Source organism: Bos javanicus, chromosome 15, assembly GCF_032452875.1.
Source record: "Bos javanicus breed banteng chromosome 15, ARS-OSU_banteng_1.0, whole genome shotgun sequence".
Taxonomy (NCBI): Eukaryota; Metazoa; Chordata; class Mammalia; order Artiodactyla; family Bovidae; genus Bos; species Bos javanicus.
This window is the reverse complement of record NC_083882.1, coordinates 33,161,486-33,233,574: the sequence shown is the minus strand read 5'-3', so window position 1 is coordinate 33,233,574 and position 72,089 is coordinate 33,161,486.

Here is a 72,089-nt window from a genome sequence, read left to right as displayed (position 1 = left end):
TACTTGTTAAAGCCAACCTCACATTGTTTATCCAAACTGTCTATTTTTTGTCCTAATTGATACTAATTAAAATCAAAATAAAATTACAACTGTAAAACTTGGCTGAGATTTTGAGCCACTGCCAGCATGCCCACAACCAGTGAGAGTTACTATATCAACACTCCTATTTGGAAACTCCAGGTATTTTAATAGTGAATAGATGTGGGGGAAAGAAAAGAAAAAACAGTATTTTCATTCTAAGATTTATTTCCAGCTGCTATTATGGAACATAACAAAAATAGAACCGAACTCATTCTTTATTGAGACTGAGGGTCTTCGTTCAGAAATTGAAAAGTCAATGTGTATGTGTGAGTGAATACTGATGAATCTGGAATTGTTAAATGAGTTGTTTAGCATTTGGTGCTAATGAGGCTAGACTCCTGGGTTCTGTCCCCTTATGGACTGCTTATCTTTACCTGGAGGAAAAAGTCTGATCCTCAATTAGGAAGACATTCCAATTGGCAGAGCCATCTTGCAAGTGCAATAGTGGGTCATTTGGGTACTGGGCAAGAGTCTATGAATGGTTCAAGCAAATCAGCTACAAGCAGTCTTGTAAAATAACTCAAAAGTACACCTTTTATTGAGGGTAGGATATTAATTGTTTGCTAATATACCCTACTACAGCACTGAATTGAGTATACAGCTGTGTCTTAAATCATATCCAGAAGAGATTGTTGGAAGTATCAAAAGTTCAAGAGATGTAGTAGAAAGAACATACAACTTTGATTTAGATGTGAGGGTTCTCCCACTGATAATTTTTGTTACTATATGCTAGACATAATAAATGCCTTACATTTTGTTATTTGTCTTAAAAATCTGTGGGTAGGTAATTCTGTAGCTTCATTTCCTGGATAAGAAGAGGTTAAGTAACTCACTTGATGTTACATAGGTAAGCCAGTGAGGTGGCATTTGAGCTCAGGTCTGTAGAACTTCAGAATCCAGAGCTTTACATACTCTACTATCTCTACCCCAGACACCTTGTGTTTAAGGTAGAATTGCTTAACTGCTCTGAGCCTGGGTCTCCTCTCTTCTATGATGGTGATAATAATGTCTACTGTTCTCACTTGAAGGGTACAATAGTCATGAAATAATGTAGGTAGATCATAAAATATTGGCATGAATCCTAAAAAGAACATTATATAGCAGGACTTGTATTTAAATACAATGCAAATAGGTCAGTATTTATCCTCAATGTTTCTGATCTATTCATTTATTAATTTAAAAAAAACAGATCTTAGTTGAGCCACTTGAGTAGTAGAAAAAGACTTGGAGTTGATCAATTTGGAAAATTTGAGGATCAGCTCTTGCCTGTCTCTTGATAGTTGTGGGAACTTGGACAGATTGCTCATACTCTCAGAGCCTGTGTAACAGTAACTCCTCCAGAGGACTGTGGCAAGAATGAATCAAGATGACATATGCATGCATGCTTAGTCATGTCCGACTCTTTGTGACCCCATGGACTATAGCCCACCGTGCTCCTGTGTCCATTGGATTCTCGAGGCAAGAATACTGGAGTGGGTTGCCATTTCCTTCTCCAGGGGATCTTTCCAATTCAGGGATCGAACCTGGGTCTCCTGCATTATAGGTGAATTCTTTACCATCTGAACTACACTAAATGTAAACTTCTTTGCTTAACTCTAACTCTTGCTGTGGTAAGGGTAATATGAAGTTTAAAAGATAAGTAGGAGATAAACGCCAATATAATTTTAGCATTGGAAGACAGAACTGATCTCATTGGAATTTCCATTTTTGCTGATGTAGAAGATAAGATTGAGAGGGACTGATGCAAGATTACACAGCCAAACATCAACGAGAATCAGCCCTAGATATGATTCTTATTGATGTTTGACAGAAAACAACAAGATTCTGTAAAGCAATTATCTTCAATTAAAAAAAATTACACAACCAGCTCATGAAAGAAATAGGACTGGAACCCGGGTTTTTTTTAAACTCAACTTTCAATTGAATCAAAATATGCTGGTTTCCGAGTACTTCTGAATAATGACACAATGCTGTCTTCATGTCCTAGCATTAAAGTTACATACACAGAATAGTTTCAGAAATGTGGTTTGGAGATGCAATTGTGACTCAAGCTTTTCTGAGTCAGCCCTGATGACTTCACAACCCTTTTTCCATTTTATAGTTCACTTGCCATGTGGGCACCATTTTGCTTGCAAAATTTTGTCCTGTTTATCTCATAAGTACTCAAAATTTCAACATGGCTCTCATCCTCAACAGCTTCTTTCAGATTTGTGGACAAAAAATATGTAGCCTTAATAAGTGGGGCTTCCCTGGTAGCTCAGTTGGTAAAGAATCCACCTGTAATGCAGGAGACCCCTGCATTCTTGGTTTGATTCTTGGGTCGGGAAGATCCACTGGAGAAGGGATAGACTACCCACTCAAGTATTCTAGGGCTTCCTTGGTGGCTTAGCTGGTAAAGGATCCACCTGCAATACGGGAAACCTGGGTTTGATCCCTGGATTGGGAAGATCCCCTGGAGAAGGGAAAAGCTACCCACTCCAGTATTCTGGCCTGGAGAATTGCATGGACTATATAGTCCATGGGGTTGCAAAGAGTCAGGCACGACTGAGTGACTTTCACTTTCAATAAGTTGAAGGAACCTTCCTGGTGGTCCAGTGGTTAAGAATCCATCTGCCAATGCAGGGGATATGGGTTTGATCCCTGGTCTGGGAACTAAGCCCTTGTCTGACAGACTGAAACGGTGAACCTAAGATTCTGAATAATCTGGACCACAAACACTTTGAAAATATAAAATCCAACTTGTCACTAAGTTGTTCAGATTTTATTCTCATAAAGAACTGGAAACGAATCTATTGTCCCATGTTTTTGTATATGTAAGGATAAATTGCTGGTGGGAGTGAAGGAAAGCTTCTCATCAAATATATTCATATGTAATATACCAAAAGAATTGTGTATTTGTGTAATGCCATCCTTAAATCTCAGAGGTAATGTAAAGATAAGGTTTGTTGTTGTTTAATCACTAAGTTGTGTCCACTCTTTTGTGACCCCATGGACTTTAGCCCACCAGGCTCTTCTGTCCATGGGATTTCCCAGGCAAGAATACTGGAGTGGGTTGCCATTTCCTTCTCCAGGGGATCTTCCTGACCCAGGGATCAAACCTGTGTCATCCGCAAAAGATAACGTTATGCTATGCTATGCTAAGTCACTTCAGTCGTGTCGGATTCTGTGTGACCCCATAGACGGTAGCCTACCAGGCTCCCCTGTCCCTGGGATTCTCCAAGCAAGAACACTGGAGTGGGTTGCCATTTCCTTCTCCAATGCATGAAAGTGAAAAGTGAAAGTGAAGTCGCTCAGTCGTATCCAACTCCCAGCAACCCCATGGACTTCAGCCAACCAGGCTCCTCCGTCCATGGGATTTTTGTCCATCTTATTTGAAAAATTAAACACACACACATATCATCACAAAGTAACAGACATATGCTGAGATCCCATAAAGAGACACAGAATACGATATAGAATAGCATAAATTTAATATAATTAAGATTTGCTATTGAATCCTTGCATCCCACTCCAGAACTCTTGCCTGGAAAATCCCATGGACCGAGGAGCCTGGAGGGCTGAGTCCATGGGGTCACTAAGAGTCAGACATGACTGAGCGACTTCACTTTCCCTTTTCACTTTCATGCATTGGAGAAGGAAATGGCAACCCACTCCAGTGTTCTTGCCTGGAGAATCCCAGGGACGGGGGAGCCTGGTGGGCTGCTCTCTATGGGGTCGCATAGAGTCGGACATGACTGAAGCGATTTAGCAGCAGCAGCAGCATTGAATCCTTGTTCTGTATCTGTTTCTCCTTAAGTGATTCAACTACGTGCCTTAATTTCTTAACTAGAGATTAGTGGTATTCTTACACATCTTAGAGGGGTGAAGATTGGCTCAGAGAGCACATGTCAGGCGCCCAGAGTGGTGACTTTCCTAGGGGACACTCTAATTTCTTCAAGAAACATCAGGACTTCAGAACTAGAGTTGAGAAAGGAAACTTTCTCCCTAAGGAATGTATGTGTAAGCGAAAGCATGGAAATGTACTTTTTTTTGTTTTTTGGCACCTTCGTAAAATGATGATCTGTGAAGTTTGGCTAGAGTGAGTTAAAAGTAGTAGTTATTGAAAGATTTTGGTGGAGAGACAGGTCAGGAGCAGATTTAAACATTACTATATGTCAGGATAAATGGTTCTACTCTATCCTGCAGGGGAATGGTTTTTCTTTTAATTCAGTCCAAAAGAGTTATTTTATTTGAAGTATCTGTGAATAAAGAATACAGATACTAGAGTTGTTTGGTTTTCTTCTGTGTCATAGATCTTTCTCTTTGAGTGAATAAACCAAATATACCGTCAGTGAAGTAATCCCACTTTTAAATATTCAAAAGTTTTCTTTATGTTGGGAATGCTGTATTTCTTTCTTTCCTTTTTTTTTTTTTTGTAGGGAAGGGAAATTCACAAATGTCTGGGGAGAAAAGCAGCTTTTCCATGTTGAAACGTTTGAAAAGAGAGGAGGCAGGAGGCATAGAAAGTCTGTGCTTTGTGTGCATGGGTGGACTCTGTGGGACACCCCTGCATTTTCTAAGAGAAAGTTCTGTTGAACTAGTAAGGCAGCCCTGTTCTCTGGTCTCTTCTTGGTCCCTTGTTTTGGCTGATTTCTTTCCCTTTTCTCTCTGCCAACTCATGTTCCAGTCTTCCTTCTGAACCCCGCTTGAAGTTCATCTCCACTGAAATATCTGTTTGGTATCTGGTATAGAACTGATTTTTAATTTGGTTCAGTGATCCATTAAAGAAAAATGGTGGCCTATTCTGAACTACAAGACTGAGTGCCAAGAGATGAGCCAGTGTTTCGTGGATGGTGTTGAGAAAGTGCCCAGTGAATGTGAGATCCGCATTCTCCAGAGGAAATCAGAGAGTGGATCTCACGGAAGTGGAATCAACCCTTCTTTACGACATTTTCCTCTTTGTGTACTATTCTTGGGATGGTGCCCATGTCTGGGAAAAGGAGAGTGGATATAGCTCCACATGGGTGAGCTGTGAATAGGCATCTTGTGTTCTTGGATACCACAGCCTAGAAGCAAGAGGAGGTGAGAGTGCTTAGGAGAGGAAATGAGACGATTTTAATTAATGCACAGATACACTCAGTTTGCAGATCTAGGAAAAATCTGCAACAAATCTATGTATGAAAATGTCTGAACCTGCTGTTATACTTGCTCCTATTTTGTGACTATAGAGTAAAAATAAATAGGTCTTTAGTAATATTTAACTTTGTGTTTGTCTCAAATATATATTCAGTTCGTTGGTCGGTCACATCAGTCAGTTTTCTTTATTTTCAAGTCAGTTTTATTGAAGTATAGTTTACATAAGTAAAATTCACTCTTTTAAAGTACACAGTTCAATGAGTTTTGACAAATGTTTATAGTCATGTAACCACTGTCATAGCCAAGAGCTAGAACATTCCCACAACCCCTAAAAATTCCCTTATTCTCCTTTGTAATAAACCTCATTATTCTATTTCTATCCTAAGTTAATGATGATTTCAGTTTTCCCTTTTCCAGAATGTTACAGAAATCAAATCTGGCTTCTTTCACTTAACCTAATGCTTTTGAGAATATCCATACTGTTTCATATATTAGTGTTTTTTTTCCCTTTTTATTACAGAGTGGTATTCTGTTATATGAAAGTGGTGGACCAGTGGGTCGTTTCCAATATTTGCTAATTAAGAATAAACTCGTTATTAACATTTGCATGCAGGTCTTTGCATGGATACAGACTTACCTCTTTTTGTTGAGCTTCACTTTACTGCCCTTCCCAGATATTGTGCTTTTTAAAAATTGATAGTTTGTGGCAACCCTATATTGAGCAAGTCTATCAGTGCTATTATTCTAACAGTATTTGCTCACTTGGTGTCTCTTTGTCACATCTTGGTAATTTTTCTTAATATTTCAAAGTTTTCATTATTTATTCTGGTGATCCATGATCTTTGTTCCTACTATAATTGTTTTCGAGTGCCATGAACCACATCTATATGACAGTGAACTTAATAAATGTTGTGTATGTTCTGACTGCTCCATTGACTGGCTGTTCCCTCATCTCCTTCTCCTCGGGCCTCCCTATTCCCTGAGTCATAGTTACATTGAAACTAGGCCAGTTCATAATCCTACAGTGGGCCCTAAGTGTTCAAGTAAAGGGAAGAATTGCAAAAGCTGGAAATGATTAAACTTAGTGAGGAAGGCATGTTGAAAGTTGAGCTAAGCTGAAAGCTAGGCCTTGTGCACAAACAGCCAAGTTGTGAATGCAAAGGAAATGTTCTTGAAGGATATTAAAAGTGCTTCTCCAGCATACATACAAACGATAAGAAAGTGAAACAGATTTATTGCTGATAAAGAAAATCTTAGTGGTCTGGATAGAAGCTTAAATCAGCCACAACAGTCCCTTAAGACGGAGCCTAATCTAGAACAAGGCCCTTAACTCTCTTCAACTCTGTGAAGGTTGAGAGAGGTGAGGAAGCTATAGGATAAAAGTTTGAACCTAACAGAGGTTAGTTCATGAAGTTTAAGGAAAGAAGCTGTCTTCTTAAGATAAAGATGCAAGATGAAGCAGAAACAACTGCTGATATAGAAACTGGAGCAATTTATGCAGAAGGTCTAAGCTAAGATAATTAACGAAGGAGGCTACACTAAAGAACAGAGTTTTACGTGTAGACAAAAGGGCTTTCTGTTGGAAGAAGATGCCATCTAGGATTTTCATAGCTAGTGGGGAGAAGTCAATGTCTGGTTTCAAAGGATTGGCTGACTCTCTCGTGGTAGCTCACTCCAGTACTCTTGCCTGGAAAATCCCATGGATGGAGGAGCCTGGTAGGCTACAGTCCATGGGGTCGCAAAGAGTCGGACATGACTGAGTGACTTCACTTTCACTTTCACTCATTAGGGGATAAACAGCTGGTAACTTTAAGTTGAAGCCAATTCTCCTTTGTCATTCTAAAATCTTAGGGCTCTTAAGATGTATGCCAATTTTACTCTGCCCATGTTTACACGTGCTGCACTCAATATGCCAGCAAATTTGGAAAAGTCAGCGGTGGCCACAGGACTGGAAGAGGTCAGTTTTCATTCCATTCTCAAAGAAAGGCAATGTCAAAGAATGTTCAAACTACTGCACAATTGCACTCATCTCACATACTAGCAAAGTAATACTCAAAATTCTCCAAGCCAGGTTTCAATAGTATGTGAACCATGAACTTCCAGATGTTCAAGCTAGATTTAGAAAGGGCAGAGGAACCAGAGATCAAATTGCCAACATGTGCTGGATGATCAGAAAAGCAAGAGAGTTTAAGAAAAACATCTACTTCTGCTTTATTGACTATGCCAAAGCCTTTGACTGTGTGGATCACAACAAACTGTAGAAAATTCTCAAAGAGATGGAAATACCAGACCACCTGACCTGCCTCCTGAGAAATCTGTATGCAGGTCAAGAAGCAACAGTTAGAACTGGACGTGGAACAATGGACTAGTTCCAAATTGGGAAAGGAGTAGGTCAAGGCTGTATGTTGTCATCCTGCTTATTTAATGTATATGCAGAGTGCATCATGAGAAAAGCTGGACTGGAAGAAGCACAAATTGGAATCAAGATTGCTGGGAGAAATATCAGTAATCTCAGATATGCAGATGACACCACCCTTATGGCAGAAAGTGAAGAGGAACTAAAGAGCCTCTTGATGAAACTGAAAGAGAAGAGTGAAAAAGTTTGCTTAAAGCTCAACATTCAGAAAACTAAGATCATGGCATCTGGTCCCATCACTTCATGGCAGATAGATGGGGAAACAATGGAAACAGTGAGAGACTTTATTTTTGGGGCACCAAAATCACTGCAGATGGTGACTGTAGCCATGAAATTAAAAGATGTTTGCTTCTTGGATTATGACCAACCTAGAGCTAAAAAGCCTCTTGATGAAAATGAAAGTGGAGAGTGAAAAAGTTGGCTTAAAGCTCAACATTCAGAAAACGAAGATCATGGCATCCGGTCCCATCACTTCATGGGAATTGATGGGGAAACAGTGGAAACAGTGTCAGACTTTATTTTTCTGGGCTCCAAAATCACTGCAGATGGTGACTACAGGCATGAAATTAAAAGACGCTTACTCTTTGGAAGGAAAGTTATGACCAACCTAGATAACATATTCAAAAGCAGAGACATTACCTTGCCAACAAAGGTTCGTCTAGTTAAGGCTATGGTTTTTGCTGTGGTCATGTATGGATGTGAGAGTTGGACTGTGAAGAAGGCTGAGCGCCGAAGAATTGATGTTTTTGAGCTGTGGTGCTGGAGAAGACTCTTGAGAGTCCCTTGGACTGCAAGGAGATCCAACCAGTCCATTCTGAAGGAGATCAGCCCTGGGATTTCTTTGGAAGGAATGATGCTAAAGCTGAAACTCTAGTACTTTGGCCACCTGATGCGAAGAGTTGACTCATTGGAAAAGACTCTGATGCTGGGAGGGATTGGGGGCAGGAGGAGAAGGGGACGACAGAGGATGAGATGGTTGGATGGCATCACTGACTCGATGGACATGAGTCTGAGTGAACTCCAGGAATTTGTGATGGACAGGGAGGCCTGGGGTGCTGCGATTCATGGGGTCGCAAAGAGTCGGACGCAACTGAGCGACTGAACTGAACTGAACTGAACTGAACTAGATAGCATATTAAAAAGCAGAGACATTACTTTGCCAACAAAGGTGCATCTAGTCAAAGCTATGTTTTTCCAGTAGTCATGTATGGTTGTGAGAATTGGACTATAAAGAAAGCTGAGTGCCGAAGAATTGATGCTTTTGAACTGTGGTGTTGGAGAAGAGTCTTGAGAGTCCCTTGGACTGCAAGGAGATCCAACCAGTCCATCCCAAAGGAAATCAGTCCTAAATATTCACTGGAAGGGCTGATGTTGAAGCTGAAAGTCCAATACTCTGGCTATCTGATGGGAAGAACTGACTCATTTGAAAAGACCCTGATGCTGGGAAAGATTGAAGGCAGGAGGAGAAGGGGACAATCAAGGATGAGATGGTTGGATTACATCACTGACTCAATGGATATGAGTTTGAGTAAACTCTGCGAGTTGTTGATGGACAGGGAGGCCTGGAGTGCTGCAGTCCATGGGGTCACAAAGAGTTGGACACGACTGAGCAACTGAACTGAACTGATGCTCTACAAAGGGAACAACAAAACCTGGATGACAGTGCATCTGTTTACAATGTGGTTTACTTAATATTTTAAGCCCATTATTGACACCTACTGCTCAGAAATAAAATACTTCTTTCAAAATATTTTGCTCATTGACAATGCCTATGGTCACCTAGGAGCTTTGGTGGAAATATACAGCAAGATTCATGTCGTGTTCATGCCTGGTAACACAATACCCATTCTTCAGTCCATGGATAAGGGGTCATTTGACTTTCAAATGTTACTGTCTAATAAATACATCTCATATGGCTATAGCTGCCAAAGATAGTGATTTCTCTGATGGATCTGGGAAAACTAAATTGAAAGCTTTTTGGAAAGGATTCACCATTCTAGATGCCATGAAATACATTTATCCGGTGGACAGAGGAGCCTTGCAGGTATAGTTCATGGGGCTGCAAAAGTTGGACAGGACTTAGTGACTAAACATAATGCATGTTTGTTTTCTCTTCCTACGTTCACCTGATTTAATCCTGTAGTTCACTTGTTTCTTAGTCTTCTTTAAGGAAATGAGCGGTTTCAGGTCAAAGTCCCAAACTCAGGGTATTTTGGTCATTTGAGAAGGGTATATGCCCAATTAACAAACCATTCCCTTGTCTTCCTTCTATCTTCCAGGTGCCCAGTCTCCTAGCCTGTGATTCTGCCACAGGCGGACAGCTGACTCACACTGGGCCTGCTGCCTTTTTTTGCCTTCTAATTTGGCATCGGGTTTCAAGAACTATGTATTAAAGGCTGTGTGGGCCAGGAACTGCAACATGTAAATGATTCTGCACCCACATTCTAGCATGTGTCCTGAGAAGGAGTTGGTTAGTGAAGGAAAAAGTTTGAAGAAAACAAGCAGAGATGAGAGAAAGGCAGAGTCAGACCCATGTTCCTACAACTTTCTAGTTCATGCTTCCAGTTCCTTCCTTAGACCCAGCTTTTTAAAAAAATTCTGTTAATAACGTATCATTTGTATAACAAACTCCTGATCCTTCTTTTTCCTTCAGGTTCCTCCAGTTTGTTTCCCTTAGTCATGATTGGAGAGCCTTGCATGCGTCCTTAGTCGCTTCGGTCATGTCCAACTTTTTGCGACCCCATGGGCTGTAGCCCAGCAGACTCCTCTGTCCAGTGGAATTCTCCAGGCATGAATACTGGGGTGGGTTGCCATCCTCTTCTCCAGGGGATCTTCCCAACCCGGGGATCGAACCCGCGTCTCTGTGTCTCCCGCATTGGCAGGCGCATTCTTTACCTCTAGTGCTACCTGGAGAACCGTAGCTAACATGTGCTCTTCAGTTTCCCAAATTAGATGCTTTATCATCCCTGGTGTGTGAGGGAAACGTCCCCAAACTGCTCTTTGCAGGTCTGTCGTTAGTTACTGAAATCATTTCCTCTAGGAAGGCAGAGATTTTCTCCTTTTAAACTCTCTTGCTCTTTTTTTACACATTTCCTTGATGTGTAATTACTCTGATGTTCCTCATACCTACTGCATTTTATGCTGCTCCTGAGTTTATTCTTTCATTATATTCTGTTCCTTCTCAGCAAGCTTTGGTCTATCCCAATAGTAGCATTTTATTAAGTATCCATATTGCATAAAAGGTGCAGAAGTCACATTTCATCTGATATTTTCCACCATTATTCATAATGCAGGATCCAGTTTAAATCTCATTTACACCATGAACTCCTGTATCATCAGTTTCTTTCCTTCTCTTTCAGAAAGAATTTTGGTAGCTCTTTGTGTGTAATTATAATATTCCTCTATTAAATCTCCCTAAGACAATGGATCATATCTTATTTGTATTATAAGTACTTTGTATAATAAGCACTTAAACCATAGTAGGTAATCAGTAAGTGCCTGTTGAATGAATGAGTAAGTGAATGTAAGGGTGTGTATTTTGTTGTATGTGAAATTGTGAAAATTGCCTGATGATCACAAATGTCTCTTAAAACATCCTGTTTTCAGGGCTGTGTTCATCTCAATCTCTTTCTCCTTCCACTTTACCCTGTTTCTCTAGATGTTCTTGGTTACCACTAGAATGTCAGTTACCATCTGCCATATGTCAGGCACTCCCAAGTCTATATTTTTATAGACTGGCTCTGTCTCCTGAGAGCCAAACCCCTAAATCCAACTGTTTACTAGGCTTCTCTGGTGGGAGTTTCTGCAGGCACTTTAGTCTTTGTCTGCCTTATCTTTATTCATGGACTTCACCACTCACTCCATGCCGACCTCCTCCTCTCTTTCTCTTCCTCCTCCTCTGATGTTCCATAAACAGTTAATGGCAGCATTATCTAGCCAATTGAACAAATTTGATGTATGGTACCTAGTAGGTACCAGTATTTGTTGAAAAAACAAATGCCATTCCTGGAGATGGCCAAATCAGCTGAATGTGAAAGTTTGATGGCTGCATTTAGAAATGGTGTTAAATCCAGTAGTAAAAAGCTAGAATGAGAGTGGGCTCTGGGAATTTTCCCTCTTGCACTTCTGGCATCTTTGGAACATCAACCAGTGTCACTCATGAGGTCCCCATTTAACATCAGACCAGAGGCTGATTGATTTGTCATCCTCCTTGCAGCTCTGAAATGTTCTCCTCTAGGCCTGCGGGCTTTTGTAGTGAAGCCCTCTCATGGACACGTGCCAAGGTATGTTTTTCTTCCTTCTAGAGATTGGGGATATTTTGTGTAATATCATGTTAGGAATGAGGCTCAGAACAGATTTTACATTCTTCCTTTTCAAGCTTCTATTGGAGGCATCAATTGTAATGAAAAAGCAAGAGATTTGGGTGGCAGACTGATGTGAGTGTGAATTCTGGCTCCTTATTTATTTCTAGCTTTGTGATTTTGTTTAAGTTCCTTAAGTTCATCGAATCTCAATTTATTCATAAAATGGAGACAATATTAGACATAACATAGGGTTATTGACAAGTTACGTGTAAGAAGCTAAGCATGGTTCCTGAAACAGGGGTCTCCAAAAATGCACATTCCTTCCCTTCTTTTGTTAGGTGAGTGGTGCTCTCTGCTGCTCACCTTGATTATCACTTTCTTCATTAGTGAATGAAATAATACTTACCCATAGTTATGAGGACTAAATTAGTTACAGTCACATGAAGTACATGATTATTCAAGAAATAGTAGAGTACTTCTTTATTCCTTCCCAGGTTTCATCCTTCCCAGGAAGGCATTGGGAAATACCTGATAACTGATGTGTTTTGAGTCTGTTAGAACTTCTAGTTGACCTTAAGGCTCTTGTTAGGAGACCTAGGAAGATATGAACATGGAGGAGTATTACTGCTTTGCTTATTTTCTATGATTCAGTGCTGCTCAATAGCAATGGTTCTGAGAGGAAACTTGCCATCTTCTCTGTGCCAGCTGCATACACCAGTGTACCTTTATCAGATTTTCCTTGAGGATCTTTCACTGTGGTGCATTTAACCAATGGGAACTAAATAATGCCCTGAGTGCTCTCATTAGTTACTTGTGGGTGTCCATATTTTCTGACTGGTGCAAGAATCCACCAGTCCTCATCCACTTATTAGCAGTTCAATTTTTAGGCCGGTAGTGACTTCTGTTAAATCAAGGTATTTTTTTCCAACCATAATGGACTCCTGTGTATTCTTTCTTCCTTCCTTCCTTCCTGCGCACCCCCAATAAAGTGATCGTAGTCCATTCTCTTCAAATACCCAGAGCTTTCTGCAGCTAATACCTACAACAAAAGTAACAGTAGCAAGAACTACTTGTATTTCTCTGGACCCATAAACTCTAATGAAGGAACTGATACATGTTCAGTGTGTTTATATAATGATTTGAGCTGGGGAACAGGCATATGGAGGCAGGTGTCACACACTGAGATGACACCATTCCAGTGAGCTGTTTTCCAGGATGGGTTGATAAATGCACGACCCTCACCTAGTCTCTGCCTCGAATATGACAGACTGTGTCACTCATCAGCTTACTTTAACAGTAGATGGAGTTTGATAAGGAAGAAGAGAGGAAGCAAAGCAAGAGGACAGGGGATGGGCAAGGATGGGCATTTTCATGTAAGAGACTCTGGGAATCTACAAGCAAACAATTTGTAACCCAAACCTCCCACTCCCTTGATAGATTGCTGTTGGCATTTGTGTTTCTGCAAGAAAAAAAGTCGTTGCTTCTAGAAAAATTAGGCAAACACAGGACTTAAAAATGTGGCAGTGGGGAGGGAAAAAAGCGAGAAAGTGCAGTTGGCAAGAATTCAGGGACAGCGAGTTGTCTTTATTGAAATGGCATTGAATTAAAAACTCAAAGAAGGCAGTGGCGTCTTCTTTAATAGAGAGATTAAAAAAAATGCTAGGCCACCACTACCCAGTAAACATTGCAGGGAAAAAAGCCCCCAAAACTGTGTGCAGTGTTTCTTGCCTGTTTTTTTTTTATTCTGTCTCCAAACAAAGAGATCTGTGCTTGCTCCTGAAAGAAGGCAAATAAATACACTGCCCACATACCCTGGTGGTTGTGAACCTCTTTCAGGAAGGCGGACCCCTATGGCACTCCACCCCACCGCAGCCCTTCCCATCTGTTCAGGCACCAAGTCCTGCCTCTGCGCCGGGTGAACAGGTCCTCCAAGTCCACGTTTACATTCTCTTGTTTCCAGACCATAGACGGACAGCGTTTCTGTCTCTGATGGTCAAAAATGAGGTTCAGGGTGAGAACAATTAGGAACTTTAATTACTCTCCAGGCATCTATAAGCCACATTCCTATTTTTATAAGGAATTAGCTACAGATTGGGTAGCGCTTGTCGCGCTTTGAAACGTTTCCTGTGCGTTTCTGGCACAACTGTGTTCTCTTTGGAACGCCGGGGCTTCAGAGCCCCTCTCCGCATCTCTCGCTGTCTTTTTTGCTTGCCAATTCCAGCACCTTCGCATGCATTACTCCGTCTTTTCCTCTCCAAGATGACCTGGAATGACCTTTTGCTTGGCACGAGACGTGATTCAACTGATAATAAAAGGATTGGGGGCGGGGTGGGGACAGCGCTGGCTGGCTGTTCAGAACCGCGGAGGGGAGCAGGGGAGGGGGGAACCGCATCCATTTGAAGACAAACGCTGCTCCATTTTTTTTTTTTTCGCCATGTATTTCCTGTAATTAATTTTCCACCTATCGCCTACTACACGCAGAGAGGTTTTTTTTTTTTTTTTTTTTTTTTTTAAGGCATACCACTCTTTGTTTAACCCAAGCTCTTGGGTTGTTTGGATGAGGCCGGGGAGGAAGCGGAGGAGGGAGATGGGGCACCTCGGCTGGGAGGCCCGAGCCCTCCGCTGGAATGCGGGGTCGGCTGCCCCGCAGCTTCCTTTCTTTCTTCCGCCGGGGTGTTTGGGGCTGCGAGCGTTTCTCCAAAGCCACGGTGGCGGCTAAGGTTCCGGCGCGCGGCTCCTCCTATTTCCCATCCGCTGCCTTTGAGGGGCGTGGGCTTGTTCCGGAGGCCGTGTTTCTTTGTTGTTTTGGGAAACTTAATTTTTTTTTTCCCCCCACTAACTCCAGAACTCCAAAAAATGCCCGTGGCAAGTCTCATCGATCCTTTCTCTCATTCTCTCACTTGGGGAGGGGCGGGAAGAATAGACTATTTATTTGGGTAGTACTTGGCTGAGGGTGCAGCAGTTGCCACAGCAACAGCTCTGAACCTTGCACTGCGGAAGGTCCTCATTGCCTTCCTAAAGACCTCCTCTTTAAAGAGACCCTGCTAGCGATACTCCGTCTGTTCGTTTGAGGTTTCCGTGCATGGGTATCATCGAGACTGTTTGAAAAGACAAAGACAAGGTTTCCTTAGGTGGTTGGTGGGATATTTTTAGCCAAGCTTGATTAGATGAGCTGTGAGAAGAGAACCGTGGACTTAAGTCACGTGGGATGCTGAGGGTAGGGAATGTCTCCGTCCAAAGGCTTGTGAAATGCTAGAACATAGTCTAAAGGTGTGTCGCCACCCTGCAGGTTGCAGACAGCCTCCGTGTGAGCTGATGGGGATGGTTATGCAGCCATTCTGTCGTCCTCTCTTCTCCCAACAAAGGGAACTTACACATGAGATGCTCAGAGAGGTGAGGACCATCTTCCTAGGTCTGGAAAGACGTTCTCTTCCCGAGATTGCCTTACAAGACGAAAGTTCCCTGAAAGGCAAAGGGATTGCTGCACAGTCCTCTTCTAGTTTCATACTTTCTGGCTTTTGTTGGAAACCATCAATTCATTAATTCATCATGGACATCTTGAATGTTGGCTCTGTGCTAGGCGGTATAGCTATAAGATTACCAAACACACACCCACCCACTCAGCTAGTCTTAGCACTTGTCCTCCAGAAGCTTTCAATCAAGAAGTAGAAATAAGTAAACAAGATTAAATTCAGGGAAGAAGTAACTGTAGGATGCTCCCGTTTTAGGGGAAGAGTAACTGTGGTCCTGCCAGGTCCATTAGAGCCACTGGTGTGATCCACACAACTTCCTTCATTAAAAGGAAGTGACTCCTGTGAAACGCTTGATGAAATACACCCCCTCTCCTCTCAGCCAATCAGTATCCCTCTCTTGCCCTTCTTTAAAAAGTGCCTTGTAGGGAAAGAACTGCCCTTCTGGAACAAATGCCAGGAAGCTGGCCTTGGAATCCCAGTGTGAATGGGCACAATCGTCATCTTGGGTGAGAACCTCAGCCCAGTTTCTTTCTAACCTGCTGTAGAGAAGGAAAGAAGCTTGTAGCCCTGAGTGCCTTCCATGTGCCATACATTATGCTGAGTCTTTATCACGTCTGTAGCGTCCTCATGTGGTACCTGGTTTCATCTGAACCATACAATTAAAGAAAAAGATTGGAGTTGATAATTTTCTCAATTATCATAAGGATTGTAAATAACTGGTTCCATTATAGATGTGCAGACAGATTGGTTGTATAAAGAGTGAGGATTTGCTGCCTGGGGAACATAGAAGCCAAGATGGTGATGGTTCAACAGGTTTTGAGAAAAGAGAGAGCGTTATTTTGTGATTAGTCAGCAAGGAGACAAGAAGCAGGGCTCACATCTGTCTCCCCAATCCAGGATTTGGGGCCAAATTTAAGGGATTAGTGGAATTTCAAAACTTGGAAGCTGATTGGCTAGTCTTGCATCAGTCCACGCTGCTGCTGCTGCTGCTGCAGTCGTGTCCGACTCTCTGCGACGCCATAGACGGCAGCCCACCAGGCTCCTCTGTCCCTGGGATTCTCCAGGCAAGAACACTGGAGCGGGTTGCCATTTCCTTCTCCAATGCATGAAAGTGAAAAGTGAAAGTGAAGTCGCTCAGTCATGTCCGACTCTTTGCGACCCCATGGACTGCAGCCTACAAGGTTCCTCTGTCCATGGGATTTTCCAGGCAAGAGTACTGGAGTGGGGTGCCATTGCCTTCTCCGCATCAATCCATATAAGCTACTTTTGCTGCTGGAAGCCAGATTTTCTTTATTGAAGGACTTCTTGTAAGGGCTCCGGTGGCAATGTTTCTGTTCTTTATGTTTGTTGATTGAAGATTCTTGATTCTGGGTTCATCCTGCAGATTGGGTTCCTATCTTGCAAATGTTCAGTGCTGTCTCTGTAAAATAACTCTGGTTTTGATTAATCAACAACCTATTTTAAGGAAGTGAAACCAGTTTAAGCCGGTCAGTGTCTTACATGCTGCTTCAATTTTATGCAATAGATGATCTGAGGCATTAGTCTTAATTCTCCCTCAGAGTCCCTTTTGAGAAAGTTGCAAGATATCCATGTTAACAGATGAGGAAACTGAGGTTCAAAGAAGCTGTTCAAGATCACATAGCCAGCAGTGATGGAGCTAGGGATGACAACTTTTCCTTTCTGACTCCAAAATTCAGTCTTTCAAGATGGCTTGAGTTGCTTGTACTATTAAAAGAATTGGTTCCAATTCTCCTTTAGGCTATTAAAAAAAATAGAATGGTAGGATTAAAATTCAGTGACTTAAAGTGCTAATAGTTTGATTGGAAACTACAAAGACAAGAATTGAGTCTTTTTTCTTTTTTCGCTAATAGCTCTCTATCTTGACATTATCTTTCGATTTAGGCAGAGAGCATCGCCAGGAGAGTCACTGCTCAGTGTGACAGGGACACCTTGTTTTTAACTCAAGTCATTACCATCCAGCTTCATCATTCACTAGACTTGACCTCACATGTCTTGTAAAACCAGATCTCTCTTCAAAGGTGGGAAACTTTTGCCATCAAAATCAAATACTGAGCCTCAAGGTTTAGGATCATTCCTAAAGAAGAGCTATCAGCACTAGCATGTTTGACAAAATGAGTGCTTTTAAAGGGATGATAGTACCTTGTAAGACTTTGTCTATGAACTTCCTCCTTTGTAGCATAGATTGTCAGTTACTCAAACTCTCTGTTCCTTAGTTTCATCTGAAAAGTAGGGTAACAGTATTCTCAAACAAGATCACGGTAAGGGTTACTCTGAGAATAAGCCTGCACAGCCCTGTGCAGTGCCAAGCCCGTGTGAAGTACTGTTTATTATGCCAGCTATTATTATGTTAATTATCACCATCACTTTTATTTGTATTACAATTGATTGATTAAATGGAGAGTTGGCATTGTGTTTCCCAGGCCTACGATGGACATAAGCCACATTACAGGCTGATAAATCTTTTTCTTTCTGAACTTTGTCTTCCTCTCACCATGACACCACTTCTCTTGGTTTTAAACATCCATTTATCCTTGGACTCCTCCTTTCCTTTTCCCTTAGCCTTCTCAAGCAACACAAAATATCTTGCTCCTAAAATGGTTGTATGACAACACCAGGAATCAGCAAGTTTTCTTTTTTTGTGTGAATAAAAAGCCAGATAGAGTTTTAGACTCTGCAGGCTATAGGACCTCTCATGTAATGGCTCAACTCTGTTGCTTATAGTGCAGAAGCACATGCCTTAGACAATATTGAAATGAGAGTGTGGGTGTTCTGATAAAACTATGTTCGAAACTTGAAATTTGGATTTCACAAAGGTGCAACTGTCACAAAATATTACTACTTAAATTTTTTTTCAACCATGTAGAAATGTAAAAACCACCCTTAGTTCCTGAGCTTTTTAAAAACAGGCAGTGTGATTTCCTGGCAGTCCAGTGGTTAAAGCTCTGCACTTCCAATACAGGGCGCATTAAGTTCGATCTTTGGTAAGGGAACTAACTAACATCTCACATGCTCCATGGCACAACCAAAAACACCAAACATTTAAAAAAAATTCAACAAAAAAGCTGTTTTTAAAAAAGCAGACAGTGGACCCCTATTTTGCTGACCCCTGATTTACACTTAAATATGTTTCAATCACTGTGGCACTAGAAGAACTTACAGAAAATACATCTTAGAGGGGCAGTGCCTTGTGTGGGCCCCACACAGTGGCAGTTTATCCCCTTGGTTCTCTGTGGGAAGGATGGCTGGCACAATGGGACCCAGGTTAGCCAGCTCAGTGTTTTCATTTTCAGGAAAACAGAGCATCTGGGAAGAGCATCTGCCATCATGATAGACATGGCTGCAACCACATTTGGGCTGTCAAGCCTTAGTACTGTTCCGATTTAGTTTTTCAGCTGCAACTTTCCTAACCGTGAAAGTGGAAGTGACCATGCTTACTCTGATGTTACTATACAACTAAATGATATAGATGCTCTATGTGACGATATATATTAAGAGAATAATGACAAATACAGGGTGGATATTTTCTAAATGTTTGATGAGTATTAGTAGGCACTCAGCTTATGTTTCCTTCTGTCCATCACCAGTGAGGACAGCTAGGGGCCAGTCTTGGCTGTTGTGAAAGATGAGAGTAGGAGGGTAGGAGGTCTGGAATTTAAAAAAGAAGTCTTCTGATCTTTTCAGGGATAGATGTGAGGGCTGGTGAGAAGACAGAGTTAGGACATTTTTGGCAAAGGAAAAAATAGATCATTTGACATAAGTGAAACTGGAACTTGTAGAATCAGAGGCTCTGTCATCGGGTTAGGACTCAGCTCAAGATGACATTGATGTCTGAGGGTGCAATCAAGGTGTCAGGGCCATTTCTGGTATGGCATCTTCAGGGAGAGTGAGCCATCATTGCCTGATTCCTGTGTGAACTGGGGCTTCTTGAATGGAGAAGCAGAGCTCTTTGAGAGACTCTGCCGTGTCAGGATCTGAATCACTGAGGGAAGTAGGTCTGTGTGCATGAGAGAGACGTACTCTTCTGCTCATATACATTAGTCTTGCTGGTTGAGATAAAAACAGGAGCGAAGTGTCTTAGGAGTTTGGAAACACAGGAAAAGTGAAAGTGTTAGTTGGTTAGTCGTGTCTGACTCTTTGTGACCCCATGGACTGTAGCCTGCCAGTCTCCTCTGTCCATGGAATTCTCCAAGCAAGAATACTGGAGTGGATTGCCATTCCCTTCTCCAGAGTATGTTCCTGACCCAGGGATCGAACCCAGGTCTCCTGCGTAACAGGGATATTCTTTACCGTCTGAGCCACCAGGAAACACAGGGCAGACAGTCAGTTCTGTGGATTGCATACATCGTAAAAGGTTCTGAACTGAAGGAAGCAGATTTCTTTTTTTCTCATCTCTGAGACAGCTTAGTTATATATATTTTGATATATGAATACAGAGATTATTTTGTATTAAAATTAAGTTATGTGATATTCCTGAAATTGATGCCTCAAATTAAGAGAGATTTCAGTTCAGTTCAGTCGCTCAGTCGTGTCCGACTCTTCACTACCCCATGAATTGCAGCACGCCAGGCCTCCCTGTCCATCACCAACTCCCAGAGTTCACTCAGACTCATGTCCATCTAGTCACTGATGCCATCCAGCCATCTCATCCTCTGTCGTCCCCTTCTCCTCCTGCCCCCAATCCCTCCCAGCATCAGAGTCTTTTCCAATGAGTCAACTCTTCGCGTGAGGTGGCCAAAGTACTGGAGTTTCAGCTTTAGCATCATTCCCTCCAAAGAAATCCCAGGGCTGATCTCCTTCAGAATGGACTGGTTGGATCTCCTTGCAGTCCAAGGGACTCTCAAGAGTCTTCTCCAACACCACAATTCAAAAGCATCAATTCTTCAGCACTCAGCCTTCTTCACAGTCCAACTCTCACATCCATACATGACAGGAAAAACCATAGCCTTGACTAGACGGACCTTTGTTGGCAAAGAGAGATTTAACTTTAGCTTAAAAACAACTGTATTTCTGCTCCCTCCTTTGACCAACATTTAAAAGTAATGTTAGCAAAATATTTTAAGACAAGATTTGGATTTAGTTTATCATGCATATTCTAAAAATATAAAAATTCCTACATAAATTCTATGAACTCAGTAAGTTATCATTGTTTCTACAAATTATTTAAAATTATAAGAATGTAGAGTCATATTTAATTATATGAACTTGTAACAATACATATCTTTTCAAAACAGTTGATCCTGTGAATTCCTGTAATGCTAAAAATCATACATATGTAATGTGTTAGTTTAAATTGTAATTTCCCACGGGTGGAGAAGCCTGGTAGGCTGCAGTCCATGGGGTCACGAAGAGTCGGACACGACTGAGCGACTTCACTTTCACTTTTCACTTTTATGCATTGGAGAGGGAAATGGCAACCCACTCCAATGTTCTTGCCTGGAGAATCCCAGGGACAGAGGAGCCTGGTGGGCTGCCATCTATGGAGTCTCACAGAGTCAGACACGACTGAAGTGACTTAGCAGCAGCAGCAGCAGCAGTCAACTTTAGACTAACATTAATATTAATTTATCCATAAAATTTGGATTTGTAGGCAATTTTAAGAAAAAGGTGTAAATATTAGCTATAAAATATGATTTTAACTGACCTTTATTTTATATATTAATTACTATACCTTGGGCTTCCCAGGTGGCTCACATAAAGAATTTGCCTGCCAATGCAGGAGATGTGGGTTTGATCCCTGGGGTCAGAAAGATCCCTTGGAGAAAGAAATGGCAAACTACTACAGTATTCTTGCCTGGGAAATCCCATGGACAGAGGAGCCTGGTGGGCTATGGTCCATGGGGTCGTAAAAGAGTCAGACAGGACTTAGCTACTAAGCAACAACAACTGCACCTTGGCAAAATATGCAAATATCTTTAAATGTTATAATAAATATGCTTGTTTTTCTACCTTAGAAATTGTCACAGTGGTAAAATATGTGTGTGGAAAAAATTAGCTAGACTATTTTTGTTTCTGATCTTCCAGTTTTCTGTCTGGAAAAGCAAAAGCTGCTTACCTTAGTAAGGGAGTAATTCATGTAAATTGTTGAGATAATACTAAGTGCAATAATTTTGGAGAAATATAAGTACATATAAAAAATAATGAATATGGTGTGCCTTTTAAGGAAATTGTTAGTTTATTAGAATGATAAATTTAATTATATACACATACATACATGTGTGTACACATATTTTATTTTATGCTAATAAAATCTATTTCCATAGTTACATATTTGTATACGTCTAAATACATACATGTAAAGGCATATTAAGATTGATCTAAAAAGTTTAGAGATAACATTAATCTTTTATTACATTTTTTAAAGTCAAATTAAACGTTAAGGGTCTGAGGAAGGTAACATTTCTTTGCTCGGTTTGTAACGCTAGCATGAGTTTGAAGGAAATGCTGAATTGTGGGAAAAAAATTACTATTTACAAGATTGGCCTAATGTTAATGGATTTATTTAAAAAGAGTCTTTGCATCTATTACTGAAAATTGTTACATGGATCATGTATCTCATGTCTCAGTTCAGTCGGTCAGTCGTGTCTGACTCTCTGCGACCCCATGGACTTCAGCACCCCAGGCTTCTCTGTCCATCACCAACTCCTGGAGCTTGCTCAGACTCATGTCCATCGAGTCGGTGATGCCATCCAACCGTCTCATCCTCTGTCATCCTCTTCTCCTCCTGGATTCCATCTTTCCCAGCACCAGGGTCTTTTCCAGTGAGTCAGCTCTTTGCATCAGGTGGCCAAAGTGTTGGAGTTTCAGCTTCAGCATAAGTCCTTCCAGTGAATATTCAGGATTCATATCTGTGGTCAAATTAGAATATATTTGGGCTTTCCTTTTAGATTTTTAATTTTATTTATTTTTTTAACCTTTTAATCTTGCATTGGGGTATTAACAATGTTGTGATAGTTTCAGGTGAGCAGTGAAGAGATTCAGCCATACATAAACAGGTATCCATTTTCCCTCAAACTCCCCTCCCATTATTTGGGTTTTCTTAAAAAAAAAAAAAAAATGACCAAATTATTCTGTCTCCAAATAACAGAGATTTCTTTTCACTGCCCAAATATTCTGCTAAATGTCTAATTTTTGGGCAAATTTTGAATCATTTTGACCCAGATTTCCCCTTTTATTGAAAAAGATTAAATTTCTAATAATCATTATTTTTGTTGTGAGTTTAAAAATATTGTCTATAACTGTTTTTTGCCTTTGGGTGTGATGATTTATATTCCTATTTTATTTCCTTTGACATCCCTTCTCGATTTTAGCTTTCCAAGGCAAAATCCCCAAATCAGAAGAATTAAACTGTTAAGATATCTTTTCAACAAAATTTTTGGGTTTCCTGGTATGTCCATTAGGTAGCACAAAATTGAACTCTTTCACTTTATCAAAGAGAAAGTAATATAAAAATTTTGGATCTTTCATTTGAGCTTGCCTTTGTAATCAAACTTATTTTAAGAAATAGAGCTTTGGAGTAGTTTAGGGAACAATGCTCTGTTTTTGGACACTTCCTTTTTTTTTTCTTTTTTACAAGAAAAACCCATTACTTAAGATAAAGCCCGTTATTTTGATTTAGCCATATCTGATGATGGCTACATTGCAAGTTTCATCTCCTGGTGCAGTATCATTTTTGATGAGTGGTACAGCACTTTCTTGTGTTATTTGATAACCCCATTGGAGTATTTTTTCCCCTGGAAAACAGATCATTGGATGGCCCTTAATATCTGCTATTCAGTTTGCAGTGTACAAATCTCTTGACAACTACCCACAAATAGGGCACAAATCGTTTATCTTGTTAACCTGATGCTTTTCAGGCTAATCTGTGATGTATCATCCATGATTATTTTGGTCCATGAATTTTTCTTCTTAGAAAAAGAGATCTTTGGATAATTTAATTCAAGAAGGGGAAAAAAATTATAAGTCCTATTTAGAGTTCAAAGCCTTTAACAACCAAGTGGGGGACTCTGGACTGCCTTTTTTGTCCGAAAGCTCCTTCATTTTATGTTTTACAAGAATTCCCCCAAATGAGAGGATCTTACATGTTGTGGTTTGGAAAGGAACAGGAGAGTCAGAATTACTGGTGGCTCAGTGGTAAAGAATCCAACTGCCAATGCAGGAGATGCAGGTTTGATCCCAGGGTCAGGAAGATCCCCTGGAGAAGGAAATTGCAACCCACTCCAGTATTCTTGCCAGGGAAATCCCATGGGCAGAGGAGCCTGGTGGGCTAGAGTCCATGGGATCACAAAGAGTTGGACAGGACTGAGCCACTAAACAAAAAAGAGCTTCAATAACACTGGCCCCCTAGAGGTAATTGTGTCCTATAAGAAGATTTTTTAATTTGTGTCTCTATAGACCTCTTCGGAGAAGGCAATGGCATCCCACTCCAGTACTCTTGCCTGGAAAATCCCATGGATAGAGGAGCCTGGCGGGCTACAGTCCATGGGGTCGCTAAGAGTCAGACCCGACTGAGCGACTTCACTTTCACTTTTCACTTTCATGCATTGGAGAAGGAAATGGCAACCCACTCCAGTGTTCTTGCCTGGAGAATCCCAGGGACGGGGGAGTCTGGTGGACTGCCGTCTATGGGGTTGCACAGATTCGGACACGACTGAAGCGACTTAGCAGCAGCAGCAACAGCAGCAGCAGCATAGACCTTTTAGTATTTTAGTATTTTAGTATTAAAGAACATTACTAACAAGATCTAGGGATCAAAGAAATCTTGACATTAGGTAAATTAGTTCATTCTCCTGTATCTGGTTCTTTAGTCTGACACCAGAGGTCATCTCTTGTAAGATTCCATTTATTTTAATTTTTTTAAATTTAATTTATTATTTTTTATGTTTTAGTTAAGGGTCTACACCATTTTTATATCTGCTGGGATTTAAAAAAATTTTTTTATTGGAGTATAGTTGATTTATAATGTTGTGTTGGTTTCAGGTGGCGAGCAAAGTGAATCAATTATACCTGTACGTGTATCCACTCCTTTTTAGATTCTTCTCCCATATAGGCCATTATAGGATTTTGAGTGGAGTTTTGTATGATTCCATTTAAATGAAATATCCAGAAAAGATAAATCCATAAAGTCTAAAAATCTTGGGGGTGGGGTTAGGGAATGGGAAGCAAGTGTTGTGGGTTTAGGGTTTTTGTTTTGTTTTGGAATTTGATAGAGATGGTGACTGTACAACGTCATGACTGTGCTTATTGCCACTGAATTGTTTTCTTTAAAATGATTAATTTTACATTATGTGAATTTCACCTAAAAAGCAAAACTATGACCTTGTTCATGAAGGCCCTCTTTAAGACCCTTGACTTGCTGTGCCCACCACTCCAAGGGTCCAGTGTCCTAAGCTTTGCTGTGTCTCAACTCGTTCCATGCCTACTAAGACCTGCCTTAAAATCATGCAACTCAGGCCCTTAAACTTTATAAATACATTCCCCTGATAACTCCAGCTGAGACACTTTGGTCTCTCTTACTGCAGTAGTTTCAGTAAACTTGTCTTTGGACTTAACACAAACTGGATCAGGGGATAAGGGAAAAGCTCAGAAAAGCTAATGTCTGAGGCTCAACTCTGGATATGCGAGGCCAGGCTTGTAGAGAAACCAGTCTTAGACCAAATCTATTGGGAAGGGAGGGTATAAAACTGTCAGTGGACTTACGCCTTGATCTGATTTGACTCAAGAAATAGTGAATGCATGCATGCTCACTTGCTCAGTCATGTCAGACTCTTGGTTATCCCATGGACTGTAGCCTCTCAGGCTCCACTGTCCATGGAATTTTTCAGGCAAGAATACTGGAGCGGGTTGTCATTTCCTACTCCAGAGGATGTTCCTGACCCAGGGATAGAATCCACATCTCCTGCATTGGCTTCTTTATCACTGCGCCACCTGGGAATCCCTCAAGAAATAGTACCCAGTCTAACTATAAAGTGTCTTGGTACTTGATGATAATTAGGATTGATTTTTTTAGGGGTGTGTGTGTGTGTCTGAAATAATGTCTATTACTTTATAAAAAAATTATCCCTAAACTAGTGGCTTAAAGCAATAGACATTTGAGTATCTTATAGTTTTTATGAATTAAGTGTACAGGTACATCTTAGCTGGTCCTCTATTCCAGGATCTCTTACAGGCTGCAATAAAGGTATTGGCTGGGCTGCAGTCATCTCGAGTTTCACATTAGAAAGTCTGCTTCTGAGCTCTTGAGAGAGTTCCTCTTGGGCTGTTTGACTGAAGGCCTCAGTTCCTCACTGGATGTTGTTTAGAGGCAACTTTCTTTCTTCCCACATGGATCTGTCCAACATGGAGGCTTGGTTCATCAAAAAATGAGGACTGAGAAGTCGATAGAATCTAACAAGTAGGAAAACAGTCTCTTATAATCTGATCATTAAGGTGTCATTCTATCCCTTTTGCTGTATTTTAAAAATTATTTAATTGAAGGATAATTACAATATTGTGATGATTTTTGCCATATCAGTTCAGTTCAGTTCAGTTCAGTCGCTCAGTCATGTCCGACTCTTTGTGACCCCATGAATTGCAGCATGCCAGGCCTCCCTGTCCATCACCAACTCCTGGCTGCTGCTGCTGCTAAGTCGCTTCAGTCATGGCCAACTCTGTGCGACCCCATAGATGGCAGCCCACCAGGTTCCGCCGTCCCTGGGATTCTCCAGGCAAGAACACTGGAGTGGGTTGCCATTTCCTTCTCCAATGCATGAAAGTGCAAAGTGAAAGTGAAGTCGCTTAGTCGTGTCTAACTTTTCACGACCCCATGGACTGCAGCCTTCCAGGCTCCTCTGTCCATGGGATTTTCCAGGCAAGAGTGCTGGAGTGGGTTGCCATTGCCTTCTCCAATCAACTCCCGGAGTTCACTCAAACTCACGTCCATCGAGTTGGTGATGCCATCCACCCATCTCATCCTCTGTCGTCCCCTTCTCCTGCTGCCCCCAATCCCTCCCAGCATCAGAGTCTTTTCCAATGAGTCAACTCTTTGCATGAGGTGGCCAAAGTACTGGCATTTCAGCTTTAGCATCATTCCTTCCAAAGAACACCCAGGACTGATCTCCTTTAGAATGGACTGGTTGGATCTCCTTGCAGTCCAAGGGACTCTCAAGAGTCTTCTCCAACACTACACTTCAAAAGCATCAATTCTTCGGTGCTCAGCTTTCTTCACACTCCAACTCTCACATCCATCCATGACCACTGGAAAAACCACAGCCTTGACTAAATGGACCTTTGTTGGCAAAGTAATGTCTCTGCTTTTGAATATGCTACCTAGGTTGGTCATAACTTTCCTTCCAAGGAGTAAGCGTCTTTTAATTTCATGGCTGCAGTCACCATCTGCAGTGATTTTGGAGCCCCCCAAAATAAAGTCTGACACTGTTTCCACTGTTTCCCCATCTATTTGCCATGAAGTGATGGGACTGGATGCCATGATCTTCGTTTTCTGAATGTTGAGCTTTAAGCCAACTTTTTCACTTTCCTCTTTCACTTTGATCAAGAGGCTTTTTAGTTCCTCTTCACTTTCTGCCATAAGGGTGGTGTCATCTGCATATCTGAGGTTATTGATATTTCTCCTGGCAATCTTGATTCCAGCTTGTGCTTCTTCCAGCCCAGCGTTTCTCATGATGTACTCTGCATAAAAGTTAAATAAGCAGGGTGACAGCATACAGCCTTGACATACTCCTTTTCCTATTTGGAACCAGTCTGTTGTTCCATGTCCAGTTCTAACTGTTGCTTCCTGACCTGCATACAGGTTTCTCAAGAGGCAGGTCAGGTGGTCTGGTATTCCCATCTCTTTCAGAATTTTCCACAGTTGATTGTGATCCACACAGTCAAAGACTTTGGCATAGTCAATAAAGCAGAAATAGATGTTTTTCTGGAACTCTCTTGCTTTTTCCATGATCCAGCAGATGTTGGCAATTTGATCTCTGCTTCCTCTGCCTTTTCTAAAACCAGCTTGAACATCTGGAAGTTCATGGTTCACGTATTGCTGAAGCCTGGCTTGGAGAATTTTCAGCATTACTTTACTAGCGTGTGAGATGAGAGCAATTGTGCAGTAGTTTGAGCATTCTTTGGCATTGCCTTTCTTTGGGATTGGAATGAAAACTGACCTTTTCCAGTCCTGTGGCCACTGCTGAGTTTTCCAAATTTGCTGGCATATTGAGTGCAGCACTTTCATAGCATCATCTTTCAGAATTTGGAATAGCTCAACTGGAATTCCATCACCTCCACTAGCTTTGTTCATAGTGATGCTTTCTAAGGCCCACTTGACTTCACATTCCAGGATGTCTGGCTCTAGGTCAGTGATCACACCGTCGTGATTATCTGGGTCGTGAAGATCTTTTTTGTACAGTTCTTCTGTGTATTCTTGCCATCTCTTCTTAATATCTTCTGCTTCTGTTAGGTCCATTCCATTTCTGTCCTTTATCGAGCCCATCCCAAGTTAAACAATATTTCTCATTAGTCATAGAAGCTTGAAAATTATAGTGAAATTGGTTTTCTTTGATTTAAACTTAAAGCTAGAATATTAGGTTGGCCAAAAAGTTTGTTCAGGCTTTTTTCCATAACATCTTATGGAAAAACCCAAATGAACTGTTTGACCAACCCAATATCAGAAGTAAAAGTGAACTCAAATTTTTATCTTGAGGTTCTACAAGAGGCTAAATAGTTAATATACACCTTGGTTTTTAAGATTCCAGACGTGTCTGAAAGTATTATTGCCTTCTTCTCAGATAAAGTAACAGATAGTCTTGAAACAGGAGTGTCTGAAAAGTTAGGGTGTTTTGTAAGTATTTCCTGTTTCCCTTGAAAATTACAAGGCTTGTGTTGTCATCAGCCTCATTCCAGTTGATTAACTGGATTTGCAGACCTCTCTGTGGAAAAGCTTCACTAAATGAACCAAGCGTTTTACAACCAGTGAAACCTCTCAAAATATGGGAAATTGTAGTGTTTGCATCAGAAGCAGAAGGGATTATTATATTTTCTTACCATCTGAACTTGTCCAATTATAGAAACAGAAACTTGGTTTGCCTGTATCCAGTAGATTATCAGTAAGTATTGCTTTAGTCTGTCTTGGAGATGGAGCTCTTTCGTGTGCTACAATGGAACAAGATTTAGATAAGTAACTAAGAGACCAAGGCATTGAAGGAACAATTATATAATATATCTGGGATAACTCTTAAAAAAAACCTTCTCATTTTACCTGGGGAGAAATTGAGGCACAAAGAACTGAAGCTGTTTTTCTAAGAAGATAAAACTGGTTCAAGGAATTTTTAGATTGATCTGATCTGTTGTTAATTTTGTTTAACTACATACTATAAGTATTATAGTGGAAAGTATACGAGACTAAGACCAAGATTCAAATCCAACAAACTTTGTCCGTTTTTCCCCCCACTGTATCCTATACCTGAAACTGAAAACCTATATCTGACATTATATCTGAAAAAGTGTTAGTCACTCAGTTGTCTACAACTCTTTGTGACCCCATGGACTGTAGTCTGCTAGGCTCCTCTGTACATGGAATTCTCCAGGCAAAAATACTGGAGTGGGGTTGCCATTTCCTTCTCCAGGGGATCTTCCTGACCCAGGGATCAAACCCAGGTCTCTTGCATTGCAGGCAGATTCTTTACTATCTGAACCACCATAGTTTATATCATTAATATTTGTTGAACACATAATGAGTGAATGAAGCCCTAGTTGTATGATGAACTGGTTGAGAGATTATGGGCAGTTTGTTTCCCTTCTTTGAATGTTAGTTTCCTCATATTTAAAATGAGAATTTTGGTCTGGTTTATCTTTAAAATTCCTTTCAGTTCTAAATTTCTATGATTTAATAATTAATATTTGTCAAATACTCTTTGTGTCATGTACTATGATTAACATAATCCTAACATTTAATTCTTATGACCACCCTGTGATACAACAAACCCAGAAGGAAAATAGCGAATAGCTAACAGTTACTTTGACCTCACTCTGAGCCAGACACTTATTAACTCATTTTAATCCTCATCTCCACCCTATGAGGTACAGAGAAATTTAATTTGTCCAAGGCCACATAAGTAGCCAGGGATAAAGCTACAACTTGAACTCAGACGGTCCAATTTCAGAGCTTACCTGCTTAATCACATTGTAATACTGAATAGTGACATTGTAAGGTCAAGACTGTGGCTCGTTCTGCTGAGTTAAACCTGAGTTCCAGCTTCTTTGTGGCTACCAGCTTCCTTTTTATTTATAAAATTATTTGTATCCAAATACATTCGTCTTTACATTTCTTCCCAAGGTATAGTTCCCAAGCAAGCCTTAAATTACTAAATGTGTTGCAGATTTATATGTCTTCTATAATACTACCAGTCATTTAAATGGTGGGTAGAAGTTAGTATAATTGGCGTTAGTTCTGTTTCACAAATTGGAAATGGAGAAATATTTTCTGAAGTCATGTCTGGGGTATGGTGGGTGGATGTTTGGCTTGCTTGGAGAAATTTAGCTGAAAACTCCAGAATTACTCAAATGTTTGGACTGGTGAGGCTTACTGTTTCGGCCAACTGGCAGCAGGAGGACATGAATCAAACCCATGGAGAATGAGGAAGATGAGGTTCAGATGCTGTGGATCCATCTGTTTTATTTTTGTTTTAGTCTCTTTAGACTCTGACTCAAGAATTCTGTGAGTCTTCATTTTTTTTTTCCTTTTTCCTTTTTCTCTTTCTCTGTCTGATTTATCTCACTTAACAAAATGCCTTCAGGGTCTATCTGTGTTGTCATAAATGGTAGGATATTCCTCATTTTTATGGCTGAATAATATTCCATTGTATGTGTGTGTTTGTGTGTGTGTAGTTCATCTTAATTTCTGAATACCTGTTATAACTAAGAATAGCTACTTTGTAAATCTTTATGCAAAAAGTGAGATTAGAGGGAATTTTCTAAATTAACTTTTTGTGTTGAACTATAAAACACTTTGAAGAGTCAAAGAAATCTTGAGAAACAAGAACAAAGCTGGAGGTTTCACATTCCCTGACTCCAGGCTATACTACAAAGCTACAGTAATTAAGACCGTGTGGTACCGACACAAAACAGACTCATGGATCAGTGGTGCAGAATAGAGAGCACGGCAATCACCTATGATGGTCAGTTAGTCTATGACAAAGGAGACGGGAATATACAACAGGGAAAAGACAGTCTCTTCAATAAACGGTGCTGGTAGAACTGGGCAGCTACACTTAGTATCATGAAATTAGAACACTTTCTTGCACCATATAGAAAAATAAACTCAAAATGGGTTAAAGACCTAAATGTAAGACCAAAAGCCATAACATTTCCAGAAGAAAAGAGAGGCAGAACATTCTTTGGCATAAATTGTAGCAATATATGTATTTTTATCTGTCTCCTCAGGCAAAGGGAACTAAAGAAAAATAAACAAGTGGGATCTAATTAAATTTGAAAGTTTTGTAAAACACAATCTACTGGATAGAGAATATTGCAAATGATCAGACCAATAAGTGTCTTATTGGTAATGCCCAAAATATATAAATAGCTCATACAACTCAATATCAGAAAACCCCAAACAGCCTGATTAAAAAATGTGCAGAAGACTCAAATAGACATTTCCCCAAAGAAGACATACACATGATCAATAGGCACATGAAATGATGCTTAACATTGCTAATCACCACAGAAATGCAAGTAAAAAACACAGTGAGATATCACATCACACTTGTCAGAATGACCGTTATCAAAAACTACAAGCAATAAATGTTGACAAGGATGTGGACAGAAGGAAATCCTGGTACACTGTTGGTGGCGATGCAAGTTGGTGCAGTCACTATGGAAAACAGTGTGGAGATTCTGTGCAAAGCTAAAAATAGAACTGCCATATAATCCAGAAATTCCATTCCTAGGAATATATCCAAAGAAAATTAAAACACTAAATCAAACAGATACATGTACCCCAATGCATAGCAGCATTATTTTCAATAGCCAAGATATGGAAGCATCCTAAGTGTCCATCAACAGATGAATGAATAAAAAAGAGGTTAAACACACACACACACAGAGGAATATATTACTCAGCCATAAAAATTAATGAAAATTTTCCATTTTCAGTAACATGGATGGAACTGGAGAGTATTATGTTGAGTGAGATAAGCCAGAAAAAGAAAAAAAAATAGTGTATCTTATCAGTTATATGTGAAGTCTAAATAGTGAAACATGAATATAACAAAACAAATTCAGAAACTAGTGGTTACTAGTGGGGAAAGAAGGGTGGGGGCAAGACAGGGGTTAGGAGATTAAGAAGTTCAAACTACTATGTATAAAATAAGCTACAAGCATATCTTGTGTAACACAAGGAATATAGCTGATATAACTTGAAATGGAGTATAGTCTATACAAATATTGAATTACTACGTTGTACACCTGAAACTAATGTAATTATAACTCAATGAAAAAAATTGAGATTATGGTGAGAAAATGAAAAGGCATGTATTTTGAACATAGTCGTCTTCTCCAGTGGAACCCACTGAGTATCTTTTCAGTGCTGGCTTCAGTTCAGCCAGCCTGTAGTTTCATATTGATATGCATGTGGGTGGCACTGTATAGGGTAGTATTAAAGAGAAGTGAAATGCTATTTAAAAAAAAAAAAAAGGCCAAAGAGTGAACAGTTAGTAGGAAAAGTGTTCTTATCAAGTATCTAATACAGAGCCTAGATTTTGGAAAGAAGATTGAAGTGGGTCATTTTTTTTTAGTATTTAATTTTTATTTATTTACTTGGCTGCACTGGGTCTCAGTTGCGGCATGTAGGATCTCCAGTCTTCATTGTGGCATGTGGGATCTGTAGTTGCAGCATGTGGGATCTAGTTCCCTGACCAGGATTGAACCTAGACCCTCTACATTAGGAGGGCAGAGTCTTGGCCACGGGATCACCAGGGAAGTCCCTGAAGCGGGTCTTTTCAAGCTAAAAAGTGTCGGTTGTCTCTGCTTTATATTAGGAGAGCATTGTTTTTGAGTGATGCTGACTTGTTGGAGATGCCTGGGATTGTCCATTCTGTAAGTCTACGCTGGCCAAATGTGCTTGGCAGTGTATGTGGGGTGCCTACTTCCAGATCGAGGTGGCCGGTTACCTCTGCTCTGTATGTGATCTTCTCCCTCGCATTATGTCACTTGTTCAGTGTCTGCAGGTTAAGTGGCCAGTTCACAACTTACAAGAGGGAGCCTGTGGATCCTAACACAGGATTGAGAAGTCCTGGGTTCTGGTCTTGGTAGTGCCATGCCCTTAGCTCTGTGAACCTTTGGCTCACATTAGCATTCCCTAGGACTTAGTTCCCTAATTTGTAAAAAAAGACAGAGAGGCCCTAGATCTGTGAAAATCACCTCACATTCTGCTATCAGTTCTGTTCAAGCATTTCAGGAGTAACAGTGGTGCCCTAGCCCATCCTACCTGAACTCTCACCCCACAAGAGTATTTCTTTATGTCTGCTGTTTTATATAGAGGGACTTCTTTCCCAGAGTTTTCTTAAAGAAAGATCCTGGTTCTTAAAAATAAAACGGTCTTTAAGATCCCTTCTAGCTCAGACGTTCTAGAAAAACAAGTTTGAAATTGCTTACTCTCAGAAGTATTTTAAAAATCACTTATACTCTGACTGAAAACATCGTATTTTGCATGGAAGGAGAGAAGAGTGTGAGTTTCATTTTTTTCTTCTAGTTTAAGATAAGCCTGTTGACATGTCAATGTGAAAATCTGGGAGCCTGAGGTGGCATGTGAATTCATGTTTCTGGATCCTGAGTTTAGCCTGAGAAACGAAACTGGATGGAAGACATCCTGTTCACCCAAAGAAAATAGCCTCTCACTGTGATTTCCTTTGGTAAATATCATTTTGGAGAAAGATGGCATCATTTCTTTTGGAAGTTTTCCCTCCGTCATTCCTCAGAGTGTATTTCCATTGAGCTCCCTGGGGAAAAAAAAGGCAAGTGAAAGGGAAATCAGAGAGTATGTCCACTGAGAGTACCTAGCGTCCCATCTGAACGTCTGGGAGATGTAGACACTCCTCGCCAGCCCACGTGACTCAGTGCCCTACTCTTCCGCCTGCAGCCCCCTGGTCAGTGGTGCTGTCAGCGTATCTGTGTTTTATTAACTAAATGGAATTTGCATGCAGCAGGCTACTAGTGATTTAGCAAGAAATAGTATGTATGTTGCAAAAGTCATTGAAGCTCATGGAAATTAAAGTAGAGGTCCACTTTTCTGCCCAAATGCTTCATCCTTATGTAGGCAAATCCCATAAAGATGACTATTCTCCATAGGCATCTCCTGGTATCTTAACCTCATCAGATTCTCCATGAGGTTTTCTCTGGTGAGTTTGTTTGTGTCCCCACAGCTCTAGAGATGGCTTTCACAATTCCATCTAAAGACTCTAAGGTCGCTGTTCCAAATGGGATACAGATCAGAACATCAGGGAGGCTTCATGTGACGTAGTGCTGTCTTGGGAAAGTACTGACTTTATTTTTCATCTGCTGTGCCCAATAGGCACAGTATTGTTTGGCAGTGCAGAGTGAAGAGACACCTATGAAAGTGTATTTGACAGTCATGGGGAAAAAGTTGAGTTAGGTACTATCCTTCAAGGCTCTTATGTGTGTGCTCTTTGTTAAAATTTTATATTTATTTTTTAAATTAAAGATTTATTTTTTTTAATTTTTAAATTAATTTTTTTTTAACCTATGTGTGTGCTTTTGTGTTCTTTTGATGTATAACAAAACTTAGTGACTTAGAACGTGGTGATCATTACTTTGCCTATGGCTCTGCAACTTGGGCAGCTGGATGGGGTTACCCGGCCCTCTTCCTTGCTCCACACAGACATCTGTGGGCCTCCGCTGGTATGACATAAATAGCAAGGGGCTGAACAGCTCAGGCAAAGCGGGAAGCCCTTTCTCTCTATGTTCTCTAAGGGTCTTTCCACTGGGCCTCTCTAGCATGGTGGGCTCAAGGTGGTTTAAGTTCTCATATAGTAGCTCAGGGTTCCCAAAGCTATTGTTCCATGAGGCCTGGGTTGAAGCTAAGACACTTCTTATGACCTATTGGTCTATTGCTCAGACAAGTCACTAGAGCCAGACCATGTTCAAGGGAAGAGGGAATTAGTCTCCAGCTCTCAATGGGAGTGACAAAGAACTGACACAGCATCTAACATGTGTTGAGTTAAAAAAAAATTAAAAAGCACAGTGTGAGAGTTGCAAGTTTTATCTGGGGCAAAATGAGGACTGCAGCCTGGGAGACAGCACCTCAGGTAGCTCTGAGAAACTGCTTCAGAGAGGCAGAGGGGAAGGCCAGGATGTATGTGATTTCGGTGCAGGGGAATACATGCAGTCATGTACATATTTTTTTAGAAGATTTCTACTAGTCTTATGAAGCTTTTGCTAGTCATGAAGAACAATTGTCACCATGAAGGATTTTAGTATGTTTCTAGATATGAGGAGATACAAGAATTGGGCTCATAAAACCAACTCCTGAAAACATCTATCTGAAGACCTGTCCAGCCAGCTTTTCCCTGAGCACAGAGTGCCTCTTTTCTGCTGTCCTCCCTGAGCTCCTTCAGGAGGTGTTGAAGGTCTGCAGCTGCAGCAGCACATGATTTAATCCATATAGAGGTGGATGGCAGATGCCAATGGCAAGGGTCAGTTTGTGGTTGACACGTTATGGATGTCTCTCTCCATGTTCGCAACCACCCTGGATAAGAATATTACAGATGAGTTCACTGAATTATGATGGCTCAGGTAACTTGCCTAGGCCACTCAGGTGGCAAATGGCAGAGTCAGGATTCAAACCTTGTGTTCTTGCCTTCCAAAAGAGGACTTTTAGGTCTTTTGTTCAGTTTCTTTAATTTACATTAAGAAAAACAAATAAAAAAGTGAACCCCAAAGAAAGGAAAGGAACGCCTGCTTGGTATCACACATTTTATCAGCAGAATTAGGATAACCCATGCCCAGCAAGTTAAGCAAACACAATGACTTAGGCCACTTTGGCAGTGCTCCATGGGAGGGGCTTTGAAAGGGTTAATGGAGGCTGCTCTTTCAAGGCTGGATGTTTTTAGATGAGGTAATGCTGTTTGTGGTCAACAGACACATTATTACTACACTGTTCAATGTGTCAATTCCAGGAAACTATAGGAACACTTTAAACTGATGCCCAAATGACTTTGACCTATTTGACATACTTGGGGTAAAATTATTTCACGTTGAAGTCTAAGATTCAGTCATGTTCTGTTTAAATGTATTTTAGATGATTGCATGAACTAGGATTTGAAACTCCAAATGGATAATACGTCTTTAAAAGAAGGAAGATTTTTGTTCTGTGTTGTGTGAAGGAGGCTTGCCATTGCCTTTAGACCCAAAAGCATTTACCCGTTAGGTGGAAGGAGAGGTGTCTCTGTTGTAAAGGGGAGTCAAGCTTTTTTGATTACAAAAGATGGACTTGTGTCATCTTGTTGATACCGATGCACACTATGGGTCTGTGCTTCCTCTCTTTCTGCAAGTAAATGATGAAGAGAAGCAATTTTTATTCTTTCAAAGAAAGAAGGTAGAAACCTAGGTAGTATATAGGAACGTGGCAGGTAGAGAGAGAGAGAGAAAGGAGAGAGTGCAGGAGAGCCAGCCAGCCTCTGGTTATCAGATGACTCCTTTTTTTTTTTAATTTTATTTTATTTTTTAACTTTACAATATTGTATTGGTTTTGCCATATATCAACATGAATCCGCCACAGGTATACACGTGTTCCCCATCCTGAACCCTCCTCCCTCCCCGTACCATCCCTCTGGGTCATCCCAGTGCACCAGCCCCAAGCATCCAGTATCGTGCATCAAACCTGGACTGGAGACTTATTTCATATATGATATTATACATGTTTCAGTGTCATTCTCCCAAATCATCCCACCCTCTCCCTCTCCCACAGATGACTTCTTTCAAGGAAAGAAACTGTAACAGAAGAAATATTGCCATGGTTTCCATACCTTCTGAAATTGTCAAAAACTCCAGAAACAGACGATTTAGGAAGTCCAATTTCAAATTTAAGAACTCCACTTGGAATTACTATGCAAACTAGGGAAAACGTTGAAACATATTAAAGTTTGCTGTAACTGAGAATCAGTATGTAACGTGTCTGAATGTATGAAGGGGTTTTGAAGTGAGTGTGTGTATGTATATTTCAATGTGTACATTTCCTCCTATCTAAAAGTGTTGTTAATCTAGTTTTCTTGTAATTAGGGATAAAAATTAGTTTTTGCTCCATTTTTCAACAAAATACTCATTTTTTAAAAAGGATGAACAAGGGGGAAAACACCCTGCTTGTCTTTAATCACAGTGGGAAAGCGTGAAAGTTAACAATCAAACCAAAGTAACGCATTGCAGGAGACTTGTAGTTGCTTACTCTAATTGTAAGCCAAGTATGCAAGAAAAAAAAAGCCACCCCAGAAAGCAAGCCCATAGAGAGATGGCTGTCATCATGCTTTTCTTAAGTCAGTCCTCATCTTTACGCAAGCCCCACAAAGTATTGTCTAAGGAGATCAGTTACCTGTTTTAGGTGGGGCCTGTGTGAAGGGCAGGAAGAAGCAGTGAAATTACTACACAGAGAATTCACCTTGGCACCTAGAACTTGCCATTATCTTTCTATAACTTTATTTGGGAAAAGAGGAGTTTGGCTGTGTTTGTTTTTTTTTTTTTAAGTTTGAAAACTATTGTGATATGAAATTAAGTTTGGAATTCACAACCCCCAGCTCCAAGGTTATGAGATGCACAACAGGAATGTTTCATGTAGGCGAAGCCTTTACCAAAGGATGTGACGAGAGTCCCCAGCAGATGGGTAGGTCTTGGGTGAGGCAGCTGAGCTACAGCTCACCTTGGTCTGTGTGTTGGGGGTGTGGGTAGTGGGTGGTGGAATTTTGTGAATTCTGATAGAAACAGGTTTGGGGAAAGAGACCTGTTCCCTGTCACATTGCTTTGTCCTTTCCAACCTCTTCTAACCACACATCTGCCGTCTGTTGCTTCCACACTCCCTCCATTCATGATGGGCAAGGAGATTGACCAGGCTTTGGGACTTTCTGGAACAGTTAAAAGCAATTAAAAAGGATATTGCTATACTGAAATAATCATATGTAAAGAATTTTCATTCCAACCAGGGTTGAGTGATATGCCTCTGTCCTAGGGCTTATGAAACCATTCAGTCAGTGTCACTTTAGGAAAACAGTAAGAGGGACGAGGTAATTGAATTCTATTCTTTGTAAGACTTTTAATTCCATAACATTATTGAAAGGCAGTTAGGATGGAAGATCACTTTGATCTAATTTTCCTCTTTGAGACATTTTGGGTCAGTTTGTTCCTAATGGGCTTGACTGGGCCACAGTGGGTATTGCCACATTCAAGAAAACAGGGCAGCTCTCTCCTCTGTTGGATAATTCGACAGTTAGATGGTAAAAATTACATCTCTGGGATTTCTTCTAAATGTATCATGTGGAGAGGCAATTTAATGGAAAGGGCTTCTCTAAATTTCATGTGGAACACTTGCCAAGGATTTTAGCATCATGCTAGCTGAATCTTCCCAAGACGATGTGAATTAAGAACATCCTTTTTTGCAGTACATTCCCTTTACCTCCTAGCCTACCACGAAGCCTGATGTCATCTTTGGCTTCAGTCTACTTTATTACTCTTCTAATTCCATTAGGTTTCCTTCCTTTCCCCCTGGACCTCCATCAAGGGTCTGGCTGATCATCCAGTGGCAGATTTCTGCAGTTGTGCCAACATTGAACTTATGGAGGGTGGTGGGTGAGCGGAAAACTGTGGGTGCTATTTTGTGATGGGCTTTACTTGCTGGTTTTGGACCAAGAATCTGGCTGTGTAAGGAAGTGAAATGACTCTGAAGTTAATTGCTGACTTAAGGTTACGCAAGAGACAACGTAGTTTAACCTGAAGCCTTTTCCATCTCGTGACTAAATCCATGCTCAGTGTGAAGGAGGCCAAGAGTCTTGCTGTAAGCTAAGCCAACAGAAGCGGCTTTTTCTTCCCATTGTTAATGTTATATTTAATTTTATACTTGATGTGTTTGGTTCATTCGTTCGTGCATGCTCAGTTGTGTCTGAGTATTTACGACCCTATGGAATTTTCCAGGCAAGAATACAGCAGTGGATTGCCATTTCCTCCTCCGGGGGATCTTCTAACCCAGGGAATGATCTTGCATCTTGCGTTGACTTCATTGGCAGGCAGATTCTTTACCGCTGAGCCACCATTTTATACCTGATGTGTTTGGTAGCTATTTGTGTATATATACATACACATGTATACATAAAATATAGATGATAGAAATATATATATATATATATACACATGATAGAAATTCTCTTATCTAACCTTCAATTAACTGACCACAGATTAACTGCTAAATTGCTTCAGTCGTGTCCGACTCTGTGTGACCCCACAGATGGCAGCCCACTAGGCTCCTCTGTCCCTGGGATTCTCCAGGCAAGAATACTGGAGTGGGTTGCCGTTTCCTTCTCCAATGCATGAAAGTGAAAAGTGAAAGTGAAGTCTCTCAGTCATGCCCGACTCTTAACGACCCCATGGACTGCAGCCTACCAGGCTCCTCCGTCCATGGGATTTTCCAGGCAAGAGTACTGGAGTGGGGTGCCACAAGGCTCCCATTTTCTATAATACATACTGCATGAAATCAGTGCACATCTGATACAGTACAGCCAGCTCACTTCTCCATCTGCTGAGTATCCAGGAGCCAGTGGTGTTTGTTACCAAGTTTGCTTCTGCCCATTTTACTTGTTATTCTATAGATATAAGTTTTTTTGAGTGTAACTTTTATTTTTTTAATTGAAGGATAATTGCTTTATAGAATTTTGCTGTTTTCTGCCAATCCTCAATCTGATTCAGCCATGTGTATACATATATCCCCTCCCTTTTGAACTTCCCTCCCATCTCCGTTCCCATCCCACCCCTCTAGGTTGATACAGAGCCCCTATTTGAGTTTCTTAGCCATACAGCAAATTCCCATTGGCTATCTATTTTATAAGATTTTATATTTTATAAACTTATAAAATATTTTATATTTTATAAGTTTCCATGTTACTCTCTCCATGCATCCCACCCTCTCCTCCCCTCTCCCCACATCCATAAGTCTGTTCTCTATGTCTGTTTCTCTATTGCTGCCCTGTAAGTAAATTCTTCAGTACCATTTTTCTAGATTCCATATATATGTGTTAGAAGATGATATTTATCTTTCTCTTTCTGACTCACTTCACTCTGTATAATAGGTTCTAGGTTCATCCACCTCATCAGAACTGACTCAAAGGTGCTCCTTTTTATGGCTGAATATTCCATTGTGTATATGTACCACAACTTCTTTATCCATTCATCTATCGATGGACACCTAGGTTGCTTCCATGTTCTGCTGCTGCTGCTAAGTCGCTTTAGTCGTATCCAACTCTGTGCGACCCCATAGATGGCAGCCCACCAGCCTCCCCCACCCCTGGGATTCTCCAGGCAAGAACACTGGAGTGGGTTGCCGTTTCCTTCTTCCATGTTCTAGCTATTGCAAATAGTGCTTCAGTGAATAATGCAATACATGTGTCTTTTTCAATTTTGGTTTGCTCAGGGTATATGCCTAGGAGTGGGATTGCTGGGTCATATGGTGGTTTTATTCCTAGGTTTTAAGGAATCTCCATACCATTTTCCATAGTGGCTATATCAATTTACTTTCTCACCAACAGTACAAGAGTGTTCCCTTTTCTCCACACCCTCTCCAGAATTTATTTTCTGTAAACTTTTTGATGATGGCCAGTCCCTTGGACTGCAAGGAGATCCAAGCAGTTCATCATAAAGGAAATCAGTCCTGAATATTCATTGGAAAGACTGATGCTGAAGCTGAAACTCCAGTACTTTGGCCACCTGATGCAAAGAACTGACTCATTTAAAAAGACCCTGATGCTGGGAAATATTGAAGGTGGGAGGAGAAGGGGATGACAGAGGATGAGATTGCATCACCGACTCAATGGACATGAGTTTGAATAAACTCCAGGAGTTGGTGATGGATAGGGAGGCCTGGCGTGCTGCAGCCCATGGGGATCACAAAGAGTCTGACATGACTGAGTGACTGAACTGAACTGAACTGATTCTGACTGGTGTGAGGTGATATCCCATTGTAATTTTGATTTGCATTTCTCTAATAATGAGCGATGTTGAGCATCTTTTCATGTGTTTGTTAGCCATCTGTATGTCTTCTTTGGAGAAACGTCTATTGAGGTCTTTTTCCCACTTTTTGATCAGGTTGTTTGTTTTTCTTATATTGAGTTGTATGAGCTGCTTGTATATTTTGGAAATTAATCCTTTGTCAGTTGTTTCATTTGCTATTATTTTCTCCCATTTTGAAGGTTGTCTATTCACCTTGCCTATAGTTTCCTTTGCTGTGCAAAAGCTTTTAAATTTAATCAGATCCCACTTGTTTACTTTTGTTTTTATTTCCATTACTCTAGGAGGTGGCTCATAGAGGATCTTGTTTTGCTTTATGTCATCGAGTGTTCTGCCTATGTTTTCCTCCAAGAGTTTTATAGTTTCTGGTCTTACATTTAGGTCTTTAATCCATTTTGAGTTTATCTTTGTGTATGGTGTTAGGAAATGTTCTGATTTCATTCTTTTACATGTAGCTGTCCAGTTTTCCCAGCACCATTTATTGAAGAGGCTGTTTTTGCCCCATTATATGTTCTTGCCTCCTTTGTCAAAAATGAGGTACCCATAGGTGCATGGGTTTATTTCTGGGCTTTCCATCTTGTTCCATTGGTCTATATTTCTGTTTTTGTGCCAGTACCATACTCTCTTGTTGACTGTAGCTTTGTAGTATAATCTGAAGTCAGAAAAATTGATTCCTCTAGCTCCATTCTTCTTTCTCAAGACTGCTTTGGCTCTTTGGGGTCTTTTGTGTTTCCATATAAATTGTGAAATTTTTTGTTCTAGTTCTTTGAAAAATGTCATTGGCAATTTGATAGGGATTGCGTTGAATCTGTACATTGTGTTTGGTAGTGTGGTCATTTTCAAAATATTGATTCTTCCTACCCAGGAACATGAAATATCTCTCCATCTGCTTGTGCCATCTTTGATTTCTTTCATCAGTGTCTTATAATTTTTTGTGTACAGTTCTTTTGTCTCCTTAGGTAAGTTTATTCCTAGATATTTAATTCTTTTTGTTGCAATGGTGAATAGGACTGATTCCTTAATTTCTGTATCTGATTTTTCATTGTTAGTATATAAAAATGCAAGTGATTTCTGTGTATTGATTTTGTATCCTGTAACTTTGCTAACCTCATGTGAAGAGTTGACTCATTGGAAAAGTCTCTGGTGCTGGGAGGGATTGGGGGCAGGAGGAGAAAGGGACAACAGAGGATGAGATGGCTGGATGGCATCATCGGCTTGATGGATGTGAGTCTGACTGAACTCCGGGAGTTGGTGATGGACAGGGAGGCCTGGCGTGCTGCGATTCATGGGGTCACAAAGAGTTGGACACGACTGAGCGACTGAACTGAACTGAACTGAACTTTGCTAAATTCCCTGATTAGTTCTAGCAATTTTCTGATACTATCTTTAGGATTTTCCATGTGCAGTATCATGTTATCTGCAAACAGTGAGAGCTTTACTTCTTCTTTTCCAATCTGGATTCCTTTTATTTCTTTTTCTTCTCTGACTGTTGTAGCTAGGACTTCCAGAACTATGTTGAATAATAGTGGGGGAAGTGGGCACCCTTGTCTTGTTCCTAATCTTAAGGGGAATGCTTTCAGTTTTTCACCATTGAGAATAATGTTTCCTGTAGGCTTATCATATATGGCCTTTACTAAGTTGAGGTAGGTTCCTTCTCTGCTTGCTTTCTGAAGAGCTTTAATCATAAATGGGTGCTGAACTTTGTCAAAGGCTTTTACTGCATCTATTGAGATGATCATATGGTTTTTATCTTTCACTTTGTTAATATGGTGTATCACATGGATTGATTTGTATATATTGAAGAATCCTTGCATCCCTGGAATAAACCCAACTTGATCATGGTGTATGAGCTTTTTGAAGTGTTGCTGAATTCTGTTTGCTAAAGTTTTTGTTGAGGATTTTTGCATCTATGTTCATCAACATAGGAGCACTGATATTGGCCTGTAGTTTTCTTTTTTTGTGTTGTCTTTATGTGGTTTTGGTATCAGGCGATGGTGGCCTCATAGAATGTGTTTGGAAGTGTTCCTTCCTCTGCAATATCTTGAAAAAGTTTTAGAAGGATAGGCATTAGCTCTTCTCTAAATGTTTGATAGAATTCTCCTGTGAAGCCCATCTGGTCTTGGGCTTTTGTTTTTTGGGAGATTTTTGATCACAGCTTCAATTTCAGTGCTTGTAACTGGGTTGTTCATAATTTCTATTTCTTCCTGGTTCAATCTTGGAAGATTGAACTTTTCTAAGCATCTGTACATTTCTTCCAGGTTATCCATTTTATTGCCATATGGTTGTTCATAATAGTCTCATAATCTTTTGTATTTCTGCATTGTCTGTTGTAACCTCTCCTTTTTCATTTTTAATTTTGTTGATTTGATTCTTCTCCCTTTTTTTCTTGATGAGTCTGGCCAAAGGTTTGTCAATTTTGTTTATCTTCTCAAAGAACCAGCTTTTAGTTTTACTAATTGTTACTATTGTTTCTTTCATTTCTTTTTCATTTATTTCTGCTCAGATCTTTATGATTTCTTTTCTTCTACTAAATTTTGGGTTTTTTGGTTCTTCTTTTTCCACTTGTTTTGGGTGTAAAGTTAGGTTGTCTATTCGATGTTTTTCTTGTTTCTTGAGGTAGGATTGTGCTATAAACTTCCCTCTTAGAACTGCTTTTGCTGCATCCCATAGGTTTTGAGTTGTGTTTTCATTGTCATTTATCTCTAGAAATTTTTTGATTTCCCTTTTGATTTCTTTGGTAACCTGTTGGTTATTTAGAAATGTTTAATCTCCATGTGCTTGTGTTTCTTACAATTTTTTCTTGTAATTGATATCTAGTCTCATAACTTTGTGGTCAGAGAAGATGCTTGATACGATTTCAACTTTCTTAAATTTACTGAAGTTTGATTTGTGACCCAAGATGTGGTCTATCCTGGAGAATGTTCCATGTACAGTTGAGAAGAGGGTGTATTCTTCTGCATTTGGATGGAATGACCTGAGGATATCAATGAGATCCATCTCATCTAATGTATCATTTAAGACTTGTGCTTCCTTATTAATTTTCTGTTTTGATGATCTGTCCATTGGTGTGAGTGGGGTGTTAAAGTCTCCTACTATTATTGTGTTTCTGTCAATTTCTCTTTTTATGTCTGTTAGTGTTTGTCTTATGTATTGAGGTGCTCCTATGTTGGGTGCATAGATACTTACAATTGCTATGTCTTCCTCTTGGATCGATCCCTTGGTCATTATGTAGTGTCCTTCTTTACCTCTTGTAATCTTTATTTTAAGGTCTGTTTTGTCTGATATGAGGATCGCTAATCCAGCTTTCTTTTGCTTTCCATTTGCATGAAATGTATTTTTCCATCCTCTCACTTTCAGTCTATATGTGTCTTTAGGTCTGAAGTGGGTTTCTTTTAGACAGCATATATATGCATCTTGTTTTTGTATCCATTCAGCCAGTCTGTGTATTTTGGTTGGAGCATTTAATCTATTTACATTTAAAGTAATTATTGATATAAATGTTCCTATTGCCATTTTCTTAATTGTTCGGGGTTGATTTTGTAGATCTTTTCCCTTCTCTTGTATTTCTTGACTGTATAAGTCTCTTTAACATTTGTTGTAAAGCTAGTTTGGTAGTACTGAATTCTCCTAACTTTTGCTTGTCTGAAAAGCTTTTTATTTCTCCATCAATTTTGAATGAGATCCTTGCTGGGTACAGTAATGTTGCTTATAGATTTTCCCCTTTCACTACTTTAAATATATCCTGCCATTCCCTTCTGGCCTGAAGAATTTCGCTGAAAGATGAGCAGTTAAATGTATAGGGTTTCCCTTGTATGTTACTAGTTGCTTCTCTTTTGTTGCTTTTAATATTCTTTCTTTGTGTTTAGTCTTTGTTCTTTTGGTTAGTATGTGTCTTGGCTTGTTTCTCCTTGGGTTTATCCTATATGGGACTCTTTGTGCCTCTTGGACTTGATTGACTATTTCCTTTTCCATGTTGAGGAAATTTTCAACTATAATCACTTCAAAAATTTTCTCATACTCTTTTTCTCTTCTTCTTCTGGGACCCCTATAATTCGAATGTTGGTGCATTTTATATTGTTCCAGAGGCCTCTGAGACTATATCCTCAGTTCTTTTCATTCTTTTTACTTTATTCTGCTCTTCAGAAGTTATTTCCACCATTTTATCTTCCAGATCACTGATTCATTCTTTTGGGTCAGGTATTCTGCTATTGATTCCTTCCAGAGTATTTTTAATTTCAGTAATTGTGTTGTCTCTGTATGTTTATTCTTGAACTCATCTAAGTCTTTGTTAATTAATTAGGCAGAGGTTTATAACAACAATGAAAAAAGTGACTGAGAAAAAAAAAAGCTCAAAAGCTTAATTAGCTTTCATAGTGCCAATAAAATTGACAACAGCCACAGAGGGGGGAAAAAAAGGAAAAAAAAAGAAAAACAATCCGAAAGAATCTATAAAACAAGTCAAAACATAAGAATAATAAATGTTTTTCTTGAGTCACTGCCGTCAGAGTCCTTTCTCTCACTGAGAGTCACAGTCCACCTCACCTTCCTAGGATGCCCTCCAACACTGTGCTGATCTCTGGACCTGCTGTGGGGTCAGCTCAGATTCTAATCTGGTTCTACTCCTGTGTGTTCTTGCTTCCATTGTCCACAGCTATCAAAACTAGTGCGTTTTCTTTTGTGGGAGCTCTCAATGCCCTTTTATATATTCCATAGACACAGAGTCTGCCTAGTTGATCATGTGGATTTAATCTGCAGCTTGCACAGCTGGTGGGAAGGTTTTGGGTCTTCTTCCTTAGCCACACTGCCCCTGGGTTTCAATTGTGGTTTTATTTCCACCTCTGCACGTGGGTCATCCACTGGGGTTTGCTCCTGAGGCTGCCCTGGAGGACTGGGGTTTGCCCCTGTGAGGGCCAGGGGTGGAGGTGGTGCAGCTGCTTGGGTCTCAGGGGTTCTGGCCGCACCAGGTACTCAGGGGAGTTGTGGCTAGGGCAGCAGGAAGTACAGTGCTCTAGAGTATGGCAACCAGTGTTGGCCAGTATACTCCAGTATTCTTGCCTGGAGAACCTCCCCTAACAGAGAGGCCTGGCAGGCCACAGTCTACAGGACCACAAAGAGTTGGACATGACTGAAGCAACCCTGTGCACATAGACGGAATATATATATATTTTTTTGCCTTGTGGCAGCAGTGCCCCTGTGAGAGTTGAGCATGAAGGTGGCAGAGCTTCTTGGCTTGCTGCTTTGGCCCAAAATGTGCAGGGGTATAGACTGCCTCTGCCCCAGAAGTTATGGCCTTTTTAGAGTCTTTTTTTGAACTTCTTGTAGCTGGCAGTCAGAAGGCCTCCTTGGCCAGTCTTGCTCCATAGCTCTGCCCTTTCAGACACTTAAAGGGCTCCCTTGTCTGGGGTCCTTCTCTGTTGTTCAGCATGTTAGGCACATAGAGCGGCTCTTCTGGCTGGAGTCCTACTCTGTAGATCAGTGCATAAGACACTTAAAGCAGCACCCTAGGTGGGGTCCTGCTCTGTAGTTCAGTGGATCAGGCGTTTGATGTGCCAGCCTCTCTGTTGTTCAGCTGCTGATGCTGGCGTGTGGGGAGGAAGAGGCTATGGTGATGGCTCCACCCACTACACGTGACACCTTGCTTCCATGGCTGCCTGACTTTCTTCCATAGGCATTTCCCACCACATTCTTCTCCCTCACATCCCCTTGATCGGTCTCTCTGCAGTCAACAGCAGCCCTTGCCCTGGGATTGCTCCACAATCCCTAAACTCCAGCTTCCAGCTCCTGTGCCTTGCCGGGGACCTGCATCCCTGTCTGGGGTATGTATGGCTGTGGCAAGGACTGCCTGATTCTCATTCCATTTAGGCTGCCACAGACCAGCTGTTTCACTCTCAGCCTTAAATGTTTCTCTTCTGACTCAGTTGCCCTGATGTGGGGATCAGACCCCTGCTTCAGTTCCCTGACCCGCCTAGGGCAGGTCCAGTCCTACTAATTCTCCTGTTTTCCCCCCTAGTTCCTTCGACCTACCGAGTTTTGTGTGGTTCTGTATTTTCTTTCCCTCTGGTCAGGTACTCCTGTCTGGTCTCCTGTGTCTGAAGGTGTATTCCTGATGTATCCGTGGAGAGAGATGTACTCCACGTCCACCTACTCCTCCACCATCGTGTTCTCTCCTATATGCTAAGTCACTTCAGTCGTTTCCAACTCTGTGCGACCCCATAGATGGCAGCCCACCAGGCTCCCCCGTCCCTGGGATTCTCCAGGCAAGAACACTGGAGTGGGCTGCCATTTCCTTCTCCAATGCATGAAAGTGAAAAGTGAAAGGGAAGTCAGAGAAGGAAATGGCAACCCACTCCAGTATTCTTGCCTGGAGAATCCCATGGACAGAGGAGCACGGTAGGCTACAGTCCATGGGGTTGCAAAGAGTTGGACACGACTGAGCAAGCTTCACTTCACTTCATATAGTCATTACGTTCTACATTAAACCTCTAGACATGGAGAAGATCATGGTGGCATATACATGCCAGAGGGCTTGTAGGAAGGGGTTGGAGATGGACTAGCCAAGAACCTATACAAACACACACACACACATATATGTGATATATAGCAAATACTTAGGTATCACCTAGGATTTAAAGAGAAGGAGAATAGGATCAAGAGCGCTGGTGCAGACGTGGGGCTGATCTTCATGCCTGAGTGCATGAGAGAAGAATGGATCCAGAACTCTGGTCTAACTTTGATACTTACTTAGATACAGAGAGAATGGAAATCCTTCCAAATTGCAGGAAACACCCTTCTCAGAGATGTCTTGAGTATGTATATGCCAGATGCAGAGAACAGAATAAGTAGGAAGTTGTAGCAGGTATAATTCTGGAATAAGAAAGGATTGGAGAAGTTGGCTGGGGGAGGTCGTGGATCTTGATCTGAGAAGCAGAGTGACCAGCCAGCCGTGTGAGTAGGTGGACTGCTGGCTGGATGGAGTGAATGCTAATGGCTTTAGTGCGCCCTCATCTCGCAGCTTGAGACTGAGTCATGGGGGCCGTTTACATGGGGAAGCTGACATCTGTTTAATGCCAAGGAGGGCTGGGTTTGCCAAGTTTACTTTTCCGAGGCCGTGATTGGTAAACTTCGCTGAAAGACCTTCTCCTCTAAAATACAGACGTCACATTTGAATGGCTTGTGCCCTGGGACTCTCTAAATGACGCAGACTTCAGCATAGTCACGTCATGAGGGAGAGGTCTATGTAAACTTTTCAGAGAAGAGAGCCTGCAGCTTAGATTTTTCTGTTACTAATTCATTCTCACTGCATTCTGGTGAGGATGTGTGTCCATGATTTAAGTAAACAATTTCTCCATTAGATTGGAGATTGAGGTAGGAGTAACCCCTTCCTTTGCTAGATCCAAATATTGTGCCAGATTTGAAATTCCACAAATTTTGATTAGCAGTTGGGTTTTATTGTGAGGCAGTGTAGGGATAAGTAGAACATGAGTCTGCTTATGTTCTTCAGATCTGATTTTTAAAAAAATTTTTAAGACTGATTTTTTTAAAAATTTTTACTGAAATATAGTTGATTTACAGAGTGTTAGTTTCAAGTGTACAGCAGAGTGATTCAGTTATGTATACATACATACATATATTCTTTTTTTCACATTCTCTTCCATTATAGGTTATTACAAGATACTGTGTATAGTTCCTTGTTGGTTATCTATTTTATATATAGTAGTTTGTATATTTTAATCCCAAACCCCTAATTCGTTCCTCTTCCTCCGGTCCTTTGATAACCCTAAGTGTGTTTTCTATGTACAGACTCTGATTTTTTAATATCCTAACATTGTTTAAAATTCTCTCATTTTTGGAAGTGTTTACTTGCCTTTGTGCCTGGTCTCTTTGGATTAATGAGGAATTGGATTTGCAGAGGACTCTAGTCCCACAGTAGGGCTTTGTCTATGGGTTCATTCATTTGCTGTGTTTCAAATCCTAAAAGATGATGCTGTGAAAGTGCTGCACTCAATATGCCAGCAAATTTGGAAAACTCAGCAATGGCCACAGGACTGGGAAAGGTTAGTTTTCATTCCAATTCCAAAGAAAGGCAATGCCAAAGAATGCTCAAACTACCGAACAGTTGCACTCATCTCACATGCCAGCAGAGTAATGCTCAAAATTCTTCAAGCCAGGCTTCAACAGTATGTGAACTGTGAACTTCCAGATGTTCAAGCTGGATTTAGAAAAGGCAGAGGAATCAGAGATCTAGTTGCCAGCATCTGTTGGATCATCAAAAAAGCAAGAGAGTTTCAGAAAAACATCTACTTCTGCTTTATTGACTACGCCAAAGCCTTTGACTGTGTGGATCACAACAAATTGTGGAAAATTCTTAAAGAGATGGAAATACCAGAGGACCTGATCTGCCTCCTGAGAAATCTGTACGCAGGTCAAGAAGCAACAGAACTGGACATGGAACAAAAGACTGGTTCCAAATCGGTAAAGGAGTACATCAAGGCTGTATATTGTCACTGCGTATATTTAACTTATATGCAGAGTACATCATGTGAAATGCCAGGCTGGATGAAGCACAAGCTGGAATCAAGATTGCCAGGTGAAATATCAATAACCTCAGATATGCAGATAATACCACTCTTATGGCAGAAAGTGAAGAGGAACTAAAAAGCCTCTTGATGAAACTGAAAGAGGAGAGTGAAAAAGCTGGCTTAAAACTCAACATTCAGAAAACTAAGATCACGGCATCTGGTCCCATCACTTGATGGCAAATAGATGGGGAAACAATGGAAACAGTGAGAGACTTTATTTTCTTAGGCTCCAAAATCACTGCAGATGGTGACTGCAGCTATGAAATTAAAAGACACTTGCTCCTTGGAAGAAAAGCTATGACCAACTTAGACAGCATATTAAAAAGCAGAGACATTGTTTTGCCAACAAAGATCTGTCTAGTCAAAGCTATGGTTTTTCCAGTAGTCATGTGTGGATGTGAGAATTGGACTATAAAGAAGACTGAGTCACGAAGAATTGATGCTTTTGAACTGTGGTGTTGGAGAAGACTCTTGAGAGTCCCTTGGACTGCAAGGAGATCCAACCAGTCAGTCCTGAAGGAAATCAGTCCTGAATATTCATTGGAAGGACTGATGCTGAAGCTGAAACTCCAACAGTGGCCACCTGATGCGAAGAATTGACTCATTTGGAAAGACCCTGATGCTGGGAAAGATTGAAGGCAGGAGGAGAAGGGGACAATCAAGGATGAGATGGTTGGATGGCATCACTGAGTCGATGGACATGAGTTTGAGTAAGCTCCGGGAGTTGGTGATGGACAGGGAAGCCTGGCATGCTGTAGTCCATGGGGTTGCAAACAGTTGCATACAACTGAATGACTGAACTGACTGATACCCTTAACATCTCATCTGGGTTATCACCTTCTAGAGATATAGGTCCTTCCTTATTCTTTGCATTCCCTAAATATCCTAGTATATTGCATTACATGTAGAAAGTACTTAATAAATAGTATTGGAAAAAAAAAACAAAAACCAAAACAGCAGACTAGCACAGGGAAATGGGGGTGAGAGATCTACGCAAAGTCTTCTGTCATATGGTCCAAACTTCTGTATCCTTCCTTATCTCTGACCACAAACTGTCATATAGCCTATCATTTAGTTGCAATGGCCAATTTGCCACTTCTTGAATTTTTCTCCTGTATATATATATATATATATCCTATAACTGTACCTGACAGTAGAGAAAATTGGGGGCAGAAAAAATATTTGAAGTAATAATTGCCCCCCAAAGTCCAAGTTAGATTTAAAAATTGTAATGTGTCAAGAAGGTCAATGAACCCCAAGTCAAATAGAGACAAAACCATATATCTCAGCTCAGTGATTTGGCGCATCCCTGTCCCTTCAGCGTGGATGACCTTTCTCTCCCAGGAAAAGCCTCCAGCAAACCTTTCACCAGAAAAGATACCCAAGTGGTTTATAAGCATATGAAAAGGTACTCTGCATTTTAGAAACACAAAATCACAAGAAGGTAGGGATTTCCTGGTGGTCCAGTGGTTAAGAATCTGGCTTCCAATGCAGGAGTTGAGGGTTCCATCACCGATCATTGAACTAAGATCCCACATGCTGCAGGGCAACTAAGCCTGCATACTGCAGTGAAGAGCCCATGTGCAGCAACTAGGACCTGATGCAGTCAAAAAGAAAATAAATACTTCAAGAAGAACCAACAGGATATTAATTTCTTTAAAAAAAATTACAAGAAGGTGCAGAAAGAATCCAGAGCGGGGGAAAAGAGTATATATTATATGGTTCTATTTATGTGAATTTCAAACCAGACCAACTAATCTCTCATGACAAAAGGTCAAAATTGTAGTTACCATGCCTGGGTAGGGATATAACCTGGGAGGAGGCATGGGACAGGGGAGCTGCACCTCATAAAATTAATTAAAGTAAGGATAGTGAAATTCACAAAAATAACAATACTGTTGGTGAAGATGTGAAGTTAATGGAAGTCTAACCCCTTGAAGGTGAATTGTTACCAGTGCACAGGAAGAGTGTTTGGCAGAATCTAATAAAGCCACACACACCCATTCTGTTATACACTAGTGAATATATACCCCAAAGAAATGAGTGCTTATGTTTATCCATAGCCATTTATAAGAGTGTTTACCATAGTCAAAACCTGCAAACAATTCAGATATCTATCCATTAGTTGAATGGATAAATAAGTTGTAGTGTAGTCACACAATAGAATATTGCATGGCAATGAAATCATGACTAAGACTGCATATGATAGGAATGAATCTTTTAGACTTAACATTAAGTGAAAGAATCTGGGGAGGGGAAGAGTTATATGGTTATATTTATGTAAATTAAAAAAAAAACAGACCAACTAATCTCTCATGATAAAAAGTCAGAATAGTAGTTGCCATGCAGGGGTGGACAGTTCTTAGAGACTGAACACAATATTTGTATGCTTTAAGTTATATCTCAAGAAAACATTAAAGAATTAAAAATCTATACAGTAAGCACCAAAACCAATTAAATGCAGATTTATAGTAATTGTTATAAATACCATTATTTGGCAAAACGAATACAATTTTGTTAAGTTTAAAAATTAAAAAAAAAAGAAAAGAAATGAAATATATTGTAAAAACAATTTTTTTCAAGAATATGGCTTTTTAACCTAGATTATATTGACATTATTTGGAAGTAGAGGTGAGAGGTGGGTAACTAACAGCAAAATAAATCAATCATCTTATATAAAAAGTAAAAATTACTATTTTTTAAAAACTAATTTTACCTGTAGGAAATATGGGGAGTAGAAGGAAAATAAACTTTTGGTCGCCTGATTTGGATTTACTTTGTTAAAACATGTAAAATTAAAACAAGAACTTTTTTTGTTCTTAAGTTTCTATGTTAGCTAGTAACAAACACTAAATTTTTTTCAAATCATGATCTTTGAATTTAGACCCCTTCTCTGTGGTTTCTCTTCCTTAGTAACAGGCCTCTGCATCATGAAATACTATCAATGAACTGGCCTGGTGGACAAAGCAAACTTGACCTCTGTTCTCTCATGACTCCTCAGTCGGTCGCATTTAGTTAATTAATTTTTGTCTGCACTGGGTCTTTGTTGCTGTGTTCAGGCTTATTCTAGTTGCTGCGGGCAGAGGCTGCTCTTCGTTGAAGTGTGCAGGTTTCCTATTGCGGTGACTTCTCTTGTTGTGGAGCACGAGCTCCAGGTGGGGGGACTTCAGTGGCTGTGGTGCATGGGCTTATTAATAGCTGCCCTGAGGCATGTGGAATCTTCCTGGACCAGGGATTGAACCTGTGTGTCCTGCATTGACAGACGATTCGTACCATTGGACCACCAGAGACATCTGGATGCATTTTATAAAGTGGGTGGGATGGGAATTATTACTTTGTTTACAGAGTCTAAGGAAGGAAATTTTTGAAAGATGTCTGAGAAATCAGGTCTGTTACCTCCCCTCCCCCCGTCCTATATTTCTCTGCCTTCAGCCTACCTCTCAGGGGTTTCATATATTGTTCTCTTCTTTGCACTGAAGTGTGGAGCAGGCAGCTTTTGCAGTTCTTCAGGTTGCACGGTGCTCTGGCCTGCCATGATCTTGGATCAGTGGCCACAGGCAGGAAAAGGGTCTCTTAATAAAGCTGTCATCTCTGTCTTACTGTTCCCTTCTGATTTCAGATCCAGCTCCCTTGAACTAATGCTCATCTCTTTAGCTCCACAGTCATCAGAGACAAAGCTCCCAAAACAGCAGCTTCGGAGGGAGCATTATTTAATCCTCAAGACGCCGAAAGGACACATGAAATCTGCAACTTTGCTATGTAACAAAGATTGCTATTATAAAACTTAAATGCAAATATGAAAGAAAATTAGCAGTGGAACAAATAATATGAACAATTTTATAGCAAAATATGGCTTTTCAACCAAGATTACTATTTGGAAGTAAAGTTGGGAAGTGAAAAAATAAAATGAGCTAGTCATCTTGTATTAAACGAGGTGCACTGCCTGATTTTCACATAGGCAATTCCATATTTTAGTGTCTGCCGTTTGTAATACCCTAAACCTGGTAGCAAATCTCTATGAAAAAGCTTGTTATTGAAAAAACTCAATTTAACTTAGGAAAAAACAAACAGAAGGAAAAATTGAAGAGGTTTGTTGACAAAATATTGTTGCAACTCTAGAATAGAAGGTAGAGATTTCAGGATAGGCACATCTTACTAAAGTGGGAATTGGAACCAGAGATCCAGCCACTTTCTAGATGCTGTCTTTTTTTTTTTTTTTTTGCCTCATCTATGTTTCTCTCTACTTGGTTTCTTTGTATCTCTGTCTGTAACATATACATATACATCACACACAAATATATATAACATATATACATAACTATCTATATCTAATGAAAAGTGAAGTCGCTCAGTCGTGTCCAACTCTTTGCGACCCCATGGACTGCAGCCTACCATGCTCCTCTGTCCATGGGGTTTTCCAGGCAAGAGTATTGGAGTGGGTTGCCATTTCCTTCTCCAGAGGATCTTCCCAACCCAGGGATTGAACCTGGTCTCCCACATTGTACGCAGACGCTTTACCATCTGAGCCACCGGGGAAGTCCCAGTCTATATCTAGAAAGAATGCTTTTTTTTTTTTTTTTTCCATTTGGTGGGAACATTGGTCCCAGCAACTCTTAAGTTTTTATCATCTTAGTTTCATGACTGAAAAAGCAGGAGTTTCTTTTTCTTCCTTCCAACTTTAGTGAATATAATTCCAAGGGCAGATTCTAGCTGACAGAGTTTAAATCATACATCTCTGAATATATGTCCAGTTACTATAGTCAGAAGGATGGAATACTATGGTTTGCTTCGGACTTGGCCTTTGATCAGTATGGGAGATATGAATTGGACTAAGATCTTAGCTGCTGTCTTCTATGCTTTACATGGGAAAAGTATTTTGGATGGAAAACTATTTTTATGTCAAAATATTCTTCTCTTTAGTTTTTATAGATACTATATTGGTGTTTAGAATTGCAGAGATCTGAGAGAATTCACTGACTTTTAAATTGATTTTATTTTTCCCACATGGAGAGAATATTTTTCTTTATAATTTAAAGAGTTGCTAGGGCATGGTTATGTAAGTTAAGAAAAAATTTTAAGGTGACTTATTCATCTGACATGTAGTCAGTCCTTTCAACTAATACACAATACATTTTCAAGTTTTTATAGGATTTTTTCTTTTCTTTTTGTTTATTTTCACTTTTTTTTGCTTGTTTTCTTGAAAATGGTGTACTTTCACAATCTAATAAAGAATACTTAATCAGCATTTATTAATAATTTTCTCATTGTGACACAATGGCAGTTCTCACTGAAGAAATGAATAAAGTATAGGCTTTCCAGGTGACACAGTGGGAGATAAATCCAGCTGTCAATGCAGGAGATGCAGGAGACGTGGGTTTGATCCCTGGGTTGGGAAGATCACTTGGAGTAGGAAATGACAGCCTACTCCAGTATTCTTGCCTGGAGAAACCCATGGACAGAGGAGCCTGGTGGGCTACAGGCTTTGTGACCATGGGGTCACAGAGAGTTAGACATGACTGAGCGATGAGCATGCTCACGTGCTTATTAACGCTATTGATAAGTCACATATGAAGCAGAGATTGCCTGCCTGCTCAGCAGCTCAGTGGCACCAAATTGAGATTCATATTCTTTGTATTATTCTGATGACAGAGAACTTTTTCCTTTCCCTCTCTTCTACACCAAGCTCTTGATCTTTGTGACTGCACTCTGCCTCCTTCAACTCTTTTTACCTGACTTTGATATTTTAGTCTATCTAGAAATTCTTTTAACTGTTGGATAAGCTAAAGTAAAGAAAGGTGTTCCATTTTAGCAGGAAGGATATATACCTTATTATTTATAGTATCAATAATTGGTGACCCACCCTAGGCAGAAAGGTAGTGACAGCACAGACTCTTCAAGTCATAGGACCTCTGGCTAATACCTTAGCCTGGGTCTTTGCAGAAAACATAGGGTGAGAGAAAAGCTTATGAGCTACCACTTCATTAAGGAATATAATCACAGGAAGGAGGAGGAAGAAAAAGAGGAATGAGGCAGAAGATGTGCCAATATGAGGCTATGTTAGTGAGGTGTCTGCTGCTTGGAATTTAGTAAACTGATGTCCACAGAAAGTCTGTTGTTACAGTGGCAACTGGGGTGGAACAGGTGTTAAAGGGCTCCCCAAAGCCGATACAGTTGAGAGGATGGTGCAAAATAAGTCACTGAGAGGATGGTGCAAAATAAGTCACTGACAGTATTACACTTGCACCACTGAAGTGTCCCGTTGGGTCCTTCTCTCACATCTGGTTCTCAGTTACAGTGTGGCACCTCATTTTTGTGAGAAGAGAGTATTTTCACTTATTTTCAGACAGAGCTGGTAAAAGCTGAGCTAATCACAAAGAGCTCATCAGGATAGTGGCTGGTGGCAGCAATCTGGCATAAGACTTAGGTCAAGAAGATTGTGGAAATAAACAGCAGTTGGTCCCCAGGCCATTTTTGATCATCATCTCTTCTCTCTTCGACTCCATTTAGGTTTTCCTTTCTATCAGCCACCCCGTTAGCTGTCCGGTGGGGAAATCTAGCTTTCCACTCCTGTGGGGTTGGCACGCTAAGTTACCTTGACCATTTGAGTTATGGTCACTGCAGTTGCTGATTTGCTGTAGTCACTGAACATGAAAACAGAGAGAAACCTCAGAGGTTCCCTGGCTTCCAGGCAATCCCTCAGACTCCCTGCTCTCAACTGTGGCACAGCAATCCTCATTTTTCATAGTAATCAGGTTTATTTACCACCAGGAGTCCAGCAGTTCTTTTCTTTGACCTCTACTCCGTTGAGGTGAGGAGAGATAAGTGGCTGTCTGGCTACTCTTGCTTTCATCTTAGTAAAACTGGTGGAAGCATTCTCTCCAAAGAGCCAGGACCTTTAACCCGGCAGAGTCTGATGATGCAGAAACGGGGAAGCAATCACAGGGAGTGATTCTGAGAGGATTCAGTCTTACTACTCTCCTTGGGTTCCCGGATTCACGAATTCCAGCTTTTAGAGTCACGGGCCATCAAGCTAATTGGCTGGCCGGCTGTGTGTGATGGGGTGCACAGTACAGTGGGTCCCGTGATTCTGTGTCCAGTGTTGCACCTCCTTGACTCTAAAATATCTCTGTTGGTCTGAGGCAGTCTTGAGTGTTGTACCACGTCAGTGGAGTAGACATCTGGATTGTGGTACTGGTGGAAGCAACATGCACAGGAGCAGGGAATGAAAACCCATTTTCTGAATAGAAGTAACCCTGAATAGAGAAGAACTACTGCTCCTTTCAGAGTGGAAAAGACCTAATGGAACTGATCTAACAATCAGTGCTGGCCTGTTTATAGGTCTGCTGCTGCTGCTAAGTCGCTTCAGTTGTGTCCGACTCTGTGCGACCCCATAGATGGCAGCCCACCAGGCTCCCCTGTCCCTGGGATTCTCCAGGCAGGAACACTGGAGTGGGTGTTTATAAGGCAATGCTACTCAAAATGAAGTCCATGAAACCTGTGATGTGTCTTTTACCAATCTGGGAATAGTATAGAAATTGAGAGGAAGGGCTTAGAAATTAAAAAATAATTTGTTGGTGCCACATTCAAATATCTAATCATTTTTCTAGTAATTAATTTCATTGCGCCATAGAAAAATATTTTGTTTAGAGGTTTGAGAACAGCAGACCTGGTTGCTCACCATAGATAGATTGAGAAGCAGTGTCGTAGAGGAATGGTACCCTATCAAGTGGTTAGAATTGGTCTCTGCAGCTGGCAGGCTGTGCAGGATCAAGAACCCTTGTGGGAGGGAGCCCACAGTGTTGTGACTATGTGATACTCCATCTTTGCCGCCATAGCCACTCAGGGGTGGCTCGGGGCCCCTGAGTTGGTACTAAGCCAAACTGAGAAGCTGACTGACATCTATTGCAGGGCATGCTGTCTCCCTGGGGACTGAGAACATTTTTCTGTTTGGCTAATGGTAACATGAGACAGAAGAATTCTCAATTATTTTAAAATTTACTTTATAATTGTAGTATAATTGCTTTACAATATTCTGTAGTTTTTGCTGTATAATGATGTGAATCAGTCATGTATGTATACATATATCCCCTCTCTCTGGAGCCTTCCTCCCACCACCCGCCTCATCCTACCGCTCCAGGTTATCACAGAGCACCGAGTGGAACTCGTAGTGCTTATTCACACTAGCTTTGTTTTATACACGGTAGTGTATACATGTTAGTGCTACTCTCCCAATTCGTCCCACCCTCCCCTTCCCTGTCACCACCCTTCTCAGTTCAGTTCAGTTGCTCAGTCGTGTCCAACTCTTTGCGATCCCATGAATCGCAGCACGCCAGGCCTCCCTGTCCATCACCAACTCCCGGAGTTCACTCAGACTCACATCCATCGAGTCAGTGATGCCACCCAGCCATCTCATCCTCTGTCGTCCCCTTTTCCTCTGGCCCCCAATCCCTCCCAGCATCAGAGTCTTTTCCAATGAGTCAACTCTTTGCATGAGGTGGCCAAAGTACTGGAGTTTCAGCTTTAGCATCATTCCTTCCAGGGCTGATCTTCAGAAAGGACTGGTTGGATCTCCTTGCAGTCCAAGGGACTCTCAAGAGTCTTCTCCAACACTACACTTCAAAAGCATCAATTCTTCAGTGCTCAGCTTTCTTCACAGTCCAACTCTCACATCCGTACATGACCACAGGAAAAACCATAGCCTTGACTAGATGGACCTTTGTTGGCAAAGTAATGTCTCTGCTTTTGAATATGCTATCTAGGTTGGTCATAACTTTCCTTCCAAGGAGTAAGCGTCTTTTAATTTCATGGCTGCAGTCACCATCTGCAGTGATTTTGGAGCCCAGGAAAATAAAGTCTGACACTGTTTCCACTGTTTCCCCATCTACTTCCCATGAAGTGGTGGGACCAGATGCCATGATCTTCATTTTCTGAATGTTGAGCTTTAAGCCAACTTTTTCACTCTCCACCCCCACTAGTCATGTCCAAAAGCCTGTTCTCTCATAATTTTTGTGCTCACTCACATAGGTCCACTCACAAATCTCTTTCTAGGACCTGCTCGTTCCAAATTGTGGTGGATTAATAGGAGCCACTGAAGGGATCTGGCCTTCATTTCTGGAATCTATAAATACAATCTTATTTGGAAAAGTAGTTTTTGCAGATCTGACTAGATAAAGGATCCTGAGATCCAGAGGTTATCTGTGTGGGTCTTAAAAACACATGTGTCTTTATAAGAAAGAGGCAGAGGAATTTGATAAAAACTAAGGAGCAGAGCGTGTGAAGATGGAGACCAGGCTTCAGTGATGTGGTCACAAGCCCAGGAGTACCAGTAGTCATCAGAAGCTTAAAGAAGAGAGGGATGGATTTTCCTTTCAAGCCTCCAACACGTTTCTGTCAATCCAGTAATAGTGGTCTCAGACTTCAGGCCTCCAGAACTGTGAGAGAATAAATGTCTATGGCCTTAAGCTATCAAGTTTGTGGTAGTCTGTAATAGCAGCCACAAAAAATGAATACACACATATTCTAGTGGTGTCCCTTTCAGCCAAGCAACTGGCCACTTCTCAGGAGTTCATGTACGTATCCAGACCTCACACCATCCTCCATATGAAGTGTATGGCCTGGATTGCTGCTTTGAAGTTCTGATTTCTAGGGGAATTATCCTTTACCAATGTCCTTAGTGTTTCTCCTGAATGAGGCTGGAAAGTGTCAGCTGTCCACATATGGTGTAGCCCCATTTTTAAACTAGGTTTTTGTTTATTTTTTTAGATTGGAGTATGATTGTTTTACAATGTTGTGTTAGTTTCTGCTATTCAACAGTGTGAATCAGCTATAAGTATACATATATCCCTCTCTCTTGATCCCCACTCTGCCCACATCCCCCCACCTAGGTCATCGGAGCACTGAGTTGAGTTCCCTGTGTTGTAACAGCAGCTTCCCACTAGCTGTCTATTTCACACCTGGCAGTGTATGTATGTCAGTGCTAGCCTTTCAATTTGTCCTTCTTTCCCCTTCCCCTACTGTGTCCGTGAGTCCATTCCCTACGTCTGTTGTCTCTTTCCTGCCTTGTAAATAGGTTCGTCAGTGCTATTTTTTCTAGATTTCATATATATGCATTAATATATGTTACTTGTTTTTCTCTTTCTGACTTACTTCACTCGGTATAACAGACTCCAGGTTTGTCCACGTCAGTGCAAATAACCCAATTACATTTCTTTTTATGACTGAATAATATTCTATTGCATATAAGTATTAATACCATTGGGCTTCCCTGATAGCTCAGTTAGTAAAGAATCCGCCTGCAATGCAGAAGACCCCGGTTCAATTCCTGGGTTGGGAAGATCCCCTGGAGAAGGGATAGGTTACCCACTCCAGTATTCTGGCCTAGAGAATTCCATGAACTGTATAGTCCATGGGGTCGCAATGAGTCGGACACGACTGAGCAACTTTCAGTTCAACACAGCTTCTTTATCCACTCATCAGTCGATGCATATCTGGGTTTCTTCCGTGTCCTGGCTGTTGTTAAAATAGTGCTGCACTGAATATTAGACCACATGTGTCATTTTGAATTATCGGGATATATGCTCAGTGGTGGTGTCGCTGGGTCATATTTGAGCTATGTGTCCTTCTTCACGGGTGTGAATTGAAGGAGAAATGGGAAGGGGCGTGGAAGTCTGGCCACTTACTCATATCATTTATTGGTGCCTTTTGAATCCCTGCGGGCCTGATGCACAATTTCCATTGCACAGGAATTTCTCTCTCAGTGATCAGGTAATACCCAGCTTCTGATGGGCAGCCCTCATCACACAGATACTTGGTATCCCGTTGTCTTTCATTTACTCATGTGCTTCTTTTCAAACGGCAGTCAGCAGTCATCTCTGCTGCAGGAGACATGGTTTCCCTCCACATTCACAGTCTGCTCAGTGTTCTAGTGTGGCCTGCAGTTCTATACAACATCTTTATCCATGTCTAGTATCTCTAGTATCAATACCATTGAATCTAGTCCTGAATGGCAGTTGAATCTGAATTTGAATTGAATCTGAAATTGAATCAGAATTTGAACTAGAGGCTGGACCTGCCGCGAAGCCGTATCTTACCCTGAACCTCACTTGAAACTTCACTTAATATCATGATGTTCAATTTCATGACTGTTATCTGCTGTCAGTTCTGTTCTGTGGAGGATAGCCACCTCTGAGCTTCTCAGAGATGGTGGTGATCCCATCACCAGTGCATTTCTTACTATCCGAAGGAGGAGAGTGTGCTCTGGGTTTTCCCAAAATAATGGTTTCTAAACTCTTATACTTTAGTGTGTTCAGTGCTGAGATGAAAATACACAGAAGGAGGACAGCGGAGCCCACTGGGCTTTCCTGATCCAGGTAGGAGACCCGGAAAGCCTTTGTCTCTCTACCTGTGATTATTTGAGGTAAGGAATAACATGCAAGCTCATGGGACAAGAAGGGACCTCAGTAAGCACCGGTTGCCCCACCCCCCACCCCCCGCAAAGAACCTTTTGAGGTTGAAAGAAAACTGATAAGGAACAGAGCTGGAGCAGAGATCCAAACTGATGTTTAAAGCAGTTATCTGAGTTGACAGGTGTAGTTTTGCTAATTGATTATCTCATGTATTTGGTTTTTATGGCAGAGAACCAGTGGCGTGAATCTCTGAAAGCCGTTCATCCTCCTAATTTCTGTGAGACAACGGCCTCCTTTGCTCACCCATCATCTTTAATGCACTGGGGAGTTAGTGGTGAACTTTCCATGTAGAGGAAACGGCAGTCTTGAGCCTGCATAGAGCGGAGACTCTCTTTGCCCCTAGCTCCATTCCATCTCCTCTTCCTGGGCTCCCCTTACAGCCTGGTCCTGGCAGGACCGCTTCTCCACAGTCTGCAACATTCCACGGGGCGAGGCCTGAATTCTATCCTAGGATTCCTGGAACAGTGAGATAGAAGCCAGGAAGGTTACCTTATACATCCTGAGGGTTTAATAAGTCATTCTCCCCTCTGCCTGTCTGGTCAGTTCTGAGAAAGAATGGTAGTCTACTGCCTCAAGGCCTAGGGAACAGTGGCTCCCAACACCAGTCGTCAGGTGGTTCAGCTTGCAGCTTAACCTTCGGTGGAACGATTTTCCTGACTGGGAATAATTAGCTTCTGGGACAAGGAAAGATAGCCAAATGCAAAATAATTAAGAAGACAAGATCTGTGCATTTCAATAACTCACTCCTCTTGTCCCCCTGCCCCTCGCTGACATGGAGGCAAGGGCCAGGGCTGGAATCCTTTCCAACTGGAACAAGAACCTGTCTCCATTCCGAGCCAAGGCGGAGTTAAATAAGCCATTGTGCCATGTGCTCATGGGTAATTAGGCATGAAAAGGATCTGCCGTCGGCTCCCTCCATTGTTCCTCGCAAGCTGTCCTGTTGCCATGTGCCCGAGCCCCTGGGTCTCAGAGCTGGCACTGCTACAGAGATGGGGATGTCGTCGTCATGGCAACTGCTCTCTGCTAAGCAACTTTATGGTCTAATATTATTAAGGGGGCAGGGGTCAAAAGCCAGCGAAGGACTTTGTCTCTGAAGCCCAGGATGACTGTGGCGGGGACGGGGCAGGATTGCAAGCTCATGGGAGAAGAGGGATTCTCAGTCAGTACCGGTTGCCCCCGCAAAGAATCTTTTGAGGCTGAGAGATGGCCATACTGTGAAGTCAATAAAATATGACTGTGAAACGCCTAATTTCTCATCTCCATGTCCTGTTCTCCCCCTCACTCTCCCTTCAGGTGCCCCATACCCTGCTGCTCCCTCCTGGGAAAGGATCTGCTTTCAATAGTTTCCATCTGAATGTGAATTCTAGTCACTGTTCATCCGTATTTATGTTTGTATTTCCAATCTTATCTCCAACTGTGAAGTGAAAAGCATTGACTAGGAGGGGGTGGAAAACATTTGGGGGAGATCCCTTTTCCCCAAACCCTAAAGTTAAATAGTATATAAACTGCCTTTTCTTTTGAGTTTAATTTTTTATTATGGATAATTTCAAACACTGACAGAAGTGGGGAGAATAGTGTCATGGGATTCTGGGTACCCGTGGTCCCAGGAGCCGTCTTTACAACCTTCTCAATTGACAGGTAAATACAGAGCAGAAAGAAGCCTTTATATCCATCTCTTTTATCTCATCCTTAGCAAGAGAGGGTTACTCAACAAGCCCAGGGTAAAAGATTCCTTCAAGACCTACACAGAAGAGGAAGTACTGGGCACTGTCTAGATACCTTTAAAGCACTGGGTTAGATGTTGAACGTTCTGCTTTATTCTCCTCTCCATCAGCCGGTCAGAAGACCTGGGGATGCCCAGAACACCCAGGTATCCAGCCAAGCCGGGGCCAAAGGTGGCTGGCCTCTCAGCCATTCTGCTCTGTTAGCCATGCTACTGTTCTTTGGTTTATAACAGGCCCTATTTACAGGCTGCATCATCAAGTAATCTGAACCAACAGATGGACTCTCAGTGTTGACCAAGAGAAAGGTTCAAGAAAATGTTCTCAACCTTTGAAAAGCGTCGTTCATCTTCATATTAAGTGACAAAATGGATCTGCTGTTCTAATAGAATCCCAAGTGCTGCTACTGTTGCAGAGGTACACTGGTGTTTCTTCTGAACTAACTCTTGACCTTCATGGACAGGGAGTAGAGGACAGTGCAGTCTAGGAGACTGTGTTACAACGAGGGTATTCTTGTCTGTCTGCTAATGAATTAGGTTTATGATACTCCCCAATTATATTAAAAATGGTATTGTGGCATGAAAAAACCCTGGTTTAAAAAATAAGAGTCAACATAGAGTTCTGTGTGAGGTATAGAGATGTAAGAGTTGAGTTCAATTTCACATGGCCAAATGTAATTTTCTATAGTGTAGACATGACAACCGCTACCACCGGTGCTTACTGCTGGCACTACTGTGGCCATTTACTACCTAATAGTTAGCATTTCTAAAGGACTCTCTTGCCTATCATAGCTGGAATAACTTTTTTTTTCCAGTCAAACAAACATGTTAGAGTGTTTCAAGGTGAGATGTGTTGATTATTCAGTTATTGGATATTAGTGAAACTCGGCCAGAAATAAAAGACAGTAATGGCAGAGTAAGTACTATAAGAGAAAGAAGTGGCAGGTAGGTGGGATGGGGTGGATGTAGGACTGCTCAGTAAATCTTCACCTGATGTTACTAAAAAGAGAATGCAGACAATTGTTCCTGTAATTGATATGACTTGTGATTATTTTTATTAGCATTTTATATTTTCACTTTTTAGTATGATACCTACTCTTTCAATACGATTATCCATCCTATGAGATAAGTAGGTCAAGGTTTACATCACTGCTTCATAGGTAAGGAAATGAAGACCCAAACGAAGAGACTTGTTAAATAACTGAATGAGTTGGGCAAGCATCAGCCCCATTCCCAATCCAGAGAACTTTAGGAACAAATCAGTAGGGGATTGCTGGTTGAGTTGCTCAAAGTAGCTTACTGACATCTCTTCATTCCATTTTTATTTATTATTACTTTTTTTCTTCATTCCATTTTAAAGAACTCAAATGGCCTTTGTTTTATACAACTCCTGTTCTGTTGCCTTACATTTTTGTTTCACTTCACAGACTTTAAAGCTCCTTTAAAATAACTTTAGTCAGGCTCTTCTGGTTGCAAAGAAGAGAGACACTCAACTCAGACTTACTCAAGGAATAAAGGAACTTAATGGGCATGTGTCTGCGCTGGAAACAGGAAGCTGTCTGGAGTTGAGGAGTTGTAGAGACCAGTGACTTCTTTCTCTTGAGTGACCCCACTTCTCTCTGCTGCTGGAGTCCATTTTTCTCTCTACCAATGAATTCCTTAGCTTGCTTAAGCGTTCAGTATTCCATTGTTTGTTCAGTCGCTAAGTTGTGTCCTACTCTTTGCAACCCCATGGACTGCAGCACACCAGACTTCCTTGTCCTTCACTATGTCCTGGAGTTTGCTCAAACTCATGTCCATTGAGTCAGTGATGCTGTCCAACCCTCTCATCCTCTGTATTCTATAACTTTGGTCTATGTGTGACCCATTGTGGCTCTTCTGGCCTCTAAATGATAGCTTTTCTTCAGCTGTCCTTCTTTGGCCCACTAGTAAATTTTTATGATATATTCTTGCTCAAAGTCTTAGAAGAGAAATATGATTGACTCAGGTGTTCTGAGGGTTTAGGATTAGCTGCCCTTGGATCAGATGTTCATACCTGGTCTGTCAAATGTGGCCTGTTTGGGGATTCATATAAGACAAAACATAAGCTACCCTTTCAGGGTGACTCAGAGGAAAAAGAGATGGAAAACTCGAGTCAGGGCAGTATAGTTAAGCTTGCTGACTCTGCCTGCTCCCTCTTGGTTACTCTTCAGCGTGGCCACCAAGGGCACCAACGGCCTCTATGTTGTTATAAACCAATGGACATTTTTAGACTTGTAAGATCTCTTTTTTTGACCTTGCTATGTGTTTGACACTCCTTCATTAAAACCATTCTCTGTATTTTCTTCTTCTATCTCAAGATAATCTTTAAAAAAATTTATTGAAAAACAGTTGATTTGCAATGTTTTGTTGATTTCTGCTGTGCAACAAGGTGATTCAGTTTTATATATGTATGTATACCTATATACACACATTTGTTTTTTAATCTTTTCTATTACGATTTATCACAGGATAGTATATACAGTTCCCTGCATTGTATAGTAAGACCTTGTTGTTTGTCAATTTTATATCTAATAGTTTGCATATCTCCAGATAATCTTAATCTCCTGCCTGCTCCCCTTTTCAACCAATCTTCACATTTGGACATACTATGGTTGTCTCTTAACATAATTTCCATAGGACAGTTGGGTTTCCATCAGAACCATGTATTGATGTGATTTTGAAGTTTACATCTTCAAACTGGATCTGTCTTTTGATTGATCATCCACATCCCATTTGCCTTCCAAACCTCTATCTTGATGTCTTACGTCAGAAGTGTCAAACTCAATATGCCCCAGCACGTGTATAACTGTCCCACAAAAAAAATCTTTCTCAGCATTTTGTTACCCACATCAGCAAATCTATTAGATCAATCAAAACAAATGACCATATCATTCATGACTCCTTCCCATCATAGCCAATTTGGTATTGAGATTTTTTTGACTGTCTCCTATATATCTTGCATCTTCTCATTCTTGTCCATCTCTTCTATTGTTACCTAACTCAGACTCTACTCCAGTTGCCCATTAAGTGATCTTTTTAAGTCCCATGTTCCTCACTTTCCAATCCATTCTCCACACTACAGCTAGAGTGATCTTCCAGAAATGAAATTCTGAACATGTTAGTCCATTGCATAAAATTCCTAAGTAGTGTATCATCATTTAAAAGAGAAAGTCTGAATTTAGTATGGCTTCAAGATCCTTTATAACCTGATCCTTTACTATCTCTGAATCTTATCTACCACCACATTCTCAGAGCCTTTAATCCAGTCATATCATATGACTAATATTTTCCCCCAAGTCAGGCTGTTTCATGAATCTGTGCTTTTTATATGCTATTCCTTCGACCATTTTCTGTTTGCCCAGAAAACTCCTACTCATCATTGAAGACCTATCTCCAGTGTTACTTATTAAGAGACTGTTTCTCATATAACCAGAGCTGAAGGCTACCTCTGTACCATTGCGTGTTTATACATCTTTTCTCCAGCACTCATCTGACTGGGCTGTGGTAATTTTTCACTTCTTAGACTTCCAGTTCTTTTCAGAGCAGGGATTTTCTTTACTCGCTTTTGTAACTTTGGCGCCCAATTGTTTCACAGAGCTAACTCTCAGTGGGCTTCCCTGGTGGCTCAGATGGGAAAGAGTCTGCCTGTAATGCAGAAAACCTGGGTCTGATCCTTGGGTTGGGAAGATCCCCTGGAGAAGGGAATGGCTACCCATTCCAGTATTCTTGCCTGGGAAACCCCATGGACAGAGGAGCCTGGTGGGCTACAGTCCATGGGGTCACAAAGAGTCGGACATGACTGAGCGACTGACACTTTGACTTTCAACCCTCTGTACTCAGAATATGAGATGCTTCTACCTTTCTGGGCTCAGGGAATGTTTGTTGCTGAATTAATACTTCTGTCTGATTTCCAGAGCATTTTCATGGGGTTCTTATTGTGTGGGGCTATTACTGCATTGGATAATTTGGGTCATGGCTTCTCTCTGGGATTGGTCCTATTGAAAGCAGAGTGGAGTGGCTGGAAGGGGACCAGAGATCTCCCAGGTCTGTCTTTGATGGTAACATCACCCAGCTTTCCTATGTCATCGCTTGGGTGTAGCTGCCCTTTCTCTCCTTCAGATGTCCAGCGTGTTCCCACTCTTCTCCTCTATTCTCAAGAATAACCTCTCTGTTCTTAGGAAATAGTCTGATAAGCTAATTCACCCACAGATGAATGACTAATAGCACTTAAAGGACACCTGGCCTCAAAACCTGTCAAATCATAGTGGTCAGGCTACCACCAAGCAGCACCTTCAGAAGACCTGCGTGTCTCCCACCCCCTAATTTCCTTCCTCAGCACTTGTTACTTCGTTTCCTGAATTAAAACATGTGTGAATTAAAACATTATCAAAACAACTTTGATAATATTCAGTTGTCAATCCATTAAATCTTATTAACATCTTGGCATTGGTGAATTTGTCACAGTATTGGATTGGCCGAATATCTTATTGAGAAACCCAAATGAACTTTTTGGCCAACCCGGTATCTTATTTAGCGGAGCTCTGAGAGAACAAAGGTCTGACCAGGGGTAGGAGGGTGGAAGGGGGAACATAGGAACTGGGAATCAACTGTGTCTCTAAGATCCGGTCCAGAGTGTGGGTCATGGGTAATTTGAGAGCAGGGGAACTGGCTGGCATTTGGACAGTGGTGAGCGGTGATGAAAAGGGGAATGAGGGACTGAAAAGCAAAGAGGATATGTTTGGTGATTCATTCAGTACTTTTATTTAATTTTACTATGGGCTAGGCTCCAGGGTGATGGAAAAAAACTTAAAAAGTGATGCTTCTGCATTGAAGAAACTCATTATGTGGGAACATTAGATACTGAAGGTTGCAAAATAGTGTCTCGATTATTATGTCAGAGGTTAAATATAACATGCTCGTTAAAATGAGCACTAGGAGGGAGCAATGAACTCTGATGGGGAAGAGAAGTCAGCAAAGCTGGGGAAGCTGCAGAGAGAAGGTTATCTTTGATATCTGAATGGATAACTGTCTGAGTAGAGAAGAGGAGGAAGAATGTTTTAGGGAGGGAAAATATGGGAAAGGTATTCACTGAACAAATATCTACTGGGCACCTACTATGGAGCAGGTGCTTTTCTGATTGTATGGAGTAGATCAGTGAACAAGCAGTCTTCATGCTTACAGAGTTTACAGTCTAGTTGGGGAGACAGAAAACAAATAAGATGAATAATTAAAACATATAGTAAGTTATATATAATAAGTGATAAACAGCAAGAGTAAAGCAGACATGAGACATGTGAAACATTTGGAGGAAGAGTAACCTTTTATTTATTTGGTCTTTTTTAAAACTAATTTTTATTGGAGTATAGTTGCTTTACAATTTTTTTCTCTTTGTTTTTTACTTTTTAAATTATGAAAGTAGATAACACATTTACAAGAGACTTGGAAAATACAGAAGAAAATTACATATAGTTCCTCTATATTTTTAGGGCTTCCCTGGTGGCTTAGTGGTGAAAGAACTTGCCTGCCAGCATGGGAGATGTAAGAGACACAGGTTAGATATTACAGGGTCAAGAAGATCCCCTGGAGGAGATGGCAACCTACTCTAGTATTCTTGCCTGGGACATCCCATGGACAGAGAAGTCTGGTGGGCTATAGTCCATAGGGTGGCAAAGAGTTCGATACAACTAAGCAACTAAATAAACAACAACCTCTATATATTATAATTATTTTTTAAGTAGATAAATTAAGAGTTTTAGTTAGAGTTTCAATAGCAAACTCTCAAAAATGAATATACAGAAAAGTAAAAGGACATAATAGGCCTGGAAAGCACTGTGAACTAATTCAACAGAATTAAGATTTATGCAATTTTCACACAATAGTAGGGTACAAATTTTGTTCGAATTCCTATAGACTATGAACTTGGAGACACTGGAACATATCCAAAGACATAAAACAAGGTGCAAAAACTTCATGGTCTAAAAGTGTTGAAATCATACAGAGTCTGTTGTCTTATCACTGTGGAATTATGTTAGATGTCAATATCAAAAGATATTTGAAAATAATCCACATATTTTCAAGTGCAATGTGACATTTACCAAGAGAAATCTTTGACTTAGCCATTGAAAACCTCAATAAAGTTAGCAGGATGGCAGACCACAGAGAGTGACTGCAGAGAGGAAAGCTTTTAAATAAGAAACTAATATAAAAATGAGAGATTAGTATCAAAGATACTTTAAAAACCCATGTATTTGGAAACTAAATGTCCACTTTTAAATGGTGATTGTATCTAAGAAGCCATAACAAGGAAAATTAGAAAGTAGTTGCAACAGAATAAAAATGAAAAGAGAATTTACCAGAATTTGTTGCATGTAGCTGAAGCTGCTCAATGCAATTGAATACAGTGTGGAGTCTTGAATTAGGTATGAAGACAAAAAATGAACACTAGCATAAAATTTTGTGAAATTTCATTAACTTTAGTTAATAATGTATCACATGTTAATTTCCTGGGTTTTTTTGTTGTTGTTGTTGCATAGTATTTATTTATATTCTCAGAATTGGATTAAAATTTTCAAGCTTCATTCAATTAAAAAAAATCACTAAGATAAACTTTCTGGACTTTTAGCAGTTATCAGATCAGATCAATTGCTCAGTTGTGTCCGACTCTTTGCGACCCCATGAATTGCAGCACGCCAGGCCTCCCTGTCCATCACCAACTCCCGGAGTTCACTCAGACTCACGTCCATCGAGTCAGTGATGCCATCCAGCCATCTCATCCTCTGTCGTCCCCTTCTCCTCTTGCCCCCAATCCCTCCCAGCAACAGAGTCTTTTCCAATGAGTCAACTCTTCGCATGAGGTGGCCAAAGTACTGGAGTTTCAGCTTTAGCATCATTCCTTCCAAAGAAATCCCAGGGCTGATCTCTTTCAGAATGGACTGGTTGGATCTCCTTGCAGTCCAAGGGACTCTCAAGAGTCTTCTCCAACACCACAGTTCAAAAGCATCAATTCTTCAGTGCTCAGCCTTCTTCACAGTCCAACTCTCACATCCATACATACCAGATGCCAAAATATATGGAACTATATAAAAGTTTTGAGTGAATGTAAATTAGAAATCTAGCATTCTCTCCATACTAAGTCAAACAAATGAAATAAAAATGTGATAAATTTTTTAGTTAGGCCAAAATTTAAAGTTTTCAAATATATATTATGCATACTATTAATATATGTGTGTATACAAAAGTTCTTGTATTAGGCTTGATAAAGGGTTGAGAAAGAACAACAACAAAAAGATAGAGAAATTGGAAAGCATAAACTAAATGAAATGAGATTAATATTTTAGATGGGAGACCAGGAAAGGCTACCTGAGAAGGTGGCCTCTGGATAAAGGTCTGAAGGAAGAGAGGGAACGAATCATATGAGATTATCAGAGGTAGGAATGCTTTGAGTAGAGGAAACTGAAAGAGCAAAGGCCTCTGCTAAGGGAAGGCATGGAGTCTTTGAGGGTCACAAAGGAGGTGAGAGGGACAAGAATGAAAAGATGGAGTGGGGGCTAAGAGGAAGTGAGGTTAGAGAGGCAAGGAGGAGGCAAAGAATTTGGAGCTTTGTGGGTCACAGTAAGGATTTTGGCTTTTACCACGAGCAGATGGATAGCCATCAGAGGGGTCTGGACAGAGCAGAAAGGCATTCTTAGGTCCTAACAGCACCACTCCGGCTGTTATTTAAGAAATGACTGCAAGGAGTCAAGGAGAGTGATTAGGAGGCTATTTTGACAGTCCAGGCAAGAGTTGATATTGACTGGAACTGCAGTAGAGGTAGAGGAGGTGGTGAGAAGTGGTCAAATCTTAGATTTATTATGACAGTGAGCCACATAAATTCATAACATTTTGGCATGAGGTGCAAGAGAAGGAAGAATCAAGAACAGCTCCAAGTTTTAAAGTCTGAGTAAGTTGCCATAAACAGAGAAAGGAAAGGAATGGGTTTGGAGAAAAACAACAGGAGCTCAGTTTGAGGGCATGTTAAACTGTAATATCTAAGAGGTGATATTAAATAGGTAGTTTTGGGTATGTTGGGAGAGAGCCAAGATCCAGGCTGAAGAGATAATATTGCTGCTGGTGCTGCTAAGTCACTTCAGTTGTGTCCAGCTCTGTGTGATCCCATAGATGGCAGCTCACCAGGCTCCCCCGTCCCTGGGATTCTCCAGGCAAGAACACTGGAGTGGGTTGCCATTTCCTTCTCCAGGTATATGAACTATATCCTAGTAAAATTCTCTCAAAAAATCATACTTTGAGGAAAGGAAAAAAATAAGTTGAAGGGGGAAACTGGATTAAGGAAGGAATTTTTTTTTTAATCACAGCAATTTATCAGCATGTTTTATGATATTGCAGTTGACCTAATGGAAAGAAAAAGTTTGATGACACAGGAAAGAGATTTGGTGGAACAAGAGAAAATAAAGAGTGCATCGGTGAAGCGAGTATGGGGAGCTCATAGAAAATAATAACAGAAAGTGGAGTATATTCACTCTGCTTCTGTTAGGTAGGTAGATATGGAGTTGGAGGAATTTAAAATTCTATTCTAATTGCTTCATTTGAAAAATTATAGTAGAAAGCAAGATTGACTAGCTGCGAGTGAAGGTGGGGAAGGAGGTGCTGGAAATCAGAGGAAAAAAAATCTGAAATAGTTGTCCTGGAGGGTAAAAAAAAGAGTGAATTAGGGAAGAGAAGAATGATTTCTGAGGAGTTAAGGATCGACCCATACGAGGTTGAGTGAGCCTGAGTGTAAGATGAGAGTAATTGGCTTGCTTGTGTATTTTCTCTCCAGCTATTTTCAGTTGCATGGGTTCAAGCATGGAGTAAGTTAAGAGTTGAACTTAGCCAGGGTTTTGATTTTGCCAGATTAGATTGGGTTTCCAGAAAACAGACTCTGAGGTGGAGATTTGTGTGCTGGAAGTTTATGGAGGAGCACTCTCAGAGACAACAGCTGTGAAGAAGAGAGGGAAGGAGGAGCTGACCAGAGGAAGGAGAGGGTGACTGGCCAGCACACGTGCACCAGAGTCTCAGGCAATTCTGTGAGGAGTTACGGGGCTGGAATGCCTTCAGAGTTGTCCCAGATGGAGGTAACGGGGGTGGTTTGCATCCCTTTGTAGATACTTGGATATGGGATTCCCCGGGGGAAGAGGTACTGTCTTGCGCAAGGAGACTTCCTTCAGGTGAAGGGAATTCTGCAAGAATTGGCTGTGAGAGGAAAGCCATCACTATTCCTAGGAGCTGAGGTAACAGTGCTCAGTCCTCTGGGGAGGGGACACTTGCAAGACCACACAGTCCACTACAGTTCACCCTGTGCTCTGCTTGCTGGTGTATGAAGTTTACCCCTTCTAGGAAGAGCTCCTCCGAGTTTCTGATTGGTCTCCTTTTCCCAGGCATGCTTCCAAGAAGAAGGTTAGTGGGACTAATCCCACCTCTATAACTGGCTTGGATGCTGTGCCTGATATGCATCCTCTCTGTATTCTGTACCCATTCTGGATTCTCTCTTTCTTTGGCTGGCGCCTCTGCGTACCTAGATGGCTCACCTAGTTTTTATACCTGAGGTGTCTGAGCCCGTGGTGACCAACCCATTCTCAGGATTTGGCTGTTGCATTTGTCCATTTACCAT